We start from the raw sequence: 72,089 nt of genomic DNA on the forward strand, positions 1-72,089 counted from the left end.
AGAGATGAAACCTGAGATGATGAAATCTCCAGAGAAAGTAGTATAGAGGGAGAAGATAAAAGAGTCCAGAACAGAGCCTTGTGGGATACCCATGGTCAATAGGCATAACTGAGATGAAAATCCAGGAAAGTAGACTGAAGAATGTAGATAGGACAACCAGAAACGAAATATTCCAAAAGCCTAGAGAGAAGAGTATCAAGAAGAGAGTGATTATTTAAAAAGATTTAACTTTCTGAAAATAACTATAATACAGGACCATAAAAGGATAGGATCAAAGAAGGAATCAAGTCAAAATGTTTTTTTGTGTTTTTTTTGTCTATTCACAAGAGTGTTTGGGAAAATCAGTATTATTTTCTATTTATTTATTTATCAAAGTTTAAGATATATTTTATGATATTCTTCCTTGATAATTATTATTTGCTAGTGTTCTTCAATTATATGTTTGATTCCTGGTGATATGTCTGAACAGAAAGTAGGAACTGAATTAAATAAGCGAATGAACAGAATATTTTTCCTTCCTCTTCCTCTCACTGTGTCCTGCCCCTATTGAACCCAGGAATAGCATAAGGTGTCTTAGAATGAAAGAATTACAACTTCATTACAAATGTTTGTGTATGCAAATTATAGCAAAATATTATTTTATGAGCATATCTAGATGTGCTATGAGATCCTTGCTTTCAAAATGTCTGTTTTATCTTAAATAATAATAATAGCTAACATAATCACAAGAACCTGTGAGTTAGGTGCTATTATTTTTAACTCATTATACAAATAAGAAAACTGAGGCTGAAGAAGATTAAGTGATTTTCCCAGGGTCACATAGCTAGTAGTGCTTATGGCAGGAGTTAAACTCAGTTTTGCCTAACTCCAGGCAGCTTGATGGTCCAATGGATAGACACTTATTAGCTATGTGATCCCAGGCAAGTCACTTAACTCTGTTTACCTCAGTTTCCTTATCAATAAGATTGGTAGTAATAATGCTCAGTAGGCCTTGGTTAGGGCTTTTCCCAACCAGTCAATAAATATTTATTATCTCCTATATATCATCCACTGTGCTAAGCACTAAGAATGCAGAGAAAGATAAGACAGTCCCTCCTCTCAACAAGCTCATAACTTAATGGGGAAGAATAACCCATATAAAACTAGGAAAGGGTGAGGTCCTCTGGTACAGAGACATGATGAAGTCCAGAGGAATGTAGTCAAGGGACATGAGAAGATGGATGCCCTAGCTGTCTTCTTAAACAGAGGATCTGTGAAGAGTTCTTCCATCCCCAAAAGCTCATTTATTTAAGAACAGGAAAAAAGAAACATAAAAGAACAAAAGAAATAGCAATACCATGACTTCAAGGCGCTGTGCAGCCTGGATATGGAAGGTATGGGACTGAGACTGTTTTCCCCTCTGAGGCTTATGACAGTTATTGTCTTACTATTTAGATATACAGAGAGAGGTTAAGTTCCTCTTCAAGCCCCTTTTGAACACATATTTACTTCTGGTGATCACAGACAATTAAAACATAATTTCTTTTAAGCAGATAGGAAACAATTATGGCACACTAGTACAGCTCTGAGAACCATGCCCCTACTGGCCACTTCCTTTTTAAAAAAGTTTTATTGCTACCTCTTGTTGTCACATCATCATTGTTATGATATTCTCCTAGTTCTTTTTACTTCACTATGACTCAGTACATCTAAGACTTCCATTATTTTTCTGAATTCTATTTATTTGTCATATTTTGCTACACAATAATATTCAGTTCCATTCCTATGCCACAATTCATTGGGCCATTATCAATTTAACTGACAATCACTTCATAGAAGACAATCACATAGAAAGTATTGTGGACATTTTTGTTTCACTGATCACATGGGAAACAATAGACCCAATAGCAGAAACTTTTGAGTCAAAAGGCATGAACAGTTTAGTCACTCTTCTTAGACAATTCTACATTTATTTCCAAAATAGCTGCACCAATTCACCAGTTTATGAACCTGGTAAGAGTAAACCTGTCTTCTCATAAATCCTCCATTGAAACCAACTATTTCAAACTTTCATCTTCATCGTTTTTTGCAATTTACCAAATGTAATGTGAAACCTCTAGGTTGTTGTGATTTATTCCTCTTAATATTAATGATTCGGAGCAATTCTTCCAAAGAACTATGCCTTTCTTTTGATTGCTTATCTATTAGAGAATGGTACTTGTTATACTTTAAATGCAGTCCATGTGCTTTAATGTTTTAATGGATCTGTTCATTCTTTTTTTTCCCCCAAAAAATCTTACATTTTGGCTCTTAAGATTTTGATGTCATGAAATCTCAAACTTTTAACCCCCCTCCAGAGTGCATCTGAAAATCCCCTCTCCTGTTATGTAAACCAAGTACTAAAAAACAAACCCAAATAATAATCTCTCTTCTTATTTTATTATGATTGTATTTTCCACTCAGAAGAATACTTGGAATACACAGATGCTTAATCTATTTATAAACATGATAAATGATGTCCTGATGGCCTTGCTAGGTAGATAATACACTACTATAAATTCAGTGAAGAGGAAATAGATACCCAGTCCTGGTTCTCCTGCCCAGTGTCTGTATCATTTACACTATAATCCCAGTGGGCCAATAGCCCAAAGGATTCCTTCTGAAGCAAACTGGGAGCAATGATGGTGTTAGTTGGAAAATTAGGTCCCTGAGGACCCCAGCTGGGTGAATTTGGAAACACCTGGCTTTGCAATGGCAAATTAGTGGGGGAAAGGATGGAAGAGAGACAGACAGATAAAGACAGAGACACAAAGAGAGGCAAAGACACAGAGACACAAAGAGAAGCAGAGACACAGAAAGACAGAAAATTTGAAACACAAATACAGAGAAACTTCTTCTTTTTTTTTTTTTTTCTTTGCATATTATGTTTCTTCCCCAAAGAAGACTATATATTTTATTTTGGAAAATAATGGTAAAATAAAGCTTACCTTCTTATGGTCATTTTATACTTTTAGGTTAACTGAGAGATTAAGAAAACAAGACAAGGGACTATCCCACTCCTACATCAGAAGAGACTTTTCTAATCATGAGTTCTTAATTAAAAAGGTTTCATTTGTTTTTTAAGCTAGATTTGGCAGAAAAAGAAAAACCAGTAAAAGACAGATCTGTTACTTGGGGAATTTTTGTCACTTACTATGAAATCTCACCAAGTTACAACCTTTCTTGGGCTTAGTTTCCTTAACTAAGATCAAATTAAACAATCTTAAAGCCTTTTATCTCTAAATCTATGATTCTAAGAAATACTATATAATTCTAGTTTATGTATGGGATAATGAGGCTTACTGACAGCAAGTCCTCTACAAATAAATTCAAACAGTTTCTCATAGATTCTTGACTTCCTACTTTAGTCCTCTTGTTAAGTCCAGGAGTCTCCATATACCTGGAGCTTCTATGTTTTTACTAATATAGGTGTTGCTATATCCTTTTTTGGGGGTCATCTTTCCAATATGATAGCTATGAAATGGAACTTCAGAGTTCCTTTAATTTGCATTTCTCTAATTATTAATAATTTGGATCATTTTTGTGTGATCACTGATAGATTAGATAACTTCCTTTTGAAACCACTTATTCATATTCTTCGACCATTTATTTATTGGGAAATGATTCTTATTCTTATAAACTTAAGTGAATACTATTTGTTTTTTGATATAAAATTTTTATCAGAGAAATGATCCAAATATTTTTTCTCCAGTTATTCATTTCCCTTTAATTTTAGCTCCATTAATTTTGTTTATGCAAACCTTTTAAATTTTATATAATCAAAATTGCACACCTTTTTTTTTTGTAATCATCTCTACATCTTTTTTGCTCATGAGCTCATTTATTGATGTTGTTCAGTGTTTTCCAACTCTCTGTGACTCCATAGATCACACTGTACATGGGGTTTTGTTGGCAAAGATACTGAAGTGCTTTGCCATTTCCTTTTCCAGTGGATTAAGGTATACAAAGGTTAAATGACTTGCTCAGTGTCACACAGTTAGTAAGTGTCTGAGACCAAATGTAACTCAGGTCTTTCTGACTCCAGAATTAGCACTTTATCCACTGAGCCACCAAGTTGCCTTTTCATAATTCTACCACTATCCAAAGATCAGGAACACAATTTCTTTATTGATCCCCTAAGTTTTTTCTTTATATAATTATGTCTTTTTTTTTTTTTTTTGAGGTGGGGTAAAGTGACTTGCCCAGGGTCACACAGCTAGAAGTGTTAAGTGTCTGAGATCAGATTTGAACTTGGGTCCTCCTGAATTCAAGGCTGGTACTCTATCCATTGCGCCACCTAGCTGCCCCTATAATTATGTCTTTTAAAGAAGAGCTACAGCATGACACAGTTGGTAACGGGCCAGCCTGAGAACATGAAAGATCAGAATTCAAAGCTTGTCTCTGATATTTACTAGCTACATGGCCATCAGAAAGTCATTTAATCTCTTTGTAACCCAAGTAAATCTCTCTGGTTTTGTTATAGATTAGTTGTTATCTGTCCTAATAGTGCTGGTTTCCACATTGGGAATTAATTATATCAAGGAAATGAGTTTTTTATTTTTATTTTTTAAAAGAATGACAATTTACAAAGAACATTTTATAGCTAGTGCTACTGTGAAGTAAATAGTATTTGTGGTGGCCAATCTGATATCACTTCACATATTTAACAAAAGATATCTTAGCTTTCACATATGAAGTTTCTTGTATTTTGGTGAAAACTTTTCTTTAAAAGCTTATTAAAATGGAGTTTACAAGAAATTATGATTGACAATAACACTGCCAAAGACAATCCCAATTACAGATCTTTATACCGTAGACTAAATTTGAAACTAAATTTTATCAGCAAAAATAAAAATAGAAGTCATCTTAAAGTATTTATGCTTCTGAAGTTCAGAAAATTTTGCCACAGGAAGTCAAGAAATGTGATGTCTAGGTATAAGATTATTTCTTTTAACTACAAAAGAAAGAAAAAAGGGAAAAAGGAGGGAAAAGGTTACTATTATCTTCATGGATATTTTCATGGAACTAATGGTTAAATTCTTGAACTTGGTGTACTGCCAAGTGAGATAAGTAACCAATTATCATAGTATGCCTTTTATTTGTTTAGATGTTTCAAATTTATTGGTAAAATTGCCTATCAGCTAATAACTTGAAAAGTAACGTCAATGATTCAAATCAAAAAATATTTTGGAAAATGTTGAATAACTAGCAAAATATTGATGGGGATCAGTCACACGTTTGCAACAACTGTATTAATGCATTGATTATCCTTTCAGTTAATGTGAGTTATTATAAAAAAATTTCCCCATTTCCCCCTTTCATATTTGTCTGGTATGAGAAACAGACTGGAATTTCTTTGTGACTTATTGTAGAAGAATACAGACACATTCTGTTGTAATGAAATTGGATTTTTGAGACTGATGTCTGCTTTTGGAAGACTGTATTTATATCTCAAATTGTGTTATGAGTTTTAAAAAAAAGTTTTCTGATGTGTTTTATTCTTATATCTTCATCATACACCAATCCTCTCTCTCTCCCAGGAACTTATCCCTTGTAATGTGTTACCTAGTTTTCTAGAGGACCTCAGGACCAACCTTGATCTTAGTGAAGGAGTGCGGGAGGCAGGAGAGCCACCAAGAGGATGGTCAAAAATGGAATGTCTCTCTTCCTGTCCTTCTTAGTCCTTATATACCTTATTATAATTACATCATTACAGCACACTGAATATGAGTGAACTAGAGAACCATTACATCACCATACTAAATACTAAGTATATGTATACTAAAGAATCATTATCATATCAATGCCACTGAGTTAACACCTGTGGTAAGCATTCTTGTTTCAAGTATATTTCTCCAGAGTTCCTGCCTTCTACATCCCTAATAATAAAGAATAAAAGAGAGAGAAAGAAAAGTATTTCAGGAAAACTAACTTTAAAAAACCACCAAATCTGACATTTTATCCTGTATTCCACATCTATAATTCCCTATCTCTAAAAGGAAAGGATAAGAATTCATTTTTAAATTTTTTATGCCAATCATGATCATTATAATTACAGAGCATTCAATTTTTATTTCATTTATTATTGCACTTTCCATTTCTATCATTGTAGTCATTTGTGCATTTTTGCATTCATATTTCTGTTTACTCTGTATCAGTTCAAAAAAGTCTTCCCATGTATCTTTGTCTAAATATTATTCCAAATTGCTTTCTCAGAAAGGGTCCTATCGGAAGAAAAATTTCCAGCTTCGTCTATTATCTTTCTTTTATTTTTAAAAAATTTATTTGTATTTTTTTTTAAATTAATTTTATAATTATAACTTTTTTTGACAGTATATATGCATGGGTAATTTTTTACAGCATTATCCCTTGCACTCCCGTCTTTCTACAATGCTTCCAATACTGATGATTCTTATCTTCTGTTCTCTTTTTCAGTTTGCAGGGTGTGAGATGAAATCTCAGAGATCTTTTGATTTTGATTGTTTATTGTTAGAGATCCAGAAATCTTTTACATATATAGGTTGAAGTTAACAATTATATCCGTTGAAGTTGTTACTGTTATTTTTTCTGACACATTTTGTTTGACAGAGCAAATACAAACAAACTTACAAATCAAAAACCAAGTATATTCCAGGTATTCCAGGTATAAATGCTGCAGATACAAAGAAAGCCAGGGAAGATAAGAGACAGAGTGAGGGACAAGAAACATTTGAGGCATGGGAGACAAACTGAGGAAAGGTACAGAGGTGGGAGATGAAAGATGGAGTTTTTTGTGTGAGGAAGAACAAGTAGATGAGGGTAGTTGGATCAGTGAATACATGTAAAGAGTAAAATGTAAAAGGACTGGAAAGTTAGGAAGGGCCAGGGCTTTAAGGGCTTTAAAAGCTTGATAGGTTCTATCAATTAACCTGAAATCTATAGAGGGAGGCGTGGTCATGCAAACAATACATCTTTTTTTTTTTTCCCACTGAGGCTGGGGTTAAGTGACTTGCCCAGGGTCACACAGCTAGGAAGTGTTAAGTGTCTGAGATCAGATTTGAACTTGCGTCCTCCTGAATTCAAGGCTGGTGCTCTATCCATTGCGCCACCTAGCTGCCCCCAAACAATACATCTTAAATGGAATTATTTGGAGAGGAGTGCAGGAGGCAGGTATTCTTCTTACTTGAAAGTTCCATATGAACATAAAAGGCTTTAGTGTTTTGTCATGTTTGTATGCCAGAAGTTATGTTTTGTGCACTGGTGTATAATAAAGCTACATCCCAAGGACAAATAAGGAAGAGATTTATTGCTTTGATTTTTCAAAAAATATGGTTTATTTGAATTTGTAAATTTGTTCTTGAGGTTGAAAAAGTTTACAAAGGCCTTTAAAAGATGAAGAAAAAATGAAAGGTCTAGTCTGATTCACATGAACCAGATCTGATTCTGGGGACTGAAACAAGTAATTTTTTTCTCTCTTGTTCATTTCTCACAACTTCAGGATTATTTTAAATTATGCTCATAGTATATCTTATGTATGTGTTTCTCCAAATGTAGGTAACAATGTCTTCAACTCCTGCATATCACATATGAGACAGCTATTATTTCTTTTCAACAAAAAGTACATAAGATATAAAAGATTCATAGAAACCCAATAAAGAGATACAGAAAAATTTAAGGCACTCAACTCATTTAGAGTCCTAGAAAGTAAACAAACTTTGGCGACAGTGTTCAATAAGCAATTAACTCCCCTCCTGTTGTATCTGCCAAGTTTGAATAGCTCACTGAAATAGGGAGGAAGGGTGGCAAGGGCTTGATATTTAGCCCTCCACTGATGTCTCCACTTTTGCAGCTGTGAAGAGAAATCCAAATAATATTATTGGAGAAAGCTTCCATGAGATGAAATACCTATTGAATATGATTTTTAGTGGTGCTATAGCAAGTGATTAATGTGATATTTTGGTATGACTTTCTCTTTGATTTGAAAATCATCCTCAATTCTGTTCAGAAGTGGAGACAATGAATTCTCCCGTTAATGAACCTCTTCTAACTATTTGATCACTATAACTTAATGACATAATATGGGGATTTTTGGCTAGGACCCTGTCTTAAACCCAAATCATTCTGGCTCTTATTGATTGACCAATAATAGGTAGAGGGTCAAGCCTGACTTGCTTATTTTTTGGCTCAGAGTGAATGCAAATAGCAATTGTTTCTATTTTGGCCAGAAACCCCAGAGTCTTATCCCAATTTTATGTATGTCTATGCGTGTGTGTGTGTGTGTGTGTGTGTGTGTGTGTGTGTGTGTTTATTTGGACTAGGGAAAAGGCCATTCTCTGCTTCATTTCCCACCTTAATCTTAAACACAGATTGGGTGTTGCCTCAGTCAAACTAAGACCTATTAAAGATCTTAGTTTAAAAATGCCAAAACCTCTCACTACATCCAGTGTTGCTAATATTTTCCAACAGACCCAGATGATCAGAAGAGAAAGTGAGGCTGGTAACTTTGCACAGACTTCCCTCACTTAAATCCAATTCAATTGCAAGTCATGACATCTCCCTGATGTCATGATTTTCTTGGAGAAACAGGAAATCAAACATTAAAGATGTTTTCTCTCCCTTTAGAAGATGAATGGCTGAATTTTTAAGCTTTTGATTAGCCATCTGCTTTCTCACCAAATCTGAAAAATACACTCTTGGGCCACGTACAAGCACTTGTCTATGTACTTCTTATTTGCTCTCTACACCAGATGTGCCCATATACTGCCTGCAGCCCTTATCGTGAGTATGGCCCAAATCAAATTAAAATTCTATTGGGAAATATTTGACAAAATGAATTAAAATATAATTAAACAGATAATAATACTTTTAAAAACAAATTTCATATGCAATCCACAAGGATTCTTATATACATTTTAATGACATTCATTTTTATTTGAATTTGATATCTCTGCTTTATACTCTCTCATTTGTGAATCTTGTCAACTCTCATAGATTCAATATGCTTGTAATTTCTAGATTTACACATCAAGCCCAAGGATCTTTCCTGAGCTCCAGTCCCACACCAAAAACTTGCCTATTGAACAATTTGAATAGAACATCATATAAACATTTCAAATTTACCTAGAACAGAACTCTAACTTCCCACATTTCATCTCCCTCCTTAAATCCCCCCCCATCTCTTTTTTGATCTGGTCATATTCATGGACTATCTCCCATGCCTGGAAAGTGATTTCTTCTCATATCTACATCCTATCTTCCCTGACTTCCTTCAATCCCCAAATCCCACTTACTACAGTAGGACTTCTTAAACTTTTTCCACCTGTGACATCTTTTCAACTGAGAAATTTTTATGTGATCCCATGTATATAGGTATATAAAATAAGCACACAAATCAAACATTTACTAATAATAAATTATAAAGTTTGCAAAACTTCACATGCAGTTCCCATTTAGGGTCACAATCTACAGTTTAAGAAGCTTGGCTCTATAGGAAGCTTTTAAAAATCCTCCTTAATTCTGGTGTCTTCCATTATTGATAATTTCTAATTTCTTCTGTATGTAGCATTTTTCTACATAGTTCTTTGAATGTTGTCTACTCCAGTAGACTGTAAGTTCCTTGAGAGCAAGGCTTAGCTTTTACCTTTCTTTATATCTTTAGCTCTTAGTAAAGTTCCTGACACATAAGAAAAGTTTATTAACTGATTGAATGACTTCTCTACTACTACTTAGGCCATGATCATCCTCTTAGTAACCCAAGTTTGCAACTCCATTGCCATCATTGTCTCCACACTCTCATTTGCCCTATATAACCAATCGGCTGTTAAATTTTGTCATTCTACTTTCGCTTTATCTCTTAGTTATGTCCCCTTCACTGACACAGCCACCACCACAGTTCTAGCTACCAGTTTTCTCCTAGACTACTACAAAAGTCTTCTAATAGGTTTGTTTGCTTCACTTCTTCCCACTATAATCTATCCTCTAGTCATCTTCCAAAGTAATTTTTTTTTTTTACTAATATCACAGCCCTCTTTATTAGTAGTATGATTAACCATAAACTCCATCATTTGGCATTTAAATTTCCTTACAACTTGGCTCTTTTCTACCTTTTCAGACATATACTTTATTCGATGCAGGCACTCTCTGATCTATCCTTATTGGTCTATTTGCTGTTCTTCCCAAATGAAGCTCCATCTTCTGTCCCCATGTTTACACTAGCTTTCCCCTATGTATAGGATGCTCTTCCTCCTTACTTCCACGTATTAGAATTCTGGCTTGCTATATATTAATATCAAAGGTCACCTCTCTTGTCCCCTCCAGCTGCTATAAACTTCTCTAAGATTACCACCTATATATTCTCTATATATCATCTGTGAACCATCTATCTATATACACACATGTGTATGTATAATCATACCTATATGCATGTTTACAGTGCATGTATATATATTGTGTGAATATATATACACATATATTTGTGGCATGTATATATGAGTTATCTTCATTAAAATCTTGGGTCCTTGAAAGAAGAGATTATTTTGCTTTTTCTATTTATTTCTATTGTTTAATAAAATGTTTGACACATTCAAAGTGCTGAAAAATTCTTTTCGATGGCTTAATTTCAATAAGAACTCTATCGATGCCCTGACTTGCGGTCACCTCTTGGGCAGAGAACTTAGTTCTCAACAATCTAGACTCTGAACTTTTAATCAATCTAGACTCTGGATGTTTAAACAAGGAAGTTTCAGCTAAAGGCAGCCAGGAACTTAAGGTCTAAAAGCTTTGTTATCATTAACTGCTCCTATGTCCCTCTAGTCTACAAGTAGGTTCAAGAAGAAAGGAGAAGAGTAGTCTGAATTTTATATAGAATCTAAGCAGAGTTGTGACTCCTTAATGAAGGGTTTATCAACTTGTCAGTTACTAAATCATATTGGAGAGGACCACAGTTGTTGGGTGCTAGTCACAGGAGTTTTTATAGCCTTTTAGCAAAGCATCAGCATACACACTACCCTCAAAAAGAAAATGTCCCTCAGATATTTACAAACAAAAGTTCATATTCATAATATCATCAAACTGATCTCACCTGCAATCAATCCTACCCCTTACAAACAATATACCTTAATTTTTATAAACAGCCTCATTTTTAAAAAAGGATTGTTGCTATTGAAAACTTCAAAACATATTACTTTAGGTACTTTGTTCAACAAGGGTCATCTCTCACTATAAGACAAAAGTCTATGAAACAAATTTTATCTCAGTGTTAAGCATCACACTAAGTGCTTAACAAGTCAGTACTAAATTGAATTTAATTACATTTTCCCTTTCCCAAATCAGTTCTAAAATGAGATTCTATTATATTGTATTTGTTCCATTTTAAAAAGACTATGTCGCTAACCAGCCTCCAAGTGATCATTTAATCCTCATTTTCTCCTCTCCTGCAGAGAGATTATATAGAAGCAGAGATTCTTGTGGAACAGTTGCACAGCTCTGCCCCAGAAGATAGTGGAAAAGAAAAGATTGGCATCAGCCCAGCTTGCATGATCCATCACCATCCCTCAGTTTTGCACACTTGCCATCATTTCAGCATTTCTCTCTTCAGAAGCAGCACCATTTCCATTGAATGATTTTGTTGACCCATTTTTCTATTGCTCAGATGATGGCAATATATCAGAGGACTTAGCCCTTTTCCTTTCTCCTCCTTAAACCACTCCTCCCCCTTCTCCCCTCTCTCCCTCCCTCCCTGAATGATTTCATTGCTTTGTTGGTACAAGGAGCTCTTGTGTAAAGAAACTCCTTTTATATTCAGGTCAGGATTTTCTCTGAAACTTAGATCCCTTTCAGAGAAACTTTATATCTACACATGTATGTACCCAAATGTATGCATATATAACACACATATATGAACTATATATTTCATGTGTATATGCATATACACATAACACATACATATGTAGAGGCAAGAGAGAGGAGAAGGTTCTACATGTATATATCCATCTATAGTGAGGGTTGCTATCCTTATGTGTGGGGCTCCAAGGGAGGCAGGGTGAGAAATAATTTGGAACCCTACTCTATTTCAATCAGTATTAATCAATTTGATAGAATTTTATAGGGGTAGTGATTATCATTCTGCCTACTAGATCTCAGAGTTGTGACTTGCAGGTTCTAAGTTTACTTACTGATTTCATAGGGAGCTAATGAGGGGTCCTCCATCTTTGTTTTATCTTGTCATGGTGACCAAGTTCAGTGTGGTGGAGGTGATTTAATGAAGTGGAAAATCCTTCAATTTATTTGCATGTCGTCAGACCTTTCTTTCTTGTCCAACATGACCCAATGCCCAACCATCTTCCTTGGTCAGGAGAGATGCCCCATGCTTCACCCAATCTGTGACCCACTCCTCCTTCCTGCAAATATGTCATTTTTGAACTTCAAGAGCAAGATCTATTAACCAAAGAGATTCTATATTTTACCACCCCTCTTTTGGGTATATTTGGGTATCAAACTTTATAAATACAAGGCTGTGAAAAAAGGGAACATCTCAGATTGTGAGGGAAATATGAGGTCCACTTATTTAGAGGGGACCATGGACCCTTTAATAAAGTATCATTGGCTCAGCACATTGCCTCAGTCTCTTTCCTTGTAGGTAAGATAATTTTAGTCTCCAGAGCACAAAAGACATCTTTAACCTCTTCTTTCCCCACCTTCTCTCAGGGATACTGTTTTTCCTGCTAAGAGAAAAAGCAGGAAATTGGGGCTAGAGGTCATCACTTTGTTGTCCTCAGACAGAAGGTGTTAGTGGAAAAGCATAGCTGTCTGCTCCCTTAAATACTGTTCATTTAAGGAATATGATCAGATTCTAGCGAACATTTGAATACTTTATCATTTTTGGAGGAAGGGGGACAACAAGTTTTGTACCTTTTCTCCATTTAATACCAGTTTCACAATGAATACACACAGAGATACCAAAGTCCATTTATTCAATTCACAGAAATACAGATATTGGAGAAGATATACATAGAAGAAGGGGCAGCTAGGTGGCACAGTAGATAAAGTCTTGGGCTTGGAGTGAGTAAAACTCATCTTTCTAAGTTCAAATCTGGTCCCAGACACTTAATAGCTATATGACCCTGACCAAGTAAATTAACCCTATTTGCTTCAGTTTGCTCATCTCTAAAATGAGCTGGAGAAGGAAATAACATATCACTCTGATATCTTTGTAAAAAAAAATTTAGATGGAACTGAAATAACTAAACAACAATAATAACAAATACATAGGGGAATATATAGCAGATACTATAGAGCTAAGGGATTTTCCCTTTTGGAGCAAGATAACTCAACTCAAGTAAGAGAGGGTGTTCTGGATCTCATCCTAGAGGAAACTCTCCAAAGTCTCTAGAGTAACAAAGTGGGGATAGGTTCATGAAGGAGACCTCCTGTTCCTCAAATGTTGTCCCAGAATATTTTCTTTCTTTCTTTTCTTTCTTAATATTATTTTATTTTTCCAAATATATGGGGGGGGGGGAACCTGTTTTTTAAATACTCACTTTCACAAAACCTTGTGTTCCAATTTTTTCTCCCTCTCCTTCCCTCTCTCCCCTCACCAAGACAACAAGGAATCTAATATAGGTTAAACATGTGCAATTCTTCTAAACATTTTTCCATATTAGTCATTCTGTGAAAAAAAAATCAGATCAAAAGGGACAAAGCATGAGAAAAGGAAAAAAACAACAAACACTATCATACAAAGAAAGGTGAAAATACTATACTTTGATCTACATTCACCCTTCAGAGTTCTCTGTCTGGATGTAGATGTTACTTTCCATTACAAGTCTATTGGAACTGCCTTGAATCACTTCATTGTTGAGAAGATCCAAGCCCATCACAGTTGGTCATCTCATAATCTTGTTACTGTGTACAGTAGTTCTGCTCACTTTCACTTAGCATCAGTTTAGGTACATGAATTTATATGTATATATGAATATATATATAGGTATATATAAAACACAAAAGCATTTTCTCTGCTTTCTCTTTCATATATTACTCAGTTACTGCCATCTTTCTCACTGAATGCTGCTGACTTGCATTTCTCTTTTATTTTCTCATCTCCAAGCAGTTTCCACTGGGTCTTACATCTGTTGGTTTGCAAACACTTTCACATCTTCCTTATACTTTTCCCTTTATGGCCAACCATTTCATAAACTATAATCCTACAACAAATTTTTTTTCATCATTAAACTCCTATAAGTAGTCAACTACTCTCATGGCCTCTGATATGCTACCCTCCCATCCTTTCCTTAAATTCTTGCTCTTTGGATCCCAGTTCTCCCACTCTATCAGAAACTATTCTCTCAAAGATCTTCAAAGACTACTTCTTAAAGCTCCACACATGATGCCTTGCTTTTTTTTTCTTGAACTTGACACTCTTCTAACTCTGCTTTTGTACTGTTTTTCCTTCCTCTCTGGAATGTGCTGCTTTTTCACATCCATTAACTGATTCCCCAGACTTTCTTTAAAAAAAGAAAGAAAGAAAACAACTCAAACCATGCCTCCAGAATATTTTCTTTAAGTAACTTGAAGCAGGATTGGCCTCTATAATTTTTCTCAGAACTAAAAACCAACTCAATACTCAAAGAAAACTTGAAGTTGACAAGGACCCAAAGAGTTCTCCAAAAGGAGACTAGCTGAGAACTGAAGCTTTTGCTGCTCAAAAACCCCACTCAGAGGACTGGGATTGTATCTTCACAAGTAAGGAGTCTTCTAACAATGGATTTTGGAGCTTGAGGGGTTCAGTGACTTGCCCCTATTCTTGTTTTGGAAGATAAGACTACTCTAAGTCTTCCAGGATTAATGATTATAACTGACATTTATATGGAGCTCAAAGTGCTTTTCCCATATAATCTCATTTGAGCCTCTCTTCAACCTGAAACAGACATTAGTATTATTTCCCCTGTTTTATAGGCCAGCAAGCTGAGGTTAAAAAAAGACTATAACTCTCCCCATAGAATAAGTATCAGAGAAGTGATTTGAACTTAGGCTTTCCTATTTTGTTATGATAATACGCTATTGATGAACAGTCTACAGAATTTTCTCTATGATTATATATTAGGTAGGATCTCTTAGATTTCTGATTTGATTTTTTTTATCTTTATAGATAGGAACAGAAAGCACTGAATTTTGTAAATGTGAATCAAAGAATAACAGCATTTCACAGTTGGAAGGAATCTGAGAGAACTTGAAAATTAACCCTTAAAGACAGCTATATTACTGAGGGTCATGGGTTTTACAGGGGGGAGGGGTAGTTTCTCACTCAGGCATGTCCATTGGTTACCTATTTCTGATGTCATAAGCAAAAAAGGTTACAGGAACACAGGCTAACCAGGATCCTTAGGGAGGCCTCATTAAATATAGCATGGGGCTAGAAGTTTCCAGTATGGAAGATTATAGTACGAATAGTTCCAGGAGGGAAGATTTCAGAAAAGGAATAGAGAGGGTGAGCCAGACAAAAGAAAAGGTAAATTATTTATGAGTCTTATGGGTATCAGAGAATTTCCCCAAACCACAGGTTATTGTGTGCAAGAACTTGTGTGCAAGAAATGAATCTGCAAACATCAACCAGGGCATGTATAGCTGGAGAAGAAGATATACATAAAAAAGGTATAGTCAAGTAGTAAGACTGAAGGATAACAAATGGACAGGTAGAACTGTGCTAGTAACTTTGAAGCACTTTCAAAAACTAGAGAAAGGCCTCCAGGATGTTGGGGAATTCTATTATAGGGTATTTATAGAAATATATAGTAAAGGAGCTCACATAGAATTACCGTGATCTATTTGAACAGAGGGAGAATTTATAATGAGGAATTCATAGGACTTTAAGTAGGTATTGGTGTAAGTAAATATATCTTATGGCTTTAGTTCCCTCTTCCAATCTGTTGGAATCTTATGGGATAATACTTAGTAATACAAAGAAAGGATAGTTACAGTGCAATATCAAAAAAATGATAAGGAGGCAGTAATGTGACTCAGTGAATAGAGCATCGGGCCTGGAGTCAGGAGGACTGAGTTCAAATCTAGTTCAGACATTTACTATGTGACTCTGGGAAAGGCACTAAATCTCCTCAATTTCCTCACCTGTCAAATGGCTGGAGAAGGAAATAGTACCATTCCAACCACTTTGCCAAGAAAAAACTCAAAATAGGGTCAAGAGAATTGGGCATAACTGAAATAAGTAAATAACAACAACCACCAATTATTCAGTTTTCATCATTACATCTTACCCATCAAGAAATCATGGGAGACTTTTGTGAAATGTCTTGCTAGATTCTAAATATTACTAGTTATGGTATTTCCCTTTTCCATTAGTGTTGTGACTTTGTTAAAAAAAAAAAAAAAGGAAAAAGGAAATTATGTGAGTGTTCACATGAGTTGCTTAGCACTTGGATATCATTGCCAGATGGATATGAAGTACAGATAATGTCCAAACAATCTCTGAATTATGGGAAAGTCCTCTCTATTGCAGATCTTCTATTGAATTTGTAAAATAATAAAGATTTCTTTCTAAAAGTTTTGAGACACCAGAATTAAAAGTTATACCACTGATTTCAAGGAGTAAGTATTACTTAACCCTGACATTGTAGTCTTGGTCAAAGCATTGAAAAGAACACTGGATTTGGCATTAGAGGTTGTAGATATGAAGCCCTAGACTTGTTATTTGCATCTGTGAACTTGAATAAGTTAATAAATCTCTATGAGCTTCAGTTATCTTATCTATAAAAATGATTAGGTTGGAGTAGACTATTTCTCCCAGTCCTAAAATTATGATCTTATGCAATTAAGCAGGGAAGAGAGGAGAACAAGCATTTATCAAACACCTACTATGTGCTAACCTAAACACTTTACAAATAGCATCTTATTTATCAGGATAGTTCTTAATTGTCACTGGTGTCCTCAGAGGTATCCAATGAGATTTGTTAATTGTGGTTGATTCATTATCAACAATTAATAGAATGTGGATGTAGGTGATGGCTAGTAGTTAATTGTTGCTACCCAAAGGTTGAAAAGTCAGACTGCATTGGTCTTATCTAGTCCAAAGTCTCAGTCAGAATAGAAATCCCTAATAGTATCCCTTGTAGGTAAACATCTAGTGTTTTTCTGAATACTTTCAGTAATTGGAAGCTCATTCCTTACAAGGAAATGCTATTGTTGGATGTTGGTAGAATATATTTTTCCACCAAAAATCCTTCTGTCCCTTTGAAATTTTCTGGTCTACTGTGTTAAGCACTAAGTACTAATACTTTATGGTTGGGAGAAGTGGTTACAAAGTTTAGGGGGAGTTATAAAGTTAAGGAACTCCCTACCCAGTATCCAAATTTACTTTACAATATGATCATTCAGCTTTCATTGCTTTAATAGTAGAAGAGTAGTAGAGGCAAGAGAAACATTGGTAATTGCAATATATCACCGTATAAGTTAATTAGTTAATATGAAATTTGTAAAATAGAGAACTATTGTTTGGTTAGGGGTGAAGGGAGATTGTTAATTACAAAAAAGATCCAAGAAGGCAACTGGAGAATGTAGCTTTTGAGTTAGATTCTATGGAATAGTTAGGAATTTAAGAGGGAAGTGGGGTAAGGGAAGAAAAAAAGTAAGAGGAAGGAAAGAATCCAAACACAGGGAACAGCATGAGCAAAAGTTAAGAGATAGGAAACTGAAGGCTAAGCTCAACTTCATTATTTCTGTCAGAGGTACTACCTTTTTCATAGACTCCCATATTTGACCAGAGCAACTATTCAGTTTTGATGGAGCACAGAATATGTAGCATAATAATAGCTAAAATTTATGTAGAGCTTTTAAGTTTGCAAAAACACTTCACATATATTATTGATCATCACTACAACCATTCAAGGTAGATGAAGTTATTGTCCCCTTTTTATTGGCAGCAATATAGAAGATGGATCAAAGGTGACTGTGGAGGTGGGACAACCTGTTAGAACATTATTGAAATATTCTCTCCAGGTATTAGGGTATGTATAAGGCTAGTGAAAAGTGAGAGGATTTTAATGCAAAGGAAGATTTGACAGGAATTGGTTACAGATTTAGGATGAATGGAGAAGGAGAGAGTAGTTATAGTTAATACCAAGTTCTTTCAGAAGGCAGAAAGAACAATGGGTGACAAATACAAAAAGGTAAGTTTAAGCTCATTTGCAAGTTTACCACTAATTAGAGCTTTCCCTCCTTGATAGTCTTCCAGCAGAGGTTAGATAATGAGCAAGTTTCCTAATAATTAGAGTTTTCCCTCCCTGAAAGTCTTCCAGGTTAGATGCTTACTTATACATGAGATAGGGGGAATTCCTTTTCAGGAATAGTTTGGAGTAGACAGCCACTGAAGTCCTTCCCAACCTCAAAATTCTGAAATTATGATTTAAAATGGTGATACCAATGATGGAAATAATGAAAAGGATCAGATAAAGTTTTAAGGATGAAGATAGAATTTAGTATGTTGAATTTGGGTTGACAATGAAGTGGCAAGTGGTCAAGGATTGAGCAAAGGAGAAAGCAATGCTTCCCCTACCTAGGAAACTAAAGAGGAAATAGTATCCAGCTAAGTGTGGGGATGGGGAGGGATGGTGGTGGCCTCAGAGGCAGTGATCAGAATTATCAAATACTATACGGAGAATAAGAACCATAAAAAATATACTGAATTTCCTGATCGAGATGTCATTAATACTAATTATTATAGCTATTTTGGTAGTTACAATGGAGTATAGGAGGTAGAGTGGTAAGTGGGGATAATTAGAAGCTAGATTGCAAGAGGCTGGGGAAAGAGTGGTAATAGGAGAGTAGGGATCCTTTTTGGGTGAATCATTAGGCTCATTTATCCTATTTCCTGCTGTTTCTTTCAGGTATCATAAAAGATGCTGGGAGAAGGGAAGGTAATAGTCAAGTTGGATAGAAATCTGGAGAAAGGTTTTTGTTTGTTTTTAGAACTGAAAGACCTGAACATACTTATAGGCAGATTAAAAAAAAATCAGAAAGGAATTGATACAAGTTGTATGAGAAATGTGATAATTGTTGAAATCAGATCCTGAAAGGGGCAAGAAGCAATGGGATTAAGAATGCTGGTATAGGGATTCATTTTAGTGAGAAGTAGGGAAATCTTTTATTCTGTGAGAGAGGTAATATTCAGAGAGGAGAAAGTGAAAATGCAAAGATATTTTGAAGAATGAGGAGCTGAGGGAAATCATACTGGGTGATTTTTCTCATTAAATGAGAATAATGCTTGTACAATGTTATAGAAAGGTCAATTATTACTACTATTTAAAAATTATTTTGTTCTTTTCATATTGTTCTAGTGAAGTAGGCTTTCATCTACTGCAAGTATGGTAAGGGCAAAATTCAGGGTGACAAAGAGAAAAAAAAGTTGGAATAGGCTCTCTAGGGAATAAGATAGGGAGTGAGTAAGGAAGAGCAGAAAAATCAGTGAGTAGCTACAAGGAGGCAGTGGAGTTTATATGCCATACATTCATAGCTAATAAGAATAACTTACATTTATGTAGTTGTTTAAGGTAATAACCCTAAGACATAAGTTGTATAATTATTAGCCACATTGTGCAGATGACTCTCAGGCATTAAATGACTTGACCACAGCCAGTAAAATTGGAATCTGTGATACAAATCTGTCTCTTGGCTCCAAGTTTAGGAGTCTTTAAAAAAAAAAAAAAGTGTTTTTATTCCATGCTGCTAAATACAACTTTGTTGCACAGGAAAAACAGTGCTAGATTTAGAATTAGAGCACCTTGCTTTAAATTATAGTTCTTGGAATTTCATTCTGTATAACCTAGACAAATCATGTAGCCCCTCTAAGTTTTCTCAATTGTAAATTGAAGGAGTTGGATTAGAAAGTGCATTCCATTTCTAAATCTATGATCGTATGATATTTTTGTCAATTGAGGCCTTCTCTTTCGTATTTCTTCAATTTAGATTTTGAGCCTGAAAGTATGAATTGACATTAATCACTGTTAAAATGTATCACCTTGTTTTAAGTCTCACACCTTATTTTAAGTCTCTCATAATGCATTAAGGCATATATTCATAATCAATAACAACTGTGCACAGAATTAAAGTATTGTATAATGGGACCTTCCAACAACTTGGAAAGAATGTGGAATTTGGAATCATTGGACTTGGAATTCTAAACCAGGCTCTGCTATTTACTCCTGTGTTATTCCAGGTTCATTACTTGATTTCTCAGGGCCTCAGTTTCCTCATCCAATAATTAAAACAGAGAGAACTATATCATTCCTAAGGACAAAATATAGTTCTATATTTTCTTTAAAATTTCAAATGTTATCCTATAAAGGAGGGATCAGCATAACCATCAATATTTTAGAAAAAAGGGACCTATATTGAAGTGACAATGTAACATTACATGGGAATCCTTTTTTATAGCTTTCTTTGTAACAGTTGCTTGAATACTGTTTCAAGTTACTTTATGTTTGCATAGTGTTTAGAGTTAAAAAAAAAAAGTCAGCCTTGAGCTTTGAAACTGTTAAGATAAAGTAACTTTGTATACTTATATTTAACTATTGAAACTATACAGTATCAAACTTCCTTGGGTTTTCTTGTTAACACCCAAAGAATAGAAAAGTGGGTTTTCAACCCACTTAAATAGCCTAATACTGATGCTTTAGTGACCTTTGAATCTCTTAATAAAATTATAATGATGATACTATTGGCTTGAGAGCAGAGAACAGGTAATTTTGAATGTGGTACTAAAACAAAATAAAAAAGACTAATTGTCTTGGGTTAACTAGCATTTTATTGTCTACTAGGTGCCAAGTACAGTGTTAAGTATTGGAGTTAAAAAGAAAAGCAAAAATAGTCTCTTAAGGAATGTTCAAATTCCAGTGGGGGTTTTGGGGAAAGGAAGCATGAGAAGAAAATCTATATAAGCTAAAAATATTCTCAAAGAGAAGTCACTTGCTTGATCAAGAAAAACTTTCTGCAGGAGGTGGGATTTTAGCTGAGATTTGAAGAAAGGAAGGGGAGACGTGAGGCAAACATGAGAAAGGACAGCAATCCAGGTAAAGGGTGAAAAAGGCCCAAAGTTGGGAAATGAAACAAAATGTGCTAAGAACATCAAGGAGAGAAATGATTGGAGCATACAGTACTTGGTAAAGTGAAAGAGTGAAAAAGTTGGAGAGGGTCAGGGTATGAGGAGATTTAAAAGCCCAAACACAAGATTTTATATTTATATATTTCTTTTGGGGGTATTAGGAAGAAAATGAATAGAGTGGGTTGAGTGATATGATCAGATCTGCACTTTGGGAAGATCATTTTGATTATTGAATGGAAAATGGATTGGAGAAAGGAGAACTTTGAGCATCGAGACCTACCAGCAAGCTATTTCAATAGCCCAGGAATGAGATAATAAGAGCCAGTGGTGATTGTGTTTTTTAGAGAGAAGGAGACATGTATGTGAGGGGTGTTAAGAAGGTAGAATTGACAGAATAGATTAGATATGTAGGATGAGAGAGTAGGGAGAGTTGAGGGTGACATCTTGGTTGTAAGCTTGGATACCTAGAAGTACAGAAATGTCATCCACAATAATAGGGAAGTTAAAAAGAGATGAGAGTTTTGAAAGATAATCCATTCTGCCTTGTATATGTTGAGTTTAAAATGTGTAAAGGATATTCTGTTGGAATGGTGTAATAGGCAGCTGGATGTGAAATTAAAGGTGGTGAGAAGATTTGGTGCTCAATAAATAGAGCTGAGAATCATTTGCCTGGAGATGATAATTGAATTCCTAAGTTCTGAGACCACCAAGTCAAATAATATAAAGGGAGAAAAGTGAGTTAAGGATAGAGCTTTGCTTATTCTCCATGGTCTTGAATCAGGGGTTCTCAAACTACAGCCTGAGGGCCAGATGCAGCTGCTGAGGACGTTTATGCCGCCCGCTGGGTTATGGCAAATGGGCTGAGGGGCGGAGAACAGAGTGTGAGGTTTTGTTTTTACTCTAGTCCAGCCCTCCCATAGTCTGAGGGACAGTGAACAGGGCCCCTATTTAAAAAGTTTGAGGACCACTGTATGATGATCTAGGAAAGGAGACTGAGAAGGAAGTGGTCAGGGAGGAAGGAAGAGGACTAGAAGATGTCAGTATGGTATGGAAATCCTAGAGAGAAAGGAGTAGTTGACTGTCACAGGAAACAAGAAAGATGAGAGTTGAGAAAAGTTCATTAGATTCATCAATTAAGAGTAACTTTGGAGAGAGCAGGTTCAATTTGGAACAGGTGCTATGAATGGTAATAGAGAAGAAATATCTGAGTTCTAGAATGGATCTCCAATCAGTGTTGATTTAAACTAGAAGAAACCTATTTTAATCACATTAAACAGTGTCACATTAATGGTGACATTATGGGCCAGAACACAAATTTCCTGAATCTGTAAAATGAGGGAACTGGATTAAATCTGATCTAATACAATGACTGGGTGAGTTCTAAGGTCTTTTCCATCTCCTGGGAGGTGCCTGTTACTTATCTTACTGCTAAGAAAATTCAGTGACTTGCTCAAGTTCCCACAACAGGTTAAGTGGCAGAGCCAAGACTGGGACGGAGAAATGTTCACTTTCAGGCTTATTCTCTGTCCCTAGACTATGGTGAATCGAGGAAAGTGGAGTAGCAGCTGTAGTGCACCCGATTGGTCCCAGTTTCGGAGGTTACCTCACAAACGAGGACCACAGAAAAGGTGCTTCTGAGTACCTGCATGGGAGCTCAGGGAATGAGGCCCTCTTGTTGTTCACTCAGCCAGCGTCACCTAAGTGATTAAGGGAAGGGCTTCTAGCAAGGGTATGGGGAGAGCTGGAAACTCTTTAGGGGATGCCCTGGAAGAAGAGATTTGTGGTTTAGGGCTGGGGCTCCCTGGAATACGATAAATATCCTCCTCTCCATCTTTCCTGTGCAAACCAGCTATGGATTCACTGCCACCCCCAAGGAGGACCGCAAGGGTGGGGGGGTTGGAGGAGGTTGGGGGAAACGTGTGGAGGGAGGCGTTTGTTCCGGGAGGGATTTAGGCGGCGCTTTCGCTTCTAATCTGCTTCGAGAACATCTGCCGCCGCTCCATTTGTCGGTGACATCTTGCTATGGTGGAAAGGTTTGGAGGACTGGCTGCTGCGGGCATCCGCCGCTGGTACCATCCACTTCGCTCTGCTTTTGGCCTAAGGGGCTAAGCTCGAGTCGCAGGAAGGGAGAAGATCCAGGAAGGTTCGGGTGGAGAAGGTAAAATGCACCCTCCCCTCAAAAACCCCCCAAAACAGCAAAACCTTCAACCCCCCCATCCCATCCCCCACCCTCACCCAAATAACCCTGCCCCACATCCTCCACTCTATGGAATGCTCCTTATGTCCAAGACCCCATCAGGTCTCTCGGCCAGATTCCCTCGGAATCCTGCCGGACACCTGTCTCCCAGAGATGTCACCGCCTCCCAGTTCCCTCCGCCCATTTCCTCCATCTCTTCTCCCCCCTCCCCCGGGTTTGTCATCCTCCCCAGGGGCATCACCCCTCGGATCTTCCCTCCAGCTTCTTGTTCCCCGTAGATTGTGCCTTTCCCAAGTGACAGCCAGTCTCTCCTCCTCCCCCTTTCCCCTTTCCTGGCTTCCTCCTCCTTACCGATACCCTGACCTTTTCCTCCCCTTCCGTAGACATGTCCTTTGCCAGCGCAATTCCCTTCCTTTCCCCTGCTTCCGTGCCTCCATCCTCCCCAGCTCCTCCTTCACCCGGGTCAAAGGAGGCCCGAGCAGCCAGCTACAGTCCTGGTGGCGAACGTCTTTTCTTCCCTCTCCTTCCACTCCGAGGCTCCTCCCCCGGCCTACTCCGCCATGTCCTCCTCCCCCAGGCCCGGGCCCCGGCCCAGTCCAGCCCCGGTCCCCGCCTCTCGGGGGCGGGGTCCCGCACTTTTAAATGTAGCGGCGGGAGATGGTGGCGAGTTGACTTGGGGGAGGGGCTGATTTGTGCCCAATAGTGACTGGAGCTTGGAGCTTCATCTTTGGTCCTGGGGCGGGGGTGCGTCGCAGGTGGAGGGCTAGGAAGCAGCAGCCGCTGAGAGTTCACCTCGGAATAAACCTGACGAAGAGGAAGGAGGCGGAAAAGGAAAAAGGAAGGCCGCGGTCCGGGGCCGGCCTGCCCTGCCCCGCCCCGCCGGCTTGGGTCGGGCCAGGACCATGCATTCCCGGAGCAAGGTGAAGAGCGAATATATGAAGCGCTACAAAGACCCCCAGTGGGACACGTGGGGCTCGTGCTACCGGGAGCTGCTGCACTATCGCCTGAGCCGGCGGCTGCTGGAGCAGACGCACAACCCCTGGTTATGGGACGGCTGGGGACCTTCTACCAACTCGGACGATTCTTCGTCTTCCGGGGGTGGCGGGGCCTCCTCGCCCCTGTGCCCCCCTGGAGCTTCGGCCTTGTCTCCACCTCCGTCCCCACCCAAGTCCCTAAGAGAGGGAGCGGAGTCGGGAGTGGAGGATAAGGGGTCCGAGGCCTCTGAGGACGAGGACGCTGCCAGCCTCTCAGGTAAGCGGACGTTGGCTCGCGCCGGATTTGCGGGCCAGCCCTTGTCCTGGAAGGTTGGTTGGGGACGCTCTGGTTAGCAAGTTGCTGTCCGAGGTCGGGTCTGCAGGGTGAGAGGGGGACTCTTCCACCCTTTACTGTGACCCCCCCCCCCCATACTCAGTCACCCCCTGTACGCTGGACCTACCTTCCCCCGCCCCCGGCAAGTCCCCGCCTCACACTGCTGTTAAGTACAATGCATTCTTCTAGAGCAAAATAGATCAGCCCTCCTCCCCTCTTGCTGCCCTAGTAAGGCTGCTTTGCATTGGCATCTTATTAATTTGGCTGTTGCTTGGTTACCTCCTTTAAACTCTTCTACTCTTACGTCCTAAAGAACAATAACAAATTTGTTTAGAACAGGCGTTTTGTTCCTCGGTCTGTGTTAATGGTTGAAGCCTGATTATCAAAAAAAAAAAAAAAATTATTTTATCTCCTATTTTCTATATCGCCTCCTTTCCAAATACGTCCTTTCTTCTTCCCCTACTCACCCAGTAGCAAAGAATATACAATAAAAGGGTGCGAGGCGAGGTGGGGGTGGAGGAAGGAACAAAACAACACAGCACTAAATATAACTATGTACAGTGTTCCACATCCATAAATCTCCATCTCTTCAAAGGGAGGGAGGGTGGGGTTGAAAGATGAGATGCCTCATTTCTTCAGCTCAAGCCTGTTCATAAAATCACGCAGAATTTAGTTTATTTTTGTTATTCTGTACACTAAAGTTTTTATAGTTATTGTGATTTTTTTTTTCTGGTTTTGCTTTCTTTGTTTTTCATTGGCTCAATGTTTTCCCATGCTTCTGAATTCTTCATATTTGTGTTTCTTAAGCCCTGGAATATTTCCTCGCATTAAGATAAACCACGGATTTATTTAGTCCTCCCCAATAGATCGGCATTTATCATTTTGTGTGAAGATTTAAGTGCTGATCAAAAATTGTTCTTTACTCTAAAGGTAAAGAGTAGTCACTGAAACTTGCTGAGTAGGAGAGTGGCCTATGCTTTAGCAATAACTTAGCACCTTGGAGAGAGGGAGGGGATGGTCTGGAGGTTAGGGAGATCTTGTTAGGAGGATATTGAAATAATCTGGATAGCAATGGTGGATGGAGAAGGGTCAGGAGAAATGTTGTGGAGAAAAAAATTGTAATTTATTAGGTTTAAGGCTGGAGGGGGAGTAAAAAGTAAGGTTGCTTACCTGGATGGAGGTGTACAATGCACAGAAATAGGGAGGTTAGCTCAAAATTTTTATTTATAGTGATCTTTTTGTTTCTTTCTTCCTTTTTCTCTTCCTCTCTTCTCCCTTTTTACTCCTTTGTAATTTGCTCACTTCACCAATGTTGTTGGGAGGAGATACTAAATGACATTTTCACCCCATTTGCTTATTTTAGGGTTAATTGAAGAGAGGAAGAAAGGCTTCTCTACTTCATCTTGTCCTATTTATTAATAGTTTGAACTACATCATTCTTGCATTGGGTTATTTTCTTTTTGTATTTTTCTCTACATAATTTTCTACATAATTACAGCTGAGACTATTCATATCTAAAAAAATATAAGTGACTTGTCCAAAGTCACAGTTAGAGATAGCTTGTGTTAAAAAATAGAACTCCTTGCATTTAAACCCACATTCTTTGGCTTCTACCTAGAGCTCAACCAGATTTTTAAACTCCTTAAGGTCAATACCTTGTCCCCTCTCATATTCTTGGGGCAGAGAGCTGGAAGTTTGTCACATGCCAAATTAAATGCCATTTATTTTGAATTAACTTTATTTGTTTTCATTGCTAATAATCTAAAAGAATTAAAAAAAAAGATTAGCTTAAAATCACCTTTGATCTTGAGGAACACATTTGGGAAATCTGAATTTAAGTTATAGGTAATTTTGCAAAATTATATTTAATATAAGGCAGTTCTTGATGTAATACAAAGAACATTAGTCTAAATATCATGATACCTAGTTTTTATTCCAAATTATGCTAACTTGGTGACTTTGGGCAAGTCAGTTAAATTCTTTAGACCATCATTTTATGTGTAATAACTGTATTAGCCTAGTCTCCCTAGTAGGAGACGGCTTGAAAACCTAGGGGTGTGTCATCTGCCTAGAGCAAGAGAGTCAAAGATGATTTTTATCTCACCCTCTCTGCAACAGATAGTCATGGGCTTTGTTTGCAACACAACCACATCTACTCTTCACTCATTACCATCCAATTTCCTCCCAGTCTCCTCCTTCCAGCTGGGTCCCAACCTTCTTTATGGATTTGGTGGCTCCTCAGGTTTAGATTGTAATTTAACCCCATCTGGGTACTCGCTGCAACAACAGCAGCAGTAATAGTAGTTGCATAGGTGACTTTTTGAAGTTTAAAGGTCACCCCAAAAATTAAGAGGCATAGCATTTAAGCTATACTGTTAAGACTTAAAAGTCTGTAAGCAGTGTTAACACAATCTAATAAACTGTAAAGGTGACAAAACTTTTAAAACATACAACTTATCAACTACAAAATGGCTTTAGAAGGAAGAAAAAAAGCAGCAGGTAGTGAATGACATGTAATGAGGCAGGTGGAGGCTTTAACACCACATTTATTAAATCTGAGTGGGACTTCACATATATTCACAGTCTAACCTTGGTCAGCACGAATTTACCAAGGTTAGATAGACTCATATCTCTTTATTAACTCTAATTGGAAAGGGTACATGTCTTTGTCATTGGCCTTGAAGGAAAAGATTAAAAAACAAAACAAAACAACCACCAAAGTCCAGAGATGGAGATGAAGGTCTTGTTTTCAAAGATAAAAAATGGTGAAGGTGAGAGATGGAGAGTAGTCAAATTTGAGAGCAGCTTGCACTGAGGTAGGTTTGAGTCATATTGTGGAGGACTTTGAATTACCAGCATCAGTAGTTTAAACCAAATATGGTATTAATACCAAATATGGTAGGCATGAGGAGGAGTCACTGAAGGTATTTAAGTAGGGGAGTAAGAAGTTCAGAGTGGTGCATTAGGAAGATTACCCAGGCACACATGGAGGATGGACTCTAGGAAGGAAGACCAGTTAGGATACTATTCCAGGAGTCTAGGTGAGAAGAGCTTAAGGACTCAACTATGGTGATTGCAGTGGGAATGATGTCTATAAAGTGTTCCTTTATACCACTGTTAGAGACTGAATACTCAATTGGATAGACCATGGACTCAATCCCTCATAATCATCTATTGGAAAATGCTCTGTTGTGTAGCTTACTAGCATTTATATAACAGGATAAACTTCCAACCTGGTTTCTTTATTTTGGGAATTCACAGCTGGTTAGCTGAGGTAAGTAACCATGGAAATGCATCCATTATTATGATTTGAACAATTGTAAAACTAAAGAGCTAACAAAGCTAGGTAAATTTCATTCAGTAATCTTTCAGGGGGAGGACTGAAACTGCAAATTATTTTGTTTTTAATATTTTAAGATAGATATGAAAGTTTCTCTAAAATAAGGCACTAAGATAGGACATGCTTCTTCTTGAGCAATATCAATATTGAACATGAAGCAATTCCTCCCTGGTTGTATTTTGTTTTGTTTGTATTTGCAAAGGGAGGAGAAGTGGGCTACTTCAAAGAAAAAAGCACTGGACTCAAGTGGAGTCAGAAACCTGGGTATTAATTCTAGCTCTGATGTGTGACCATGGGAAATTTGCCAAAACCTTTTTCTAAGTACCAGCTTTCTCATCTGTAATGTATCATCTACTATTGCACAGGAGTAATTATTAAGTGCTTTTGTACATTGCAAGTGGTATCTATCTAAATAGGGGTTATGATTGTTATGTACTGGACTGAGATTTCTCTTATTTTTATTTTGAGTGCCGCTATTTAGCCAGTCTTCCATGTTAGAAACATGTTTTGTTTTTTTTTTTCTTTTCACCTAATCATACTTCTAATTCTACCATATCTTTCTCATCCATTTTCACTGCTGCAACCTTAATTTAAACCATCTTCAGTTCTCTGTAGTCTTTCAACAGGTGAAATGTCTCAATTTTCTTTCATTTCTAATTCGTTCTTCACATAAATTCCAGCTTCATCTTTTGCATAGATTTGATTATGTCCCCTCTGCTTAAAACTCTCATTGCCTTAAATCCATAGCCTGGCAAGGTGTTCTCCATGATTGTGGTATATATTATTCTACTTGTCTGTTCTTTCAGATTATTTACCCCTAATAGATGTATGCTCCAGACAAACTAGGCTTGTTCCATCCATCATTCTGCTTTGGCTTGTGTATTCCCTAAATCATCCTCCCTATTATCTATGTTGGTTGAAATCCTATCCTCCTTTTAAGATCCAGAACATATACTCTTTCCTGATCCTTGATTTCTTCCCCTCCTTGAAACTCAAATTTGGTTTTTTACCTCTCCATGTACTTTATGTGCCATTTGATATTTTAGTGATCTGTGTATGTGCTGTAACCTAATTCCCTGTTTGATTGTGAGTTCCATGAAGACAGAGAGACTCTTGTTTTTTCTATGTATCTCCTAAATCTTCTGGTATAAGTGGATGATGCATAATAAATAAATGTTTGTTTTAGTTGATTTCATTTTCAGCCTTGGGAAGTCTGACTCTCCTTCAGCATTCATTCTTGCCAGTTCCCTGAATTTTATTTAGACAGTTTATAACACATCCAACTTAGATTATTTGAACATACTATTCTTATTCTTCTTTAGTGCATTCCTCATTTCTTTTAAAAATGAAATAAGCTTGTGTTAAATTTTTTTTAGATTCTAAATGTTGTATTTCTTTTCCCAATTAACATACATTTCTTTTCTCTCTTACATTTTCTTTTCCTCTAAGAAGGAACAACAAAAAGAAAACTAAAATCATTATAATAAATATGTTTGGTCAAGTAAAATTTATCCTATCATTGGCCTTGTCTAAAAATACAAGTCTCAATATTCTGTATTTTGAGTCTCTGTCATCTGTATGTCAGGAGATGATACTGTGCTTTTGTCTTCAGTCCTCTAGAATTGTGGTTTGTCATGTATCAATTAGAGTTGTAAAATTTTTCAAAGTTACTTTTCTTTATAATGGCATTGTAATCATGATTCTTTTGGTCTCACTTCATTTTGTATTACTAAATTTCTTTTTCTAAGAGGTGGTGTGAATCTAGCTACAGTAAACTCTAATAGTTATTTGTAAAATCAATAGTCTGGTTTTTTTCATTAGTGAAAGTATAGATACACACAACATAACACACACATATACACTTGGCACAGTGAATAGAGTGCTGGGTCTGGAGTTTAGGAAGACCTAAATTCAAAGCCAGCCTCAGATACTTATCTGTAAAATCTTTCACAAGTCACTTAACTTATTTACCTCAGTTTCTGTAATTGTAAAACAAATAAACCAAAAAATAACATGACATAAAATTTGTAAAGTGGCACATAACTATACAAATGTTAGCTATTTTCCCTTTTCTCTAGATCCCTAATTGTGATAGGTTTTTTTTTTCTTTTCCTTTTTTTAAAGAAACACCTGGGAAAGATATACAAGAAAAAAATAAACAGCAGAGGGAAGCAAAAGAACAACAGAGAGAAGTGAAAGATAAGTTACTGGATACTACTGAGCATCCTCAACAACGTGCCTTGCTTGCTAAAGCAGATAAGAAACCAGCTAAAAGTCCTCAAAGACCCAGTAAAACAAAAGAAATCAAACATCCATTTGCTCTTTATGGCTGGGGAGAAAAACAGACAGATACTGGGAGCCAAAAAACACATAATGTATGTGCTTCTGCTTCGGCACAACAGGTAAGTTCCCTTGGGTGTTGAGCTCACTTTCCACCTCATCTGAAAGAGATATGAGGTTGACATTTATACCATATAGCACTATTTTCCATCCAGCATGCTGGGACATTTCCTTATTAATACTTCTGCTTTTGGGATGCAGTTGGACAAAATGGGTCAGCAATGTCCAGGGTTCCAAAGGGTGTGTGTGTGTGTGTGTGTGTGTAAGGTCTATACAGAAAAGATTCACAGTCAAGGTCAGTTAATAATTTAATAATTCAGTTTTATACAGTGCTTTAAAGTTTGTAGTTTTTTCGCAACAACTTTGGAGTTAGGCAGAATGAGAATTATTTTTCCCACTTTTGAGAGGCGAGGAAACTAAGACTCCTGAGAGAAAAGATGACTTGCCCTATAGTTAGCACTGCCAGGACTCCTAATTTTGAGTCCATTTTCTTTCTGCTCTACCAGACATTATTTCTTTTCCTTTCCCTATGTAATTAGCATAGGAAAAGGATATAGCAATAGCATAAATCCAGGAAAGAGGAGACTTTTTGGGGTGCAGAAAAACAAAGAAACCAAACAGATAATAGATTCCAGATGGTAAGACCTAATTAGAATTTGCAGTAGCATAAAGCAAGAAGGGACAAGCAAATTGGAATGAGTAGATAAGAGCAATGTTGACTCCAGAACAGAGACAGTGAGATTCTCTGCTTTGATTTTATTTTCCTTGCTGAATGTGGATAGTCCAGGGTCAGTCCACAAGTCTGTATACAAAAATAGAGAGACCTTTGTTGGTTCCAAGAGCTCCTTATTAGAGTATGGTGTGAGAGCTAGACTTTCTAAGGATTCAGTTACAAGTAGGAAAAGCATGCTGTGAAGCCGTCTTTAGTGTCACCAAAAAATGCTAGATTTCCTTTATCTCTTTTGTGTATGTATGTGTTTTTATACTTTGTTTCTTACAAAACCGCAATTGTTATTGTAGACACTGGGAACAGAACCTCCTAGGATATTCTCTTCTTCAGCTTTGCTAAGCTAGTTATTTTGTATGTGTCAAAATCATAACTATTACTATATTTTTATAAATCTTATATCAGTAGTTACTTAAACTCATATAGAATGCTTTTTAGTTTTTGCCCAAATGTCTAGTATTAGCATACCCATTTATTCTTTTCCTTATCCATTATATCATGTACTTAATTTGATTTCTCCATGCCATAATCACATTTCCTTTTAGACATTTCTGAGTAAATTCATTATCCCCTTATACTTTAGTACCTTATTTACCATGTGAGTGGACCAACGAGGATTGATTTTTGAATGTCGAGGTTCCTAAGTAGTTTTCTGGGAAACAATATTATTGTAAATAGCTCAGAACAAAGTTCATAATTTTTTTTTTCTTTTTAGCATGAAAAGCAAATTCTTAATTCAGGTCAAATTTCATTAGCAATAAGAGTCTTGGCTTAACAAAATGCTTTCAAACTATAAACTATTGTTTTAAAAGCAATATTTGGACCTTTTGGTAAATAATTTGGTAAAATAAGATTTTAATTAGTATTTTGACATTTCTAGCTAATTTATTGGACTTATGTTTTATAGTCTATGAAATAATTATTTTGTTGGTCAGCTTACAATGCGTCTAAAATAAATATAAATTGACTTGGAAAGAGGAGTAGGCAGAGTTCTGAATGTAATCCATCCAAAGTGTCAGATTTTGTTTGTAGGTTATTTGAACCCACTTTGAATAGCAGGAAATTTTGCTTTAAGACTTGTGGTAATGCAAGTATCTGATCTCATATCTCACCAGAAAGTGGAAAATAATTTTTAGGTTATTTTAGAAAAGCATTTCCAATAAAAGCATAGTAATTCTATCATAAGTTCACCAAAGTCATGTTGTTAGTTGTATCTCTACAAACTTGGACGTGTAAAAGTAAAAATTCTTTTGGTTTTGTTTTTTGGAGTGGACCTAAAATTTTATGAATATAGGGAACTATCAATGAGAGAAGCAGGTAGGCACCTACTTTCAATTTAATCTTGAGAATTTTCTGTAGTGTTACAAGGTTAAATGACTTGTCTAATGTTATATAGTCAATATATATAAGAGGTTATCCAGATATTTGTGACCCTGAAGCAACCTTTTTTTTTTTTTTAATGTCTCCAAATTTTTTATTAATTCATTAACTATTTTTTATTTGGTTTTAGACCTGTGATTTCCTTAGTATGGGGTATTCTTGGCAACTGTCCACTATCTTATGATATCTCTCCTTCCATTTGTTAACACATTTAAATCCTTATTTGAATCAGCAGGCTGGATTCAAGAAAAAAAAGTCTTGACTAAAATAGTACCTTGTCAATGCCAAGACAATTTGATTTATGATACTTAATTTTTTTAAAACCTTCACAGATTCATGAGTCAGCATTACGAGCCAAGAATAGAAGACAAGTGGAAAAAAGGAAACTGGTCACTCTGAGGCAGAGAGCCTCTTCTGCAGATGTGCAGAAACCCAGAAGGATCAAGCCTTCCTCTGCAGATAATCCATGGATGACAGAGTACATGAGATGCTACTCAGCAAGAGCTTGATGAAAGAAAAATGTGCTTAGATAACCTCATTAAAAACAACAGGACATTGGTTTAGGAAACCAAATGGTTATATAAGGGTTTGTTTAGGGAGTTCCCAAAAGAGTGCTTTTTAAATATATTCTGGTAACCTACCTCTGTAGTAGGGGCAGCTGAAGCAATAGACATTGGAAATTATTCATGATGATAATTCCCTAAGTCTTTGGTATTCTTGAATTTTTGAAGCATCTTAATCTTTGGAAAAAATGACACCAAATGACTTTTAAGTGACAAGTTTTATAAGATGCTTAATAATCGGTATTTCATAATCATAGATGCAGCCCCATTTTTGTCTCTTGAAATTAGCAAACCCTATAGAAAGATGGTTCCATTTTGTACCTAACTCAAGCTTCTTGTCAATCATGTGAAATTTTACCAAGTGGAAGAATAGTAAAAGAGAAGTCATTTCTTATAGCTGTTCTTCTAATCCCTACCAATTTGGGAATGAATTCTGGTAATAGTTAAATTTACCCCATTTCTATAAAATCAATTTCATGTGGACAGTAACATTTACAATTTTTCTAGGGTTGAATTTTACTTTTTCTCCTGGCTGGTCTGGGGACTTCTATTTAATAATCCAAAAACATTCCAATTGAGAGAGATCCATGCAATAAATATTTTTAGGGTAAGACTGAAGTTTCTTTTGAATCAAAGACTGTCACAAGTTTTCTAATGTGGGACTTTTCCTCTCAGAGTACATTCCAAGTGACTTAGACTTGCTGGTCCTATTAATTATGTATTTTGTCACTTTGCATTATACCAGTTGGTTTTTAAGATTAAATGAGCTTCAGAGCAGTAAATTTTAGAATTTGTACTCAAAACATAGAATAAATTTATAAGTATTGAGGTTCTAGTACTTAGCAGGAATGGCAGACACTAGTGGAATGGCCTCATTTTCACTTGTCATTGCTTTCTTTCCCCGATTAATTTACAAAACAAAGCTTGGCTTTATGCAGTGTTCATCAGACTTCCTAATTCACTGGCATTCCATATTTGATATTATTATGGCAGGATATAGTCTCAGGGAATGAGTGAATGTTTCCCTGATTTGTGTAAGAATTCAGGGGCAATTATCTTTCTTTTGGGCTCCAAAATGTCCTTAACATGGTTTCCAGCTGAGTCTGAATATGACTTTTTTTTTCTCCATTATTTAGGGATGGGGGGACCTAGTTGTGGAATCTTTATTCTAAAGATCTTTAAGAGGAAAAGGGAAATCTTGCATATAACTCTAGCAAACATTGGAACAAAAATTATATGTTATTATAACAGGTACTTTTACATTCCCAAATTTTTATTTTTAGTTTGTGGAAAGAATTATACTGTATATATCCACTCTTCATACTACTTTTACCCTCTCCTCATCTGGATTTTAAGTATATTCTACTTGTTTAGTTATAAATATGTTAAGCTTTGAAAACTGATTTCTTAAATAGTAATAGCCTTTTTATTTAACTGTGATTTTTGACCTTTATATGGTTTTGAGGTTCATTCTTTTGTTCAAAAAACTGTTCTGTGCTAGTCATTGAACCATTAACTATGTGAGTTAAATATCTTTCCATATGTCATCACCAAAAGCAAATCAACAATGCATGCTACCACTTCTAGTGATAATCCTTTGAAGTCATCATTAGTTTATTAAGCTGTAGACGAAGGAAGTACCAAATGAATGTTGGCAGAATAATAGTTAACAAAAATGGATATAAAATTCAGTGTTACAAATTCTCACCTTGTTAAATTTTGTAATCAGCTTAAACTTTTCATATTGCAGCTGACAATCAGAAAGTTGCACTGTGAAATAAGGTAGGTTTTAAATGTCTATACTTATAATGTCTAAAATAGCCTTAGAAAATTCCTTTTCAATTCAATATTTTTAAAAAGCCAACCTTTTTCTAGGTTAGAAAACTGACTTGCATGTAACAACTTATAACTGAAAATCCATATAACCCCAAAGAAAGCTAAAGGCTGAAAATGATCAAAATGATTTTGTTTAAAAACAACCAGAAGTATAACATAAGATTTTAATCCTATTTCTAATATGTGCTGATAATTTACATAGATTTCTTTAAAAGAGTCTGTAATAATCTTGTCAAATTTTTTTAGAGTTGAGGACACTGATTCAATCCTTTTTTAAGATTATAACTTATGAAACTTCTTAGGCTGTGAAACAGTTCTGTGATCACTCAATTTTTTTCCTTTCTATCTCATAATGCTGTTACAAGTTCTCTGTGATAACTTAATAGAAAATAAGGTAGTATAAATTATTTATAATGAAGAAGTCTGAGACTGAAGATGTGATCTTTTAAAATCCAGAATGAAAAGACATTTGAAATAATGAAATGTGACTGAGATTTCTCCTTCCCCAATTTTAGCTTTAATACATAGTTAAAATCATGAATATGACCCTTTCCTTTTGCCAAGCTCCTTTTTCCTTCACCTTCAGTAATGGCAGCTGTTTGTGTAAATAAAAATGACTATTTCCTTCTTTCCATGTCCCTTAACACTTATTTAAAACAACAACCAGTAACATATTAAAAACAATAGCAACAAACCTTTCATTTAGTTGGTTGTGCTTCTGGTTTTTTCTAGAAATGTGTGTACTATTTTCCCTAATGATTTATTTTTCTTACCTAGCATTAATGAAATGAATTTGATGCCCTTTTAAAAATGAAAATGAGTAGAAGACTCAAATCAGGTTTATAACTTGCTTAAAGGTAGAATTAAGCATTTTTGATGCTCTAGATTGAATCTATTTAGGTTATATTGCTTGGGTTAGATCCAAAATCAGTTGCAGAAACTGGAAGGGAGATCTTTGCATTGGGCTCCTTCCCTGTCATGGGCAGCTGATTAATGTTGAGGAAAGGTTTGGAGTAATAGCCTGGCTACTGCAAATTATGAGGGACTTCTTTACAAATGTTATTACTTACTATTTTATTTCTTACTATGTTGTTTCCTTTCAACTTCTGAGCTGTACCAATTCAAACTTGGATAGCTAGGAACAAAAATTCCTAGTGAGTGTTGTGATAGTCATATTTATAAACACCCAAAGTATTAATGGACAAACATAGAGACACAAAGTACATGTCAGAAGTGAAAATCTTGTTTAGTTGAATATTTCAGTGAAAAATAAAGTTTTACACTTCATTAGATTTAAAACCACACAGAGTGAGATAAGTGTTTACATAACTTAAATCTCTAGTTTGCTTGGTGTCATACTGCCAATCTTATATGACCTGTATAAAGACACTGTTACAATTTGTCTCTGGCATCAGATAAACTCTGTAGAAGAAATGAGCATGCTTGCTTCAAACTTGTGCTTTTGAAAATTGCTTTTACTATTTGTTTTTAAAATGCCACAGGATAGGACATTTAAATGCATGATTATGCTCAATATTAAACCATATTATGAAAAGTACCCTATTTAGATTTAAGACCAACCATGATTCCCTTAACACTTGAAGTTGTGGGCAGTTTTAGATTCCAAATTGTTATTTTTCTATAATCTATACAGCTTGGAATTTGTTTAAGAAACGAAAACATTCTAAGTCCCAATACTCTTTCTAGGAAAGAAAAAAGAAATGCTTATATATACTTAAACAAGAGACCTTTTGAATGATAATTTTATTATTGGTAATAGTGACAAAAAGCTCTTAACTATTTTAAGGGCACTCAAATAGTATTTATGAGCATAATTTCCCATTTCAATTTCAGTAGGCCATGCATTGGATGTGGTCTTTTAATGAACAAAACCAGAGTTGGGGAAAATTGCCAAAGTTGATGTATACATTTATTTTAGCACTGCATTCACTTTAAATTTTAAGAAGTATAAGCTAGACATGGTTCTGGCAATGTGAATTTCAGGTTTTACTTTTCTAAGAGAATAGTATGTATTGTTTTAACCTTCTCCAATGTTGTATTTACTTGTATAAATGTGAATAAAATACTACAAGAAATTATAATTTTGTGAAAAATAATTGAGTTTGGTGTACAAAATGAATTATTAAAAAGGATCAGAATTTTTTTTTTATTTAAGGGCAAAGTTTATTTATTGATGCCTTATTTTTTATACAATGCAGTCCTTGACTGTTTTATTATACCAGTCTTCTTGGTGGCTTTCATCTTTTCCCTCCCCAACTTGAATTTGTATAATAGGGCTGTTTGTCCCTGAAGGCTTCATTAAACTATATAAAGATTTTTAAAAAATCTACTCACTTCTATCTTCCTATTTGAGCAACTTTTATAGAGAAACTAGTCAATATATTTTCCTTTAAGGTATGAGCTAACTGTATATGGGTTACACATTTGTTTTTTTAATGTCTTTATTTCCCTTTGCTTCTCTTATTCACCCCACCCCTCACCCCTTCCCTTTCCTGAATACATTTTAAAATAATTTCAAACTTAAACTTTTTTCTCCAATTAACAAAAATTGATTTTTCTCTTACCAATGACAGGGGAATGAAGGAAATAGGAAAAAAAATCAAGTAACATACATAATTAAGCAAAACAAACAAAAAAAAAACATTTCCCCCATTGGCCATGTCTGAAAAATACACATCTCTTTTTTAACCCTTTAATTCCATTACCTTCCTCAGGATGTAAGAGCATGTTTAATCACTGGTTTTCTGGAACGACAGCTGGCCATTATTATCTATTCAGAGTATGGCATCCAAATGTGTTTTTACAGTGTTTTCCAGGTACTCCTCACTTTACTCTGCATTGGTCATACAAATTTTCCCCAGATTTTCTGAAACTTTGCTCTATCCATTACATTCATATACATGATTATTCATTCCTCAATTGATGGGTACTCTCTAATTGGAAATCCCTTAGTTTCCAAATCTTTGCTATACCCTTAAAATTTTTCTATAAATATTTTTGTATACACGGGTTCTTTTCCTCTTTCTTTCATCTCTTTGGAGGATTTCTTTGATACTACTAGCATTGCTGGGTCAAAGGGTATTCATAATTGCATAACTTTGGGGGGGGCATAGTTCCAAATTGTTCTAGACAGTCCAAGTTTTAACATAATGTTTCTTGCCATCATTTTAAAAACAAGTAACAAAGCAGCAGATATTGAATACTTATTTACAGGGCATTAAGATAGAAGTTGGGGATGCATAAAATCAAGATGAGACTATTCTCAAAGGGGGGTTATATTAAGAGAAAGAGAAGAGAAAGCTGATAATAGGATGAATGTGATGACAAGTGGGAAGTTCAGAAAAAGGACTGTGAGAAATTGGAGAAAAGGAAGAGATTACTTTTTGCATGGGAAGAATTGAGCCAGTGTTAAAATTTGTGTGGAAACCTCATGGCACCTAAATTAGAAAGTGGGATGTTGTTAACAGGTTGGGGATGGGTTTGGACATAGGGAACATCTTCAGATATGGGAGGCAGCATAAACAGACAAAGAGAAGGGAGAATACTGGAAAAGAATGTAAGAATACTGGATAGTTGAGTTTGGTTACAGCAGAGTAACTGAAGAACAGTATATAACAAAAGGCAGGTTTTGGAACCAGAATATGAAATACCTTTAATGTTCTACATATAGGATAGTTTGTATACTTTATTGTTTTTGAGGAGAGGAGGAGTTGCTGGATCACTGTAATATGCATTAGGAAGACAATTCTAAGAAGCCTTCATCAAGAACAGGTCAAGCCAGGCTAAATTAATTTCCTTTTTCATTTAAGAATGTACAAAACTAGTAATCAGTGGAATGTTCCAAATATAGCTAACCTAGTTTTTAAGGATTTAATACGATTTATACTATTCTTGGGAATGTAATGGAAAAGTTATGCATTAAGTTTGGAATGACTGGATGGCAGGATATATGACATAGTAGCTATCAGTGGTTTGATGTCACCTTGGAAGGAAGTCTCCAGTTAGAGGCTCAGGGATCTGTAGTTGTTCTTGTGCTCTTTAATATTTTTAGTGATGATTTGATTAAACATAAGTTGGGATGCTTATCACATTTACAGATAGCTAACCCATTGGATGAAAAGTCAGGATCCAAAATAATCTCAACCTAAGACTAAAATAATAAAATATTCAATAAGGAAAAATTCAAAATCTTGCACAAGTTAAACTCCATTATAAAACCCTTTATAATTCAAGATGAGAGAAATGTGGCCAGCACATTATCTGAAAAACAAAACAAAATTAAAAAAAAAAAACCCAACAAAAAACATTTCAGGTTGTGGATTACAAGCTCAGTATGAATCCACAAGATGAAATGGCAGTCAAAAAAAGCAAATACAATCCTATATTCTATTTAGAGAATGCACAGGATAGAAGGATGATGATATTCTTATGATCCTTTATCCTACTCATATATAAAAGCTTATATTTAGCTCTTGGTTCTACACCTTAGAAAAATTATAGATGAACTCAAAAGTATAATTTTAAGTTTAGAACTAGAAGGGATCTTAATTGCCATCAAATCTAATACTCTTTTTTAAATAAGACTTTTTTTTGGGGGGGGGGATTTTTTGTTATTACATGGTCTATAGTTCCTCCTGTATTTCTCTAACTCCAACCCCTACAACATACTTTATAACTTTTTAAAAAAGAAAATAATTCCATAAAATCAATAAACACATTGAAAATTTCCACATCCATGGACCCTTTCTCTACAGAGGAGTGGAGATGGAAGGAAATACCTTGTATATCTTCCATGTGGCCTTTTTAATTTTACAATGTTCCATTTCATGGTTTTGGTGGTGTTTGTATAATGTGTTCTTGGCTCTGCCTATTTCACTATATTTCTATGCTTCTCTATTCATCATGTTCATTGTTTCACTGTAATATTGCCTTTCATTAATGGTAATACAATTTGTTTAGCCATTTCCTAGTTCATAGCTACATTTGTTTTTCATTCTTTGCTACAATTGGCAAAAAAAAAAGCTGCTATATATATTTTGGTGTCCATAAGATGCCTTTCTTTTTTCACACCATCATTTTATACATGAGAAAATTGAGGCATAGAGAGGTTAAGTGACTTGTTTCATAACAGCTTGTAAGTTTCTAAGGTAGGAAGGATTTGGACTCGGGTTTCTAAGAAGCTAATCAAAGACGGTGAGTGGCCTTAAAGTCATGCCATGAGAATTAGGTGAAAGAACAAAATATTTAGCCTGAGTAAGAGGAAACTTGGGTGGGTGGGGAAGTCTCACATTGGCAGCTCAGAGCCTTTAAGTCTGGGAAAACTCAACCCTCTTGTTTTAATTAAGATTTTTGTATATCCCTCTTAATCCTAGTGTCTTCCACTAACATCCTCCTGCAATGTATATAAACATGCATCAAAAGGCAACTTAATGATTGATCAAAGTTTTGACTACAACTATTAAACTCATCTTGAAGATTTCCTTTTCCTATTGGAGACACAGACTTCCCCCATGAGAGTATTCTTCAATGGGACTTCCTTCCTCTTGTTAAGACCCCTCTCTTTCATGATTCCAATTTTCAGCCCTTTATTCTCCTACCTCTCTTATAGTTCCTTTTTCTTGCTGGGACTTTTGCTATTCACCTATGCACTGAATAAGGGTGTTATCACTTATGCCCTTCTACCCTTGATTTAAGTACCCAAAGCAATTAAACTGATTTTTGGGACTGAAAGCAGGTTTTTGAATATGAATAAAGTATCACATAATTAAGTCATAAACACCTATAGCTGCATACATTTGTAAAGGTGAATTGAAATTCTATGGAAAGCAAAGTAGGAGCTAAAGTTCAATGACATCAATCCAGATGAACAAATTAATGATTTTTAGGAAAGCTTTAAGTACATTACTTCCAATTCCTGTGTTAGAACCATGCTGCTTTACTGTCTTCACAGTAGCCATGATGTTTGGATTGATTATCCTAAAAGATATTCACACTTATGGATGAAGAACCACTTTTCTAAAATTGACTATTTCCCCCCATGTTTGTGTGACTACTTTAAAATTAACTGAAGAACTAATATTAACAATAGATGTTAACACTATTTTTGTTCATTTCTTAACTGATCATTACTCAGAATAGGCCCAACTTATTCTAAGCCTAGAATTCCTGAACAAACTCCAGAGGAACAGTTGGATCTTTAGATACTCAAAAGATGTCTGTCAAATGAATTTTTGCTCCTAAGAAATTTAAAAAAAAATAAAAAATATAGAGAGTTATTATGTATCAAGAAGTTAACATCTAAACAAAAAAGTATTGGGAGTAGTGTTGATTTTAGAAAATCAACTGTGTTTTTTTCAGTTGTCTTTTAGTCATGTTTGACTCTTGGTGGTTCCATTTGGGGTTTTCTTGGCAAAGATACTGGAGAGTGCCATTTTCTTCTCCAGCCTTCTTTACAGATGAGGAAATTGAGGCAATCGGGTAAGTTTACTTGTCCAGGGTCACACAGCTATTAAGTGTCTAAGGTTGAATTTTAACTCATATCTTCCTGATTCCAAGCTCCATGCTTTTAATTGCCTACACCACTGCAGACTTTTAAATATAAGACTACTGTTCAATTTTGTTGGTTTAAACAATTATCTAAGGAGTTTTAGAATAAAATTAATGCATAAAGTTTGACATACATCATGTTGGTTTCATGATTATTTGGAGTTTGAAGTGATTCAACTTAAAAAAATCTTCCCATAATTAAGTGAACTGTTTTTCCCTACCTCGTATCATCATAAACCACACCACCCTGACCTTGTGTTGTTATCCAATAAGTCATTAAGTAAAACTTTTATTCTTATAACTAGATAGAAGACAGAAGAATTGGCCTTCCCTCCCTTGCCCCCCCCAATTTTGTTTGGGAGTTCATGTTGGTACTGGAAGTTCAGTATATTTGTTTCATTGTTTCAAGAATTGCTACAGAAAGCAAGGTTTTACTACCTGATAAAGTAAAGATAATGGGCAGGGAAAGATAAGGTATAAACTTAAAAATAAGCCAAATGGAAATCCAATGGACTTCCCCTATATTTATATAAATTACCCCCCAATTTCTTTAAATAGCTCGGCATGCTTCTAAGTCCATTCCTGAACTTTTTTGTTACACTTTTTTGTTTTCCATATCTCTGGAGTCTCAAAACACTAAAAGATCATGACTAAATTGAGATCACTCAACAAAAAACATGATTTAAAAAAAAAAAAAAAGGATGAGTGCTGTAGTTATCCAGACAAATGATGTTACTATTAATATTTGGATGATAAATACAACTTTGGGTGGTTTGAAAATGGTAATCTATTGGGAAATGAATTGTCAAGGAAAAAAATCTCTCACACCCTCCACCCTAATAGGACATGTAATTAGAATATACATTCTCCAAGACCTGTTAAAACATTGCTGGGAGTCATATGCCAGAAGAGTGGTGGGGAGGAATGTTAAAGGGAAGAGGAGCATAATGGCCTAGAACAGAAGGTAACAGAAACAGGCAGAGGACAAGGGAAAGAGGTATGGAGGGATGTAGAGATGTATCAAATATCCCACTTGCAATCTGGCTAAATATTTCTAGTTCCTTAATCAATCCTCTTATTGGACTCCAGTTGCATCCTCTCCGAGTCTGTTATCTTTTTTCATAAAACCCTTAAGTTTTATTTATTAGTTCAATGTTTTCTTAGTTTCTATTTTATTAATCTCTCCTTTGAGTTTTAGAATTTCTAATTTGGTATTCAATTGGGGGAAGTTTAATTTTTTTTTCTAGCCTGTTTAGTTGCATGCTCAATTCACTTCTCTTTTTTATTCATGTAGCTATTTAAAAATTATATAAAATTTCCCCTAAGAACTTCTTTGGTTGCATCCTACAGATTTTGGTATGTTGTCTGTCATTCTCTTGGAGGAAATTATGGTTTTTGTGATTTGTTGTTTGGCCTACTCATTTAGAATTAGATTGTTTTATCTTTCCCTGCCTCTTTAATGAAAATAATTTTATTGCATCATGGTCTGAAAAAAGCAGCATTTACTATTTCTGCCAGAATTTCTGCATTTGATTGTGAGGATTTTATGCCTAATGATCAATTTTTGTGTAGGTGCCATGTACTACCAAGAAAAAAGGTGTATTGCTTTCTGTTCCTATTCAATTTTCTCCAGAGATCTCTTATATCTAGGTTTTCTAGGACTCTATTAACCTCCCTAGGTTTATTTTGTGGTTAGATTTGTCTGCTTCTGAGACGGGAAAGTTGAGGTCCCCTACTAGTATAGTTCTGTTATTTCTTCTTGTAACTAGCTTAAAATCTTCTCTAGGAATTAGAGTGCTCTACTACTTGGTGCACACACATTTACTATTGTTACCTCATTTTTTTTCATTATCTTTTATCAAAATGTACTTTCCTTCCTTATCTCCTTTAATAAGATTTTTTTTTTGTTTTATATTGAATTGCTATTCCTGCCTTTACATAATAAATTTTGTTCCAGCCTTTTACTTTTTATTTTTACTCTATATGTGTATCAAATGTGTTTTTTGTAAACAACATATTGTATGATTCTGTTTTTTAATCCACTCTGCTATTTGCTTCTGTTTTATGAGAGAGTTCATCCTATTTACATTCAATTTTGAGGACCAGTTCTGTATTTCCCTCCATCCTATTTTCTCCTTTATATAGTTTTGTTCTTTCTTTCTACCCTGTCCTTAGTGTTTTAAACCCACTACCTTATCTTCTCATTTCTTCCCTCTTTTCTTTTTTCTTTTTCTTTTTTCTCTTCCTACTTCTTTATAGGGTTGAGGAAATTTCTATACCCAACTGAATGATTATTATTTCCTCTTAGAGACAAAACTGATGACAGCAAGCTTCAGACAATACTCATCCCTCTCCCTTCTTTGTAATAAGGTCTTTTACGCCTCATGTGATCTAATTGTCCCATTATACCTCCCCTTTCCTCTTTTCCCACCCTTAATGTCTTTTTCTTTAATATCACATCAGTCTCTCCCAACCCCATTCTCAATCCATGTGGTACTTCTCTTTGTCCCTTAATCTTTACAGCCAGTGTTTCTGATAAAGGCCTCATTTCTAAAATATATAAAGAATTGTGTCAAATTTATAAGAATAAGTCATTCCCCAAAAGATAAATGGTCAAAGGATATGAACAATTTTCAGATGAAATTAAAGCCATCTATAGTCATATGAAAAAATGCTCTAAGTCACTATTGATTAGAGAAATGCAAATTAAAACAACTGTGAAGTACCACCTCACACCTCTCAGATTGGTTAAAATTACAGGAAAAGATGATGAATGTTGGGGATGTGGGAAAATTGGGACACTAATGCATTGTTAGTGGAATTGTGGACTGATCCAACCATTCTGGAGAGCAATCTGGAACTATGCCCAAAGAGCTATAAAACTGCATACCCTTTGAGCTAACTGTGCCACTACTGGGCCTATATCCCAAGGAGATCATAAGGGAGGGAAAAAGACCCATATGTGCAAAAATGTCTGTAGTAGCTTTTTTGGTGGTAGCAAAGAATTGGAAAATGAGTAGATGAACATCAGCTGGGGAATGGCTGAACAAATTGTGGTATATGAAGAGAATGGAATATTATTGTTCTATAAAAAATGATCAAGCTGGTTTTAGAAAGGCCTGGAAAGATTTACATGAACTGATACTGAGTAAAACAATACACTGTACACAATAGCAAGAATGTGTGATCAGTTATGAAAGACTTAGTTCTCAGAGGTTCAGTGATCCAAAGCAAACCCAATAGACTTTGAACAGAAAATGCCATCTGCATCCAGAAAAAGAACTATGGAGATAGAAGGTTCACTTCTATTTTTTATCTCTCCCATGATTTTTCTCTTTTACTCTGATTTTTCTCTCCCAAAATGATTTATAAAGTAATGTGTATTAAAAACAAAACAAAACAAAAAAACCACCTACATCCAGGGAGATTTCTACAGAATATGGATCAACATACATTATTTGCACCTTTTTTCCTCCTCATGGTTTTCCCCCTTTGTTCTGATTTTTCTCTCCAAACATGATTCTTATGGAAATATGTAAAAAAATGCCCATGTATAATCTTTAAGAAAAAAGTTTTTAAAATATATGTATGCTATTTGGGATTCTCAAATGGACAAAAGATAGAAAAAGGGAGTTCCTATAATTGAATGTTCTAAACTGTTTTGCCACTAGGACCTCTTTATTAACTCCCTCACCACTTTTTTTGGAACACCCCCCCCATTGAAATGAGATATTTTCACAAGTTGATTTTGCTTGAATACCCAATAAATCACCTTTCTCCCTTTGGTATTACATCTTTTGAAATAATTCATTTTGCAGAATTCACTTTCATCACAATTTTGCATTATTAACAGATTTGTTATAATACATAGTAGCAATTTGTCAATGAAGGATTACTTTTTTTTTTCCAATTGAGTGATTGCATTATCCATTGCCTTCCTGAATACAAAGGGTGGCAATAGCTTTATTTGGATATTCTTACAGTATATCATGAAAAACAGAACACACATAAGTTAGATATTTGGTCCTTATTCTTTAGAACAATCTAAGCCATATGACAACTGAAGGGAAATAAGGTCCTGTGCCATATTGCTCTATATAAAACATGCTCCTTTTAATTGAGTCATAACAAAGCATACTTTCCTCCCACATGATGAAAGTAGAAATATACTATATACAATATCCAGTTATACAGTTTACTGCAGGTGCTATCATAGTCTCAAAAATTAAACTAAATATATCAAAAGCCAGATACGTTTTATCTTTAAGGTTGACGTCATGGTATTGAAAAATGTAGGTGTTTCAAGCTTAGTCTTTCTTCCAACAATCAGCCTAGACACTTTTCTTCCTCCGGTTTTGTTAACAGTAATAGTAATGATGATCATGATGATGATAATAATAGTAATTATTTATTTACTGCTTTAAAGGTTGCAAAGAGCCTTTTAAATTTTATTTCATTTGGTCTTCAAAACAATTTTGTGATGTAGGTGCTCTGTTATCCTTTTTACAATTAAGGAAATTGAAGCTGAGTGGTTAAGTGAATCCCTTCCCTTTTGACTTAATCCTTTTCTGAAACCCCCTACATTTCTATCATTTACATTTGGAAACTGCCAGTCAAAGCTTCCTGTTTCTTCACTAATTTATTGCCTTCCTACCCATGGAAAACCAAGGAGCTTCACCTATACTTCTCTCTACAGGATATCTAAACTGCCCTGAAGCATGGATTAAATATAGGTTTCTGTATAGCAAGACTTTAGCGCTTCACTTCCCAAATTATTCTTGGCAGCTGAATGTGAACTACTAACTCTTAAGTAGTTCATAGCTTCAATATTAGATCATGCTACATTCCACATTTTCAAATGTTTAATTTATTTTTGTTTTCTTGCACTTTTGCCTAGGCTATTAACTTCTCGAACTTTTTCATTTGTGAAGTTGTAGCTTTGCTAAATGGGCTGCTGAGATAAAAAGTACCATGTGAAAACCAAATGTGGAACAGCAAATGAGGATGGTGGTATTCTAAGCTTTGAGAAACTGTGCAGTGCCCAACAGATATACACACATGCTTTAATTATGGTTAAGAATGAAATAAAGCATTTCTTTCATATTAAGTATATTATTTTTTCCAAATAGCCAAGCTGTCAGGACATAAATATGTATTGTTTGGCCCTAATTACCTAATAAACAGAACTATTAGGTCTTCCTTTTGGCCTAAGAGTTGAAAAAATTAAACTCTTAAGGATCCAATGAAACCATTAAGTGTGGGGACTTTTGGCTTAGTGCAATGATGGACCAAACCCTAAGAAAGGACTCCTTCTTCCTTTCATGGCTTTAAGTCCATTGTGCCTTGTGACTGAGATGCCCTGGTTACATCTCTGATTATATTATTCTCAGAGTTATCCATACTAGGTACAATGTGAATATGTTGGCAGGGGAAGAGAGCTTAATAGACTTCCCTACTTTAAAAAAGGTTCAATTGCTTCCCCACTTTGGAGGTATTCCAAAACGAATATCCAAGGATATTCCTTCCCTTGATAATATATTCCCTTGATATTCTCTAGTTAAACCATGAGGTCTTTTCTTCAATGAGAATAATAAATGCTTCTACAGCTTTCAGCATTGACTTACATTGCTTAGCTCCTAGCAATGGGCCTCAGCAGCATGTTTGTCTTTTTCTCTATCAATCACTAATTGTTCTTTAGTACTATTAAAAATTAAATTGAAGCTGCTAAATAAATTATGCTTTTAAACTTTAAAAATGAAAAGCTAGTGGCTATGTGCTCAAAAGATGGGGAATAGGGGTTTGCAGTCAGAGGCCCTGAATTCAAATCCCATCTCTGATGCTTCCTTTATATTCTGGCTTCAGTTTCCTCATCTGTAAAATGAGTGGGTCAAAGGTCTTTTTCTAATTCTAGATTTATAATCCTAAGAATACAATTTGATAGAGGCAAGAAAAAAAAAAGCCTTTTGAGACATTGCAAAGTTTCTAAAAACTTAAAAAATATACCATAATGCAAATTTTCTTTCTATTCAAAGGGTAAACATGACAATTCCTACCATCTTTTTTCCCCCTCCCTCAAAGCTTGAGGTGACAAAGTAGTACAAGCAGGAATCAGTCCATAGCAATACCTTTATTGGCAAGACATCATACAAGAGTATTGTTGCCCACATTAATACATTTAATGTAGCGTGTGTGTTTGTGTGTGTGTGTGTGTGTGACAAATGGTTTATATACAAATTCCAGTATGTAAGACTTGTTAATGAATCACTCTTAAAATTCTTTTAAAAACAATCAAATTTTTTTTTTGTTTTTTGTTTTTAAAGTTGATACCTACACAACTGCCTATAATGGCTTTAGCATCTCAACTAGAGATAATTTTGAAACTAGAAGCTAATTTAAAACCCTTTAAGGTGGTTTGGTTTATTCAGAACCTAAAAGATTATCTTCAGTTGATCTATCCATAAACTTCCATGTTAAAAGAATTGAGAATTGTTTTATAAGAATAAAAAAAGAATGGAAAAAAGGATGTTTATACTTTCATACTGGGTCAGAAACTTGTTGGAAAAGTTATTGAATTGATAAAACTTTCATAACTATGAAAATTCTCAAACTAAAACTGCTTTAAAGGTAAAAGAACAATTATGACTACATATGGATCAAAGCTGAAGAGAACGATTTAAAAAATGTGATTAACTTGATTTTATTTTTAAAAATTACTTAGTGAAACAATTTCATCAGAATATGGGTAAGAAAGCGCTCATTCGACTCTCCCTGTGGTATCTTGAAGAGGCAGCATCCCTCTGATGTGGTACAGGCAATCTAGTATATGTTCAGAGTCCTGGACAGTGAGTCCTTGTGCCTGGATCTAGCCCAGAGGATGTGAGAACAAGCTCTTTGACTTTGGCAGAAGTCATTTCACTTGTCTGGGTATCAGTTTCCTCATTTATACAATGAAGGGTTAAATGAGATGAAATGTGTCAAACACATAACTGGCATGAACACCTGGGAACAAAATAAACAAATTCTACATACAGAACCTAGATGTGGTTTCCAAAGTCAATATGCAGGTCAGGAGGGATCTGTTTCTTTTTGAGATTGTTCTCCCAATAAGATGATCTTTAAGGTAGTCTGGAAGCAGGACATTTAGAACCTTTCCAAAGTCAATTAGCTTCTATGCACCTCAATTCCCTCATCTTTAACCATTGGTAGTTGAGCTCCATTACCTCTATGGTGACGTCACTTCCAGCTCTAAATTCTATGTCAGTGACATTTTTGGCCTCTGTCTCAATGAAGAAGCCCGTCATTTCTAACAGGGTATAAAATATCCTTCATTTGAGATCTGGATTAATGTCATTCAAAAAATGCCATAAGCTATCAGGATAGTTCATATGATTCAATTAAGATCCAGCAGATGTGTGGTAGACGGGGAGCTGGTCTTGGAATAATCCTGCCTTTGGTACACTGGCTATGAGACCCTGGGCAAGTCACTCAGTCTCTCAGGCCTGGTCAGGAAAGTGGTCAAGTACCCCACATAGAGCTTCTTATACTAATAGTTTCATAGATAAGGCCCAATTAAAAAAAATTAAAATGTACAAATGTGAAATTAAGGCTATTTTATTTCATATTTTATATGAAACTTCATTCTAAATGTTAAAAGCCCTAGTCTAAGGGTAAACAGAAGCTCCTTTAGAAAATGGGAGGCAGGCTTCTGTGTGAGGTAGTGAATTCCCCATTAATGGAAGTAGATAGCAATAAAAATGAAACAAAAGATAGCAATAAAAATATTTTTTAAATGATTTAGGGCTATAAGCAGATGCAATTTTTTTTATTTTGTCAGTTCTCTTTAAATTATATGAAAATTGCCAAGTGAAGAATCAAACTTTTATGGATCTAACTAACTTCTCAGACTATTTGGAGCACTGAACTAATTGGATGAATACTGCTTGATTTTCCCTCTCTTAGAAGCTATCCTAACTGCAAATACCAACCTTATTTTGAAGTTTATATCTCAGAACCTTAAACAACTTGTGGAAAGAAGATAAACTGAAATTATTAACAAAAGTCTCTGTTATTTGGATGAAATGTGGCTCTCTCTTGTGCCTGCTTTATTTCAGAATAATTTTTTAAAACTCATTGGAAACGCTTAAGATGGCTCAGCTGTTCTGTTTTTCTTGCACTGGATCCAGTACAAAGTATATGAATGACTGGTTCCAGTACTATTCAAAATTCATAAAGCTTTCTAGGACTGAAAAATATGGCATGTTCTCCATAAAAGTTTTAGTGCAGATCAGAATAAAGAGGAATAATTTGTGCATTTAAGCCTGGAAAATAATAAACTACAACATGAGTATCCATATAGTGGTAATCCTACAATCTGACCAAATGTTCTGGTGAATCTAATGAGTTTATGATATGACTGAATTCTTGCCTGAATAAGCACATGTTCAAGATACATGCATACCATTACAAAATTCCTTTATAAATAAAATACAATATATAGTAATTACAAGAGACAAGAAATACAAGAAAACATTCTAACAATTAAAGTTATTACTTATTATACAGGGGTCAAGGGAAAATTAGGCAAAAATAGCATTCATTAAGAATGTAATGCCTTAAATACAAAACATTTGAACCATGTAGGTTTTCATGAAATGCCATTATTATTTAATTACTGGGCCACCAATACTAATGTTTTACTTTTTAAAAAGACAAATTTTTCTTCAGTTCTGTGACTGAAAAATTAGCCTTTTTTAATAGCAAGATAAGGGAGAAGTATTTTAGTTCTTATTTTATAACAATTGCATTAGAAAATATTCTTATCTACATTTCCATCACTGAGCAGTGTTTTCTAGTCTTAGAGGGAGGATGCTGAGTGCTTCACTGTAATTGTGGCAGGACCACTATTGGCATTAATTTCTTCACTAGATGTTAATCCAATGGAAAAGTTACAGAGTAACAAAGGAGAACATTCAGCTGTTTATGAGAATAGTTACAGTAGCAAAAAAAAAAATACTTGTTGATATAGAATGAGTCAAGAATTCACATGAATCTTTTGACCTAGACAGAAAACAGATGTATGAAATACATCATCTGAGTTTCTAATTCGATCATTTGAATGCTGGAATAACATTATATAAAAATATTGGTTTCTTAGCAAGGTTTCTAAGAGTCCAAATTTATCCTCCATGACAACTATACATTTCTTTGAAACAAAATTATAAGAGTCCGATATTAAGATTTATTTTGCCAATGAAAAATTAAAATTTAAAAATTAATCCACAATTCTAATTCCAAACAGATCTCAGAAATTTTTTTCCCAAGAATTGTAAAATTTTAATCCTACTACCATTATTTAAATGGTTTAAATATTTAAATAATCCAGAAGCTAATGCTTCTTGACAGTTTTATAACCAGTTTTCAATTACTGGAACAAAGTAACTCAGAACAATTTCCCTCTCCTATTTCTGCTTCTCAATAGCAACAGTTCTTAATGAAAATCACCCTGGTTTAGTTTGCTAGAAACTTTTATTGTTTCAATGAGGCATGTGGTAGCCATGGTTTAGCAATTACAGCCTACTTTCCACCCCAAAGTTTTAAGTTTAATCAAAACTAAAAGCTCTTGTTCCCCTTCCCCCCAGTAAGATCTTGTCAAATACATTTATAATTCCATGCAAAAAGCTACTTAAAAATTAGTGAATCCAAGTTGACAGATCCTTCAAAAGTGAGAGGTGAAAGGAAAAGAATACTTTCGAGTGAAATTTCACTTAAGTTGTCAAGAAACATATTAAACTGAGACTCTCATTCAGCTTATGGATTTTTCAAAACAAGATATGAAGGCACTAAAAGCAAAGATGCCTAAAAAATACACACTGATTCCTTTACTTAAACCACTATTAAGTTAAAAATCCTCAATCTCTATTCCCAGATCACCACAGTGGGTGACTTAAAGAAAGATCAAGTGAGATTAACTGAGTGGCTACTGTCAATAACTTAACAAGAAGGAAAAGTCACCTGAGAAGGAAAGAACAAGAAATACATAAGATGAAGAATACTTTTTGTACTTTAGTACCAGATTTAAATAATATTTAACTATAGAGAAATATTCCAATGAATATATACCTATATAAACATATATATATGCAGATTCCTTTAAAGTTATGATATATTAAAATGTTAGAACAATTATTTTTTTGAAAATAAAAATATAATTTACATTTTGATAATGCTATGTGAATTAAAAATCACAGAAATGTGATAATTGCAATAAGGCATCTTAGCTTGAACTCATGTATGTTTGTATGATGTAGTTTTTGACTCATACCTGAGATACACAGATAACTCATCATATATACCATTCACTATGATTTTAAATGCATGCCATGAGAGAAAAAAATGTAAGAATGTAAGCTTAGATGTCTGGGAAAACTATATAAAAATTTCTTTAAATTAGCCCAGTGTAATAGTTTTATAAAGAATGACTTTGAAACAATAACATAAAAAAGTAGGGACACTGATGCTATAATGTTAATTAAACAAACCAACCAACCCCCAAACCAAGAAAATGATCCAGATTCTAGTCATTAAGCTAGATGGAAAAAAAGAGCAGTCTGGAAACATAAATGAAGAGTTCAAAGGAGTATGATATTTTTGTTTGGCTAAGTGGAAAATACTTCAAAAACCAACAGAAACCTGTACAGGTACATTTTCAATGGAAAAATCAATTTCCAATTTTATTGTCTTATATTAGTGAACTTTAAAGTAATGACCTCGTTGTATTTCAAGTGTAAATCACGTAAACATTGTGTAGCATGTGGCAAAAAAAATTAAATAGGAAATGCACTGGCCATTAATGCCAATAGCTTGTATTTCAGGTCATAAATATAACCAAATGTGCAATACAACACAAACATGATGATAAAAAGCACTCCTCACAATTAACAAATTTTAGCTCATATGATTAAAAAAAATATTAAACTGCATTTAGTGCAACATTCTATTATATTGTACATCATATACCATGCTTTGGAAACTTACTGCACTACAGTATATACAGGCAGGATACAGCAATGTTTAAATGAAAAGTGAAAGGGAAAATGTAGAACAGAAAATTTTTACATCTATGTATACATCTAATTGTATTGTCCATTGAATTAGATTTATTATATAATCTGATGTGCCATATTGACTATCTTGCATAACACCTTGAAGTACTTTTATTTTTCCCCCAGCAATGGTCTACTTCAGACACAGAGTGGAAAGATCGTGATAAAAACGGCAGAACCTTGAAGCTTCATCAGTTGCTTCCCAAATATCATTTGTATATAGAGCTAGAAAACATTAAGAACAAAACAAATCATGACTATGCATTTAAAACAGATTTTGGTGAGCATGTGTCCCATAGTAAGAACTAAATATGAAGGAACTGTTTGTGGCCAATAAGAAAGAAAAAAGGGAAAGCTTTTGATAAAAAATAAATAAATAAAAAAAATGTGATTTCCATTTAACCCTATATACACAAGGTTTCTTTTTGCTGAAAATATCTGATCTTATCAGATTTTCATTAGCCCATGAGACATAAAATAAACTTGTGTTTTATGACAAAGATATGAATTGGCTTAAGTAGATTTTTTAGAACAATTTATGATTTGAAATTAAAACATAAGATTCACTATTTAGTGAAAATCACAAAACCCCCAAAGTTTCTATGTAGTATGTCAATCAAACATGTTTAAGAACGCTTATTTAAAAAAATATAAAATGTTAATGGTAAGTTTCTAGGACAAAGCATCCTCCCCGCCCCCCTTTTAACTTTGAGAAATAGAAATAAACAGGCAAATAAATTTCCCACACATTTAAGATATATTTCTATCAGAATAGGAGCACAAGATCACAGAGACAGAGCTGGAAGAAATCTTGGAGTCACTTAGTTTAACCTCCTCATTTAGTAGCTGAGGAATCTGAGGCACAAACAGGGGGAAGGATTGGCTGAATGTAGTTGAGTGGCAGAAGTGAGATTCTCTAAGCTCTCTACTATGTGACTTCTTTTTCACATTTTAGCTGTAGAAGTCATAACATACTCATAAGCAGTCAACTATGTAGAGATATATAGCTTGTTAAAAGATTAAAGTTAAAACATCAAAAGAATGAGTAAAGTTATTTTCTTGTCAAAGCTTACCTTAGTTTTTTATATTGTCCAAAATTTTAACAGCCACACTCCTGAGCACTTTGGGCTTGTGCACGACGTGGTGATCTGAGCTGTCTTAAGGCAGCATCTCCATACTGAATACCTGAGCCCATTCTTTCTGGATCCAGTTCACCTGAGGATCAACCAATATTTGTTTGAAAGATACTTTAAAACTCATCTATCTGTATTTTAATCTTGCAGATTCAAAAGTGATAATGCAACACAATCCCTAATATACTTTATATAAACTATGAAGAGTTGGGAGAAAACATGTACACAAATAATTATTATACAAATTAGAATATTACTAAATGCTTAGGAGCAGGATCAAACATAATGGCATAAAAGAGTTCAGAAGGAAGGAATTCTTTCTAGTTTGGGAAGAAGGGAGAATAATTTAAGGAAGATTTCTTAGAAAGGGTGTTATTTAATTTAGGCTATGAAAAAAATAGATTTCAACTGGCAGAGATGTGAGAGGAGCACATTCCAAGCATGGGAAGTAATATGTAGAAACCTATGGGGGTGGGAAAGGGTAGAATGAACACTGGAAGAGAAAATTGGAGGCAAATTGTAGAGAACTTTGAATGCTAGTTTTTAAGAAGTTTCTATTTTGTTTCCTAGTCAATGGAGAGCTATTGAAGATTTTTGAGGAAGCTGAAATTATGAAACCTGCATATTAAAAAGATCACATTGGCAACTATAACAAAGATGGATTGGAGAGGGAAGGAACTGGAGGCAAAGAAACCAGTTAATTGCAATTATAATTGCAAAAAAACAGACGAAAAGTAATATGGTCTTGAAATACTTATGGTATTGATACTGGGTGTAGAAAGAAGTGCTGATATAAGAATTACTCTGGAAATTAAACCAACAGGATTCTATGGCAATTGATTAGACAGGGGTCAAAGAGAAGGGAGAAGGAAAGCAAGGAGAAATGGAAACAGACCGAGAAGAGAGAGGAAGGGAGGAGAAAGAGAATGATTTTGATAAAACAAAGTCTCTGACATAAAAGGAATATCACTAATTATGTTTCTGTAATGACTTATTCACTTAACATCTTATCAATAAGATTTAAGAACCCCCGATTTTCTCTTTACATATTTATATACAAAGATGACATTAAGATTCTATTTAATCATCCAGAAGGAAATTATTTTCAAAGATTTCTTATAAAATAACAAACTGATATGATCTAAGAATAGACTAGTAAAGCAATAAAATATCCTATACAAAATTTCATGTTATGTGTTTAAAGTCATTTAGCATTAAACTAATATAAGTGCTTATTTTTTAATACGAATGACTAAGATTAAAATTACATGTATACACAAATACCACTAACTCCATATAAAATTTCTGGATTTAAGATTTAATTACAGAAGCTGGATGGATAAATACAGGTAGTTTTAATTATAAAAGCTAATAGGATATCTATTCAAAAGTACTAGTTTAAAAGAGATTATGGTTTTATGGAAAATGAATACAGATTCAGTAGGCTAAATCTGAATTATTTTTAGTTTGGTTTGAATGAAGCAATAAATAATGATCAATAAGCTAATTCTACAACACAGGTAGGGTAGCCTTATAGTTCGGAAGTTAGACCTAAAATGATATCTATCTGTATCTTTATCTATCTACATCTATACTCAGCTATAAACATTCACGTTTACACATATATGCAAGCATGGCCTCTCAGTTAGAAATAGCTTTCATCATATATAATGACTATCACAAAATGATTTTCCAAAATTATTCCCTGCCATAAAACTGCCATATAGTTTAATAGAATAATTTTAATAGAATTAACCAATTTTTAACTAGTTTAATTAGTTTTAATAGAATCATCCTGATGAGAGAAGGATATACAAAGTTACTTTCTTCTTCTATCCAACAAGTATAAGGTAAGCTCTGAAGTAAAAAAACAGAAGAAAAGCAAAAAAAAAAAAAAAAAAAAAAAAAAAAAAAAAAACCAACCACCAACCAATCCAAAAAAATAAAACCCCAAAGATTTTTGTGACTTCAACACCAATATTTTATTTTGAAAAATTTAGTTAAACTTGTTAAAATTTTATTTTCTACCTCCTTATTACCTATTAAAAAAAAGATATAACAGATATCTGCATAGTCAAATCAACAAATGTCTCTATTAGTTATGTCCAAAACATATTTCATTCCATATCCTGAATCCTGTGTAAAGATGGGTAGTATAATGTCATTACTTTTCTCCACAATTGAGGGGGCTTATTCCCCCTTTACCACAGCTGAAAATTAAAGCACCTACTATAGGAACAAAAAAGTAATTAGGATCAAAACCCTATACATTTAACCAACTAATATAAATTTTTCTTTGACATCCTAGGTGAGTGCAGTTTGCGTAAATTTCTCCTGAAAATATTGATAAGTAATGCTTTCACATATCATATATATATAATGTATATATATTTTATATATACATATAACATGTCTACATAATATGTAACTTTATAATAGCAGAGTTATAGAACAAAATTTGTCAAACAATATTAACAGAAAATTTTTTACCTGATTCAATTTTATTGAGTATTTTTCTTGCACACTGAACAAAGGCTTCTTCTACATTCTCCCCTGTTAGTGCGCTTGTTTCCAAAAACATAAGCTCTATATTTGATATAACAAAAACAAAATACAAGCTCTAAATTAGAATAGTGTTACTTGCTGAGCTACTATCAAATAGGTATGATATACTAAAGAACAACAGAAAGGTAATTTCTGACATAATACTTAAATTGTCCAAGCATAAACATATTTTAGTGCAATTTACTTTTTTTTTTTTTTTTTTTGCTGTTTTATTGTGGACATAAAAAAAAACACAAAACAAAAAAAACCCTATCACCTTAGTGAGCACATAAGAATTTGGTGACAAAATTAACCAACAAATTATACTAATTTCACAATCTAGTCCACCTGAAGTAAGCAACAACATGGTCAAAATTATCAAATAACTTTAATAATAAACTTATCTTTCTTTTAGATCTTGTATAAGAAAATACTGAAAATAGAGAATTAGTACACATAGTACAACAGTTTTTATTTCTCAAGTTATAATTTTCATAGATTCCTTATTTCACCAATAATGGTCGTTTCAAAAGTAGTATTCACTTATTCTCTTTGTAGTCAGTAGAGTGCCAAATGTACTGAAAACCAAACATTGGATTTGGAGTCAAAGGATCTAGATTTAAATTTCTACTCGGCCATTATACTACCTAGTATGACCTTGTTTTCTTATATGCAAGATGGAGCTAGGCTAATTTCTAAAGTCTCTTCCAGTTCTCAAGCTATCACCCTATGATTTCAATTAGGAAAGAAATAAAGCAAACCTCCCATGTCCTATATTGCTTTACTTTTTACTTATTTTTTACTTTATTATTTATCATCATCAACCTGCTTCATATATCCCTATACTTTCTGGTAAAGATCCTATTGTCAGGCTAGATAATCTAGCATCTGAGTGGTTGGGGAGAGATGAGATTATTTCCTTCTTCATTCATCAGTCAGTCACCACTGGTTTTAATATTTGCTTCATGATGTAGAATATATTTCACAGCTCAAATATTTAAGGGTTTCAAGAAAAGATGTACAGCAGAAAGAGTGAAGAGGGGTTTCTAGTATAACCTGGAAATGAGTAAATTGAGGTCCTGAAGCATATACTTATTATAAATCAACATATAGGATCCAGATCTAAGAGGGCTAGGTTGGATATCTGATTCCTCTCTTCTTGTTCCTTCCCATTCTTTTCTTAATCTTGTCAGGGAAGGTTATCTAATCACCACCTTGATTACCACCTCCCTTTAAATCTCAAAGGAGAAAGTCTAGTAGTACCCTAATACAAGAAACCTGGGAAAAACGGGCCACCAGCCTTGTGCAGTTTCCACTGAGAACAGCCCTTGTTGAGAACATCATTCTTGCTACTACCGATATCATTTGCTGATTAATTGACAGAGACCAGCAGATATGTCAAAGAGATTTGGAAATAGCTGTCCACTGGCTGCACTTCCAGTCCCTATGTCCTACTACTATCATCCAGGAAATTAACCTTTTTGGAGATGTAACAAAATAGCAACTTCAGTCTGGGTTTCAGTTCCTGCTTTCTCAACAGCCACAACAACTAAAGACAAAAAAAGAAAGCCAATGAAGCTCCTGTTGAACGGTTTAGCACCAGGAATGGATATGGTTTATTACTGAAAATAATACCGAGGAAGCTGCATTATCATTTGTTTTGCTGCTGTACCATAAAGATCATGGGACCCTCTCATTTGATTTACAGCTGACACCCCTTCTGTGTGTTGCCTTTCCCTATTAGAATATGAACTCCTTAAGAGCAGAAACTGTCTTACTGTTCTGTTTCTGTCTCCAGTGCTTAGGATTTTTGTCTATTTTTAAGACTAGGGCTTCCTATCTCTCGAAGGCTGGAAGTGCAGAGAAACTATGCAGAGGTCCTATTCTTCCTTAGGTAGGTAGCCTGGTGATAACCCCCTCTTGGGGGCTCACCATATAAATCAATGTCAGACTTATTGTAGATGCAAATCAGCTTTAACCCATTTCAACATTCAAACTCGGCTCAGAATATCCAAACTCAAGGTATCCTTTCATTCATTCTACATTATTATTTTCCCATCAAATACTTTATCAGATTTATTTACAAACAGCAATACACGTAAGCTGGTTGAGCATTTCCCTTTTCCCATCCTCCTAATTGTTAATGAGTTTCTTTCTTTTAGATTCTGATGCTACGGAGTAAAGCACTGGAGTCAGGAACTTTGTCTCTTCTTCTTACATTTTCAATAATATAGTAAAAACTTATCACAATGACAAAATATAATAAAAATAGTTCAAGTATATATTCAAACATATCATATTAATAAAAATATAACATGGAAATGCAATGAGATTTAATAATTCCCCTACCATTTTCTTGGGCAAACCTGGAAGCTTCCAAGAAAGTAACTTCACGATCTGCATCTAGATCTTTTTTGTTCCCACAGAGTATTATGACAATATTTTGACTCGCTAGCATTCTTGCATCTGTCAACCAGTTAGTAAGTGCATTATAGGTTTCTCGGCTGCAAGATGTAAGATAATAATATACATACAGTCTGTAAAATATAATTTTAATTTTAAATCAAACTATTAAATGTTTAAATCAAGCAAATTATTAAAAACTTTAAAAATGTTTATTCATTTAGAAATGTTTTAGTTATTCAATATCCTTATCACAACAATATCCCCAAAACAATCAGTGAACCATAACAGGAATTTGCTAAAACAAAAAGGAAAAGAAAATCTAGTATGTTGATATTTTGCTATCCTTAACCAGTTTCAATCATTATCAAGAATAATATAAAACAATAAGAAGTTGTGCATCTAAGGGGAGAATTTGGTTCATAGGTTACTATATTTAAAGAAAGACTGGAAATTTAAGAAAAATTTAAAAAACCAGTAAGATTTTTGCATCAATTAATGCAACTGATCCTTTTAGCATTAAGGATCTGATTTCTTCTCATTTCAATGCTTTTTTTGCTACGATGCTAATGTAAGTCCAGTCTGGGCCAAAAAATTCCACAGAAGTCATCAATACTATGCTAAAAATTGATTTAAACAATCATATTTAATTGTCTTCTTTTAAGTAGAGTGTTTGGGCAGGTGTACTACCTTCTCTGATTGGAACTGAAAAGTAAGGAGTTTTAACTACATTATTAATCTTTTTATTGCAGCATGCCTGACTCAGAAAGCAAATTGTGGGAAGTGAATGACAAGAGCCCACTTCCTATAGCAATCAAGTACCCATTCTGTTCTATAAGCACTCTCAATAAATCGATATTCTCAAAGGAGGACATTTATTGTTCGCAACCTATTCATAAGGTATAATTTGTCAATTTTTGAGCACTTATGGAAACCATAAAATAGTATGTTAAGAAATAAATTTTAAAAATTGTTCACTTTTCTTATCTAGAAGCACATGTATATGAACGTAAATGCATTTTATGAATAGAAATTCAGAGAATACCATGAATTCTGAAATAATGCTATATTTCTTAGGAAGGCACAGAAATATCAAAAGGTAATGTAACTTACCAAAGACCAGAGGAAGAGTCAAGTATACTTATTAAGCTCCAAATCATGCAAATTGAAGTGGAAAAAAAAAGAATCACAAATTTCTTAAACTAAAGATGCATATTTTCAGACTACAGGAAGCAGAACATGAAGACGAATTTCTTTTCCTATAAGTAAAGTTTGTATTACCTGGTAATGTCATAGACCAATAGAGCTCCTGCTGCACCTCTATAGTAACTTCTTGTCACAGACCTGAAAAAATTAGATTGGCTTTATCAACAGATTCAAAAGATTTTTCAATACTCTTCTTTTTTAATTAACTAACTGCTTAATTTAATATTTTCCCCTAGTTATGTTTAAAACAAAATTTTTACATTAAAAAAAAAAAAAAAAAAAAAACTTGAGTTCCTGATTCTTTACCTTATCTCCATCTCCAACTCCTATTAAGAAACCATGTGTGAAGTTATACAAAACATTTTCATAAAAGTTATGTTGTCAAAGAAAACATAGATCTCCCACTGGGGAGGGGGGAGAGGGAGAGAGGGAGAGATGGACAAAGGGAGAGAGAGAGAGAGAGGGAGAGGGAGAGAGAGAATGCCTTAATCTGTAATCAGACACAATCAGTTCCTTCTCTGAGTATGGGTAGGATTTTTCATCATAAGTCCCTAAGAGAAATCAGAGTATTGCTGAGAATAGCAAAGTTAATTTACAGCTGATCATCCCAGAACATTATTATTACTTTCTTGAGTTCATAAAGGATTTTCCAGGGTTTTTTGTTTTTCCAATTTTTTTGCCTTGAGAAGAGAGAGCTACTATAAATATTTTTGTACATATAGGTCCTTTTCCTTTAAAAAAAAAAATCTCTTTTGGGATTCATGCCTAGTAGTGGTATTGTTAGGTCAAAGGATATGCAGGAATTTACAGCCTGTTGGGCATAGATCATATTTTGTGTTATCAACTGAGGCATGGCTCTTTTTTTTTTTAATTAAATTTGATTCAGTTCTCCCTGTTTGAGAAATGAGGCCTTATCAGAAGCTAGCTTTGAAATTCCTTTTACAATTACTATTGCTAACTATTTCCCTCCATTTATCCTATTCTCTCTCTTTTTCACTACATTCTTCTAAACAAGATGTTTCTAATGAAAGACAAAAGTATCCCTTTTACTTCTGGGAACTATAAATTATAAAGATATAAACTACAGAAGTATTTATTTTAAAGTTTTCTAAAAGAGAATCAATGCATATGTTATCTACATTGGGAGAGTTAATTAGCATCCCTATTCTTTCCAGTTTATGAAATAGAAAGCTATTTCAAAGCAGCTAGATATTTCAAGAAGTTACATCTAAGCTTCTGAAGTTCTTTGAAGGCAGAAAGAGAGATAAGAGTAATGCATACCTTGAAAAATGGGAAAGAAACCTTACTCTAATGATTGAAAGTGCTGGAAATAAAGCCAATTTTTAAAACATAATGAGAATTATTAATAATAACCAAAATGTTTTTCTTGTTAATTATAAACTATGTCAGACCGATTGAAATTCTTTCTAAAATGAGCAGAAGACATTGTATTTAGGCAAAGAGCAAGAAATATTAGTTTCTTAACTTCAAGCAGAGACATAAATTGTAGACTTTCAAAATTTGATTAGCCTTATGATGAATATTAGTAATCAACTTAATCAGCTAAAATAAGACTTACTTCCTCAATCCCTTTTAAAGAAGTCTGTCCCATATCCAAAAGAAAGTGATTTTTAATATTGTTCATTTAGAACTGGAAAAAGCTCATATTATTGGCTACAATCAATGATTGATTCAATGTCTGATTTTGGTCTTCCCTAGTACTAGCTCTAGGATGCCTGTGAATTACAAAAGTCATAGCAATATAGGACCAGAAATTATATTTGAGAATAGTGGCCATCTTCTCCTAAAAGCTCCCCCCCCCCCAATCTTTGCTAATTCAATTTGGTGATAGCACAGTTAACTTAGGCTTGATACCTCAGAATTATCTATGACTTGTAACTTACATCCAATCTATTTTTAATGCTTTCATTTTGCTAGTCTAGAAATTAAAGTAAAGGACAGCTAGGGCAAGTCACAACCCCAATTGCTTTAGCAAAAAAAAAAAAAAAAAAAAAAAAATCAAGTAAAGCTGCTAGTGATTAAAGTATTTGTACTAGGCAGATCAAGCAACCTGAATCAAGTGAAGAGCTAGATGTTAGGTATAATCCTTAGGCTATGCACCACAAAAATATAGTTCAGAATAATGTAAACAATTCCTAATCACATAACTGCTAGGCACCTAAGCCCCCAAAGAGGTATGGAGTTTGGGACTTCTCCCATTTAAGGTAGAAGGGAAATTACATCTTTCCTAATTTTTATAGTGCTATTGGAGTACATCCAGAGAAAATGGAGATGTGGGAAGGTAGGAAAAAAGTATCTTATTCAAAGCTTCTCTTAAAATAACCAGAACTATGACAATAAAAAATAGGCTAAACTTTGTACCCATATTTCTGCATGCCATAAGAATCAAGTTGTTTTTACAAGAAAAGAGAGAGAAAAGTTCCTTACCTGTAATTGCAATATTTTCCAAAAAGGAAAGACACAAACAAAATTACATGCAGGAGTATTACCCATCATTCCTTTATTAAAAGGTGTTTCTTATCACTAGCTTCCTTATTTTGGTTGGTGACATCTTTTTCCCCATCACCTAAGATTGGAACCTTAGAGTTGTCTTGGACTCTTCCCTTTTTGTCACATCCAATTGTCACTGTCTTTTTCTATCAGCACAATCTCTGTCATGTCTGTCCTTTTCATTTCACCTTGCCACCACTATTCTAAAGGCCCTCACTTCTCAACTGGCCCATTATAATAGCTTCCCAGATAATCTTTCTAACTTTAATCTTTTCACACTCTAATCCCATACTTAAAACAATTGCCAAAATAAACTTTCATATCACACAAGTATCACCATTTTTCTCTTCTCAAAAAATATTCACTGGTTCCTTACTGCCTATGGGTTAAAATAAACTTTTTTTCTGGTTTTTGAGATTTAATAAAATGTGGCTGCTCTAAACAACATTACCTTTACAGGTAATGCTTTAACCTACCCTTAGTTGTTCCCTGATCTCCACCAGTCTTATTTTGCCTCAGTAGCTGCAAGGTGGCTATTTCTTATGTCTGGAATATACTCCCATTAGCTCTCTGCCTCCTAAAATTGTACTCTTCCTTTAAACTTCTCTACAAATCTCCATTTCTACAAAGACTTCCACCAATCATGTCAGATGAAAGTTCTCTCTCCCTTCTCAAATTTTCTTATACCTCTTTATATGAAAATCAAAAGACTAATTATCAATAGGCTTCAATAAAGGAAATAAACATTTTTCTGATATCTGTTTCTATATGACATTATAACTTACAAATAAAATATTTATTAAACTTGTAAAGGACATTAGTTTAGAAAGTTTGGTTAATTATTTTTATGGTAACATACAAAAAAGATTTTGACACATTGAAAAAATAGTATATTATTACATATATTATATATGCATATATTATTAAGTTCAGCAATTACAAATGACATAATACAATTTTAAAAACTCAAAAGATTAATAAACTACTAATATAAATAGCTAGTTAGGCAAAATATATTATATGCCAGGAAATGCCAAAAAAAATACTTTTGATATGCTTTTAAATAGTAGAAAATACATTAATGTTCTAGAAATAAAGGAATAATATCTGCCAAAATTAGATGCTACAAAGAATAATGACAACATCTTCAACATTAAAAAACTTTTCTTTTAATGACTAAAATTATTTTCATTAAAAAATTCCATAATTTATAGTTGACAAGTCTGAATTATATTATGGCAAGAATGTAAGCCCCCAGGATGTCATATTTTAATGTATTAATGATTTCTGGGAAAAGAACCATTTGGATTGTTATGTTTTTTCATCTAATTCGTTTTTACCAAATGTTATGTCCTTGATTAAAATCATTTGACCCATATTAAAAGATTTATCTTGGAAATATTTTAGAAAACTTCCATCTCTTATTGTTTCTTTAGCCAAAAATAAGTAGTATTACTTTTAAATACTATGTTCCAATTTCAGCAATACAATTATAGTCATGTTAGGTTGCAATTATTTAATAATAATATATTTCATTTTTAAATGATGTACTAAATTTGACAGGTTTTTTTTTTTTTTAAAGCTTACTTTAATGCTCCAAGATTCTGTGGTTTTATTGGTGTGAGTTATTCTCTTCATTGATGATGGCCGAAACTCAGGTACAACTTAACAGGTGGTCTTTAAGAGTGGTTATAACTGAAAAACTCATCACTGAGGAGATTCCACCATGGCTAGACTGGTCCTCAGACAGTAGAGATATTGTCTACCATTGAATATTTTGTTAATGAATCTGTACTCAAAAAGTTTCTCAGCTTGGTAGAAGTGAGAAAAGTTACATTTTATTTTATTAACATCTTCAAGAATGAAGATCACTTGGTCTTGATGAAGCACTAGAATAGGACTTTAATGGAGGCTAAAAAACACACATACACACAAACAACCCATAGACTTGGAATAACACTTTCAAGACCAGTGTCTTGGTTAAATAATTTGACTCATAGTTTTAATAAAATTAAAAATTAGCTTGAATGTTCACAGTACTTTGTAAAACTGAATTTTCTGGCTCAATATTTGTTGAAACTATGAACTTAATGGTCTCAATGTTGACAAACCACCTTCCCCAAGTCTTACTTTTACAGGACATTATTGTTCACATTTTGAAAAAAGAGAAAACAAGAAAACAATGACTCTAATAAAGAGGAAGAAAGGACTAATGATAAAAACAAATAAAACTTTATTTGAATTAGGAAAGTTATTAACATGGAACACTGGGGAAAGGCTGAATTCAGAGTTAAAGGATATAACTTCAAAATCCCAGCTGTAACATTTACTAGCTATGAAATTTGGGCTATTTATAAAATAAGGAATTTGAATTAGATGCTCTCTAAGCCTCCAGCCTGATGTCAAGAAGCCTCCTCTTCTTGAGTTTAAATTTGACTTCAGACACTTCCTAGCTGTGTGACCTTGGAAGTCACTTAACGCTCGTTTCTCATTCTCATCTAAAGAAAAGGCAAATAACTTCAGTATTTTTGCGATTTCCACCCCAGGAATTTTTTTAAAGTTAAAATTGTTTCTCTAAGGTGGAAATTTCTAGACTTGTTTCAAGGAAATTAACTACACATTCAAAGAATACAGCTGATTATAGAAGTATATTTGTGAAAGATTGGGAAAGAAAAGTAATGGTTTTAATTCTAACAAAAAAAATTCCTTTTAAATAAAAATTTTAAATACCTGAATCGTTCTTGTCCTGCTGTATCCCATATCTGTAATTTTACATATTTTCCACCTACATTTATTATTTTTGAACCAAACTCCACACCTATAGTGTGATTTGAATCATCTTTGACTAAAAAAAAAGAACAAAGACAAAAATTTTATATTTAGGACACTCAGAAAATATACTTTTCAGGTTTCACAAAAAAAGAAAACATTTCACATTATCTTATTAATAAGTTCATTCCATGTACAGAAAATTGGTGTTACTTATTCATTATTCTCAAAATAAGTTCTGTTCCCATATTTTAAGTTAAGTATCAAAAATCAGGGAACAGATTGCTGATGAAATTAATCAATAAAATTCATCAAGTTTCTGCTATGCTTTAAAAAAGAATACACAGTTAGTACTCCTTCAAAGATTTGATATATCTTTTCCTTAACATTATTTTGGCCAAAGTGAATCATTACTTGTTAGCAAGTCTAGGTTTGAGGTAGCTGACACTAATTCTTTGTTTACTGAACAAATTATTTAGATATTCTCAAACTGAACATGCATGTGAACAAACAAGATGTGACATCTTGCAAAGGTATTTTTAAACCTTCCTTGTAGATCAGAAATCTGAGAACAATCCATATTCATATGAAAGCTGAATAACATTACCTAGCAATTACTATGAAATGAGTATTTGGGAGAAAATTAAATGCCCATGAGTGAGCCTTGAGGGGTTCCTAAAATTAATGGTTTTAGGAAGCAAATATCTTGAGATGTTTGTTTGATTTTTAGAGGAAGTTGTGGTAAATCAGGAAATTTTGGATATAATCACTGGAGATGCCATTTTTTAAAAGTTTTCCATTAAATTATTTTTCTGTTATTTTTTTTTTTAAGTGGCAGGATCAAGTAAAAATTTTTCTAATGTTAAGTTTCAAAGCCATTTGCCAAAGACTCTAAACCAACTTAACACTGCAGCCTACAACTTCTACTCATTTTAAAAAACAGGACACAATATATTAATACATACCATCCCTTTCTTTGAGTTATCACCAACTTTTACCAAATATATCATTATCTTTACCTATCTCCCCAAACCACCATTTAGGAGATTCCATTCTCCTAAAATTACATTCTTCTATAAAAGTTAGAGAGGCCAAAATACAATATTCTCTCCCACATCGTTTATCTCAATCCAACTTTAAAATGTAGTTATCTACAACACATATGAAATACCTTATTATATGTGTTCAACACAATTTTGTCTTATGAAACTTCACTTACAGAATTGAAACATTTACTTTGTAAGTCATAAACCAAATGTCACAACAAATATCAGAAATCAAATTTTTTTTTCATGCAATTTAAAAGATAACCAAAACACAATCCCTTTTAGATCACAACTATGGTTCCTGGAAAATATTCCAAATGTTCTAATTTAAATATATATGAATAAAATGCTTGCCAGAAAACAGTGTAAAACACATACCTATGCACATATGTGAACAGGTGATATAAAGATAATCACTTACATTTCTTTTCAATAAACTGATGAAGTAAGCACGATTTGCCAGTTCCTGCATTTCCAATTACCAGGAACTTAAATAAAAAATCTAAAAGATAAAAAGGATGACATGAGAAAATTACTTTATCAATTTGCTTTTTGGATATGATTATATAGTATGAAATCAAATTAAAAGGGGAAAATGTGAATGAGGTTTAATTCTAACTTTTTAAAACTTAAACATTGTGAAAAATGATGAAATCTGAATAAAATTTAATGAATGTAGCACACAAGATAACTTTTTTTTTTAAAAATATACTGCATTGTTTGTTAACTTTATACATTATTGGTAAAGCTGGCAACTAAAAAGTTTCCAGGTTAATCCACTTCTCTCTAAAACCACCTTCCAAATAAATTAACAACCTATAAGAAACGGACAAACAACAAAAGAAGTTAACAAACATGGTAACATACATAACTATCATGAAAAACAAAAAAATAAAAACAGTGCAAGACCACTCTCCTGGCCAGATAGGAATCCCTGCCAATTCCTATCTCTTAAAAAGACAAATCTGACTTGGTTTGCCCTCTACTTAGAAATTTTCAGTAGCTACCTATATCTAGGAAAAAAATATATAATATTCAGTGTGGCATCTCTAGTCCTTTAAAATCTGGTTTATACAAGTTCCAGTTTCAATTCATACTACTCTTCTTTACTCATTCTTCATTCCTGTCAAATTGGCTTCATGGTTATTGCCCTGCCCTCTAACATTTTTGTAGCTTTTTCTGCATGCCTTTGCACAGGTGATACTCCATGTATGGAATGTATCTATCCCCTTCTCACCTCTACTTCTTAGTGTCTTTAGCATCCTTTAAAGCAAAACTCAGATGTCACTATTTACGTGAGGCCTTTTCTGATCCTTCTAGTTGCTGATGCTTTCTTTCTGAAATTTCTTTATAAAACTTAGCATCTACCTTATATTTACTTATTTGTGAACATGCAGGTAATAAATGCATACAATACAATATAAGTTCCTTTGAGTGATCATTACCTCTTGGAATTTGTGAGAAAGGAGAAGAAACCTGGTTATAGCCTGATATACACCTTGAACTCTGCTCTGGAAAAGCACATCATAAGGCATTTAGAGGAAAAAATATGTAAAAGCCAATGACCCAAGTGATATAAAAGAAGTCAGCACAAAAGGGATGGTGGATCAGATTCTGAAGAAACAATAAAAAATAATTCCAATGAGAAAGAAAAATGACATTTATCTGAAGAGAACAATATGGACACACCTGGAATTTACTAGCCTACTCAGATTTTTGGACAGAAGTGTAGACAAGACAGGCCCATTGCTAAGGTGTGTGGAGAGATGGTGGACAGAAAACTCCCAGTTCTCCAAATTTTATTGCCTTAAAGTGAACACAGAATGGCAGAAATAAAATAGTGATAAAGCAAATGTCCTCCTATATATCTTGAGAGAACCTCAGGACTCAACCTCCAGAGGCAGAGGTTTGGCCTCCCTGATGGGCAAAAACCTCTAGGATTCCACTGAATCAACAAACAAGTAGCCCTGGGAGCAGCAGGGTAAGTAGCTCCTTGGCCACAAGAATTCTCTCACAGATAGTGTGTGGGATTGGACAGCTGAGTCCAACAGACTGAAGGACCCTCTGTTGTATCAGAATGCCAGGCCCTGCTGTGCTGACCAGAAATCCTGAATTGTGGGCATATGCCCGATAAGTGTAGTAATAGAGGGGCAGAGACCCTGCTGGATGTGAACACTAGCAGTAGAGTGAAGTCTTTGGTTCCTACTCTAGAGCAGAGGGGAGAGCTGAAGTTTGGTCCAGGGAGCAAGAACATTTTCAAGCATAGCTGGGGGCTCTAGCCTGTGGCTAAGGGGTAGAGAGAAGTACCCCAGTCTGGGTCTGCAGGACAAAGCTTAAAAAATAACAGAAAGGAGGAACTGAAATCTGGACACCATCCTCTTATACCTCACAACTTGAATCTGATAACAAGTAAGGGGCTAAAAAGAAAAAACAAAACAAAATAAAAATAAAAATGAGTAAGCAAAGGAAAGCCAACTATAAACAGTACTAAAGGGATAGAAAAGATCTGAGTTCATATTTAGAGAAAGAGTGAAACTAAAAAAGTCACTCCAACTTTAAAGAGAAATGTTAAATGGGAGGCGGAGTCAGATGGTGGAGTAAAGGCAGGAACTTGCCCAACTTCTCCCTCAAACTGTTCCAAATTCCTTTAAATAATGATTACAGCAATTTTTCAAACATCAGAACACCCAGAAAAGCAAGAATAGAACACTTTTAAGCCGATGGCAAATTAGAAGCTCAGCAGAAAAGGTCTGTGACAGCAGGACATGTGAGTGCACCCTCAGCCCCAGCTCTAGCCGGATCCTAGCATCAGCAAGGGGGGACCTCTGAATCAGCAGCAGTGCTGGAGGCTTCTGGACCTCTCAGGCCGGGAACACCAAGGAGTACTCAGTAGGTCAATGGAGAGGGTCTGTGGCAACAAGTTGGGAGCCTGGTGTGCAGTTCCAGCGCAGACTGGGTCAGTGGAGCCCCAAGCCAGGCCAGCACCCTAGACCTTACAGCTACTGTGGGGCAGGAACATACCTAAAAGCTCCAGGGAAGAAAAAAGGGCTTGTGGTCAGATTCCTACAAGGACCTCTGAAAACAGATGTACAAACTCCCTGAAGCTTGGGACAGTGTCCCCTCCATCTTGGAAACAGAGTCTTACTTGAACCAAGAGTTAAAAGCTGACTAATAGGTAGGAAAATGAGCAGAAAAAACAAAAGAAAAGAAAACAAAAAACCGTTTCGGACCATTGAAAGTTATTATGGTGATAAGGAGGATCAAAATACACACTCAGAAGATAACAAAGTCAAAGCTCCTACCTTCAAAGCCTCCGAGAAAAATAAGAATTGTGCTCAGGCCATGAAAAAGATCAAAAGGGACTTTGAAAATCAAGTAAGAAATAAGAGGAAAATTTAGGGAAAGGATTGAAATAGATATAAAAGGAAATACAAAAAACTAATGAGGAGAAAAATGCTTTAAAAAGCAAAATTGGTCAATTGGGAAAGGAGCTACAAAAGTTCACTGAGGAAAAGAATTCCTTAAAAATAGAATTGAGCTAATGGAAACTAATAACTTTGTGAGAAATCAAGATACAATAAAACAAGACTGAAAAAATGAAAAAAAAAAAAAAAAAGTGAAATATCTCATTGGAAAAAGAACTGACCTGAAAATAGATTCAGGAGAGATAATTTAAAAATCATTGGTCTACTTGAAAGTCATGATCAAAAAAAGTGCCTGGATATCATCCTTCAAGAAGTTATCAAGGAAATTTGTCCTGATGTTCTAGAATCTGAGGTTAAAACAGAAATTGAAAGAATCCACTGATCACCTTCTGAAAGAGATCCCAAAATAAAACCCCCCAGGAATATTATAGCCAAATTCTGGAACTCCCAGATCAAGGAGAAAATACTGCAAGTATCCAAAAACAATTCAAGTATAAGGGAGCCACAGTCAAGATAATATAAAACTTAGCAACTTCCACATTAAAGGACTAGAGGACTTGGAATAAGATATTCTGGAGAGCAGTGGAGCTAGGATTGCAACCAAGAATCACCTACCCAGCAAAACTGAGTATAATCCTTCAGAAGAAAAAAATGGTCATTCAACGAAACACAAAATTTTCAAGCATCTGTGATGAAAAGCAGATTTGAATGGAAAATATGATTTTCAAATATAGAACTCTGAAGAAGTATAAGAAAGTAATCAAGAAAGTGATACAATAAGGGACTTAATAAGGCTTATTTGTTTATATTCCTATATGGAAGGATAATACTTGTAATTCATTAGTATATTCTTATAATGATGTCAGGAGTATATACATAGGGTATGGGTATGAGTTGAATATGAAAGGATATTATCTTTTTTAAAAAAAATGATAAGGTGAGAGAGAAATGTACGGGGGAAAACGGGAAAGGGACAAATAGAATGATGCAAATTATCTGCCATAAAAAATGGCAAGAAAAAGCTTTTACAGTAGAGGGAAAGAAGGGAAGGAGAGGGGGAGTGAATAAACCTTACTCTCATTAGAATTGGCTCAAATAGGAAATAACATAGAAATCTATCTTATTCTGAAGGAAAATAGGAGGGGGATGGGATTTGGGAAGAGGAAGAGGGTGATAAAAGAGAGGGTATATTGGGGAGGGAGTGGTCAGTAGCAAATCACTTTTAAGGAGGGATAGGGTGAAAGGAAAGAGAGAATAAATCGGGAAATACAATTTGCAATAGTAATTGTAAAAAAATTTTCAAAGCAATTTTTTTTGATAGAATATTATTGTTCTCTGGGAAATTATGAGAAGGATGCTCTCAGGGAAAAAAAAAAGTGGAAAGTCCTCCATGAACAAAGAAATATACTGTATATAAAAAGCAATGTTCTAGGATGACCAGATGTAAATTACTTTGTTATTCTCAGGAGTACAATCATTCACAACTACTTTGAAGGACTTATGATGAGTAATCCTATCCATATCCAGAGAAGGAACTGACTGAGTCTGAATGAAGATCAAAGCATTCTCTATTTCTCTCTCTCTCTTTCTTTTGTTTTTTAATTAAAATTTTTTAATTTTCAAAAGATATTCATGGATAATTTTTCAATGTTAACCCTTGCAAAATTTTGTGTTAGGTTCTTACTAAGTGCTAAGTTGGTACTTAACAGTTCTCAAACCTCCTCCCAGAGAAGGATTATAATTGAGAGACAATCAGAACATCACAACTTTGTGTTCTAATACCCCCCCCTTCTTTCCACCTCTTTCTCTAGACAGCAAGTAATCCAATATATGTTAAACATGGTAAAAAAAAATGTTAAATCCAATTATATGCATATATATTTATACAATTATCTTGCTCCACAAGAAAAATCAAATCAAAAAGGAAAAAAAATGAGAAAGAAAATAAAATCCAAGCAAACAACAATAAAAAGTGTGAAAATCCTATGTTGTGATCCACACTCCAAGCCCACAGTCCTCTCTCTAGGTGTAGATGGCTCTCATCATCACAAGATCAATGTAACTGATCTGAATCATCTCATTGTTGAAAAGAACCATGTCCGTCAGAATTGATCTTCATATACTATTGCTGTGTACAATGATCTCCTAACTCAAAAATCTTAAAAACAAGTGTTAAAAAAAAGAAAAGAAAAAGAAATATCAAATGGTTACAAGTCCAATGTTCTTCTTGGAAGACCTTAAAAAGTACTTCAAAAATCAAATTAAGAGAGACTAAAAAAAGAGGGGGAAATAAGAGCAATCTAAATAAATCAAGAAAATTATTAAAAGGCAGCCAATTGGAAAAGTTAAGTTCAGGCCATGCCAGACTAACCTTTCCCCTCACAAAAACAAATCAATGGTCTGATCACATATTCCCATTATCAATGCTCAGTAAATTTCTTGTCTATAAGAATATAACCAAACATATTTAACATGGACTGCCTGCCATCTAGAGGTAGGGGTAGAGGGAAGGAGGGGAAAAGTTGGAACAGAAGTGTTGCATTCAACATTGCAAGGGACAATGTTGAAAAATTACCCATGCATATGTTT

At 34.5% G+C, this 72,089-nt stretch overlaps 2 protein-coding genes across 4 annotated transcripts in view; one reads left to right on the forward strand and one right to left on the reverse strand.

The window, feature by feature from the left end:
* Nucleotides 1–23,093: 23,093 nt before the first annotated feature.
* Nucleotides 23,094–32,963, forward strand: CCSAP (centriole, cilia and spindle associated protein). 2 transcript variants are annotated; one of them, XM_074262383.1, is made up of 4 exons: nucleotides 23,094–23,261; nucleotides 24,056–24,551; nucleotides 30,073–30,350; nucleotides 32,728–32,963. In XM_074262383.1, the coding sequence occupies exons 2-4, from the start codon at nucleotides 24,203–24,205 to the stop codon at nucleotides 32,902–32,904; spliced, it is 804 nt and encodes a 267-aa protein (XP_074118484.1). In that variant the 5' UTR covers nucleotides 23,094–23,261; nucleotides 24,056–24,202; the 3' UTR covers nucleotides 32,905–32,963. The 2 variants fall into 2 exon arrangements, with proteins under 2 accessions (XP_074118484.1, XP_074118485.1); XM_074262384.1 differs by lacking the exon at nucleotides 23,094–23,261 and having other exon boundaries at nucleotides 23,983–24,551.
* Nucleotides 32,964–52,059: 19,096 nt separating this feature from the next.
* The window catches only part of RAB4A (RAB4A, member RAS oncogene family), a 46,257-nt gene continuing 26,227 nt past the window's right edge, over nucleotides 52,060–72,089 (reverse strand). The window contains exons 2-8 of one of the 2 annotated variants that reach the window (XM_074262386.1): nucleotides 66,497–66,577; nucleotides 64,991–65,105; nucleotides 59,825–59,887; nucleotides 58,490–58,644; nucleotides 56,087–56,182; nucleotides 53,537–53,678; nucleotides 52,060–52,688 (exon numbers count right to left, since the gene is read on the reverse strand). In XM_074262386.1, the coding sequence (XP_074118487.1) occupies nucleotides 53,563–53,678; nucleotides 56,087–56,182; nucleotides 58,490–58,644; nucleotides 59,825–59,887; nucleotides 64,991–65,105; nucleotides 66,497–66,577 (626 nt within the window). In that variant the 3' untranslated portion in view covers nucleotides 52,060–52,688; nucleotides 53,537–53,562. Of the gene's footprint in view, nucleotides 52,689–53,536; nucleotides 53,679–56,086; nucleotides 56,183–58,489; nucleotides 58,678–59,824; nucleotides 59,888–64,990; nucleotides 65,106–66,496; nucleotides 66,578–72,089 lie in introns of both variants that reach the window. The other variant, XM_074262385.1, reaches the window with a different exon arrangement.

Source organism: Sminthopsis crassicaudata, chromosome 4 (assembly GCF_048593235.1).
Source record: "Sminthopsis crassicaudata isolate SCR6 chromosome 4, ASM4859323v1, whole genome shotgun sequence".
Classification (NCBI taxonomy): Eukaryota; Metazoa; Chordata; class Mammalia; order Dasyuromorphia; family Dasyuridae; genus Sminthopsis; species Sminthopsis crassicaudata.

What these genes read in the sequence shown, in the direction of transcription:
- CCSAP (XM_074262383.1), top strand. Translation starts at nt 24,203, where the DNA reads ATGCATTCCCGGAGCAAGGTGAAGAGCGAATATATGAAGCGCTACAAA. An exon ending in GGACGCTGCCAGCCTCTCAG is followed by an intron (nt 24,552 to 30,072) that starts GTAAGCGGACGT and finishes CTTTTTTTAAAG; the next exon opens with AAACACCTGGGAAAGATATA. An exon ending in CTTCTGCTTCGGCACAACAG is followed by an intron (nt 30,351 to 32,727) that starts GTAAGTTCCCTT and finishes AAACCTTCACAG; the next exon opens with ATTCATGAGTCAGCATTACG.